General features: G+C 43.8%; 1 protein-coding gene across 1 annotated transcript; it reads right to left on the bottom strand.

Moving 5' to 3' along the window:
- Window positions 1-18,245: 18,245 nt before the first annotated feature.
- LOC141107735 (olfactomedin-4-like) lies at window positions 18,246-51,696 on the bottom strand. Its single transcript, XM_073598661.1, has 5 exons — window positions 51,545-51,696; window positions 35,115-35,273; window positions 30,280-30,492; window positions 29,072-29,231; window positions 18,246-19,431 (listed from the first exon to the last, which is right to left on the bottom strand). Exons 1-5 carry the CDS (start codon window positions 51,644-51,646, stop codon window positions 18,572-18,574), a joined length of 1,494 nt encoding a protein of 497 aa, XP_073454762.1. The 5' UTR covers window positions 51,647-51,696; the 3' UTR covers window positions 18,246-18,571.
- Between the last annotated feature and the right edge of the window lie 20,393 nt (window positions 51,697-72,089).

Below are 72,089 nucleotides of genomic sequence, written 5' to 3'. Positions count from 1 at the left end.
GTGAGACCTCTGCACAGTGTTCATCTAAAGCTACAAGTTAGTGCAGTGCGTCCTGCTCACAGTGTTCAGCTAAAACTACAAGTTAGTGCTGTGCGTCCTGCTCACAGTGTTCAGCTAAAACTACAAGTTAGTGTGGTGCGTCCACCTCACAGTGTTCAGCTAAACCTACAAGTTTTTTTTTGCGAGCTCTGCACAGTGTTCACCTAAAGCTACCTGTAGAAGGTTGGTGGTGTTTTCCTGATTTTATCATTACCGCAGGCAGCTAAAAAAGCTACAAGTTAGTTTTTTGAGAGCTCTGCACAGTGTTCAGCTAAAGCTACCTGTAGAAGGTGGTGTTCTCATACTACAGGCAGGCAGTTGATTTTGCTAGCTGCAGTATCAGTACATATATATATATATATATATATATATATATATATATATATATATATATATATATATATCCCAGCTTAGTGCAGCTACAGGCCATTAGTATGTCTGGAAGGCCAAGAAGGAGAGGCAGACAGTCACAAGCCAATAAGAGAGGGCAAGCAGGCTCTGTGTCTAGTGCTGGTCGTGGAGACGGTGCCTCCTCATCAGCACGTGGCCGTGGGACACGCTTGGCCTTTTTTTTGGCAGCTGGCCGTGTTGAGCCGCAACATGCGGAAGACTTGGTCGAGTGGATGACCAAGCTGTCCTCATCCTCCTCATCCTCTCTCACCCATGCCCAGGGTACTTTGTCTGGCAAAGCAGCGGCCTCTTCCCTCGGCTCAATGTCATCAGTGACTCCTTCCCTAGCTCCACCATGTCCTCCTGAGGAGTCCCTCGAACTGTTTGACCACAGTGTTGGGTACATGCTCTAGGAGAATGCCCAGCATTTGGAAGGCTCTGATGATGATACTGAGCTCGACGAAGGCAGTAACATGAGCACGGACAGAGGGGGTGCCCAAGAAGGACAGCAATCTGGCAGTCATGCTCCCCCTGCTGCAGCATACTGCCAGGTTTGCTCCAGTGATGAGGAGGGAGGGGATGATGAGGTCACTGACTCAACGTGGGTGCCTGATAGGAGAGAGGAAGAGGAGGAGGAGGAGGAGGAGGCGGCACATCACCAACGAGGCAGGGTGCCCTCCAGGGGCCAGCCTAAGGGCAGCACATTGACTGCATCACACCCCAAAGCTCCACATGTGCAGGGCGCTGAAGTGTCTGCGCGTTATTCAAAAAGTTCTTTGGTGTGGGCCTTTTTTGAGACGAGTGCATCAGATCACACCGCTGCTATTTGCAACATATGTCTCAAGCGTATCTCGCGTGGCCAAAACATCTCCCGCTTGGGTACCACATGCTTGACCAGACATATGTTGACCTGCCATGCAGTTCGTTGGCAGGCGTATCTAAAAGACCCACACCAAAGAACAAAGAGGACCTCTCCTTGCTCCTCATCAGCTGAGATCTCCAACCCCACTATACCTTCAGTCCTCTCTGAGACCTGCACTGAGAGGAATGAAGGTGTAGAATTAGGTGTGTCACAGCCAAGTACTTGTGGGCAATCTGCTTTTGGTACACCGACGTCAGATTGTACCAGGCAAATTTCCCTGCCCCAGCTGCTGCACCGCCGAAAGAAGTTTGCTCCCAGCCATCCACATGCGCAGCGGTTGAATGCTAGCTTGGCAAAATTGCTAGCACTTCAACTGCTGCCTTTTCAGTTGGTAGACTCTTCCCCCTTCCGTGAGTTTGTGGAATGTGCGGTTCCTCAGTGGCAGGTACCCAAACGCCACCTTTTCTCACGGAAGGCAATTCCGGCTCTCTACCAGCATGTGGAAGGCAATGTCCATGCCTCGCTGGACAGGGCGGTCAGCGGTAAGGTGCATATTACCGCTGACTCATGGTCCAGCAGACATGGACAGGGACGTTACCTAAGTTTCACGGCGCATTGGGTGACTCTGCTGGCAGCTGGGAAGGATGCAGGACAAGGTGCAGTAGTGTTGGAGGTTGTTTCACCACCACGCCTCCAAAATGTTAATGATTGTGACACACCTCTCTCCTCCACCCCCTCCTCTTCTTCTTCCTCCATGGCCTCTTCCTGCGCTTTGTCCTCGGAACCAGCGGTGCTCCGTAGCCGTTCAAGGGGCTACGCAAGTACGCAGGCCAAAAGATGCCATGCGGTGCTTGAGCTGGTGTGCTTGGGGGACAGCAGACAAACACTGGGGCAGAGGTTCTGTCAGCTCTGCAGGGGCAGGTTCAGAGGTGGTTGACGCCACGCCTATTTAAGGCAGGAATGGTGGTTTGCGACAATGGCACCAACCTCCTCTCTGCCCTCCGACAGGGACAAATGACCCATGTGCCCTGTTTGGCTCATGTCCTTAACTTGGTGCTGCAGCGGTTCTTGGGCAGGTACCCGGGCTTACAGGATGTCCTGAGGCAGGCCAGGAAAGTCTGTGTGCATTTCCGCCGGTCATATAATGCCAGTGCTCAGCTGACGGACCTCCAAAAGGAGTTTAACCTGCCCAAGAACCGCCTAATCTGTGACATGCCCACCAGGTGGAACTCAATGTTGGCCATGCTGCAGCGGCTGCACACGCAGCAGAGGGCCATCAATGAGTACCTGTGCAAATATGGCACCAGGACAGGGTCAGGGGAGCTTGTTTTTTTTTCCCCACGCCAGTGGGCCATGATCAGGGATGCATGCACTGTCCTGTCACCATTTGAGGAGGCCACGAGGATGGTGAGCAGTGACAGTGCATGCATCAGTGACACTGTCCCCCTTGTCCACCTGTTGGAGCTCTCAAGGCCCCCTTTATCCAGACAGTATTCCTGCGTGCCCGCCGATCACACAGGAAGAGGACGAGGAGGAGGAGGAAGATTGTGTCAGTATGGAGGTGGAGCCTGGCACTCAGCATCAGCAGCAGTCTTTAAGGGATCAGTCCCAAGAAACACATGGACTTGTACGTGGCTGGGAGGAGGTGGCTGCGGACCATGTCGTCCTTAATGACCCAGAGGACTCCGGACCGAATGCCTCAGCAAACCTACGCTGCATGGCCTCCCTGATCCTGCAAAGCCTGCGTAAGGATCCTCGTATTCGTGGTATCAAGGAGAAGGACCAATACTGGCTGGCAACCCTCCTTGATCCACGTTACAAGGGTAAGGTTGTGGACCTTATCTTGCCATCGCAGAGGGAGCAGAGGATGAAACATCTTCGGGAGGCCTTGCAGAAAGGTCTGTGCAACGCGTTCCCAGAGTCTGGGAGGTTACAAACTCCTGTTTCTGGACAACGTGTTGCTGAGGCTTCGGTCAGTCAAAGAAGGAGCGGTGGAGAAGGTGGCTGTCTGACCGATGCGTTCAGACAATTTTTTGGTCCGCAGCCCCAAGGTATGATCGGTTCCAGCAACCATCGCCAGCGTCTGTTTTACATGGTGCAGGAATACCTAGGGGCAAGATCTGACTTGGACACCTTTCCCACCGAAAATCCTCTGGGTTACTGGGTCTTGAGGATGGATCACTGGCCAGAGCTTGCACAGTATGCAATTGAGCTACTGGCCTGTCCTGCATCCAGCGTTCTTTCGGAACGCACATTCAGTGCTGCTGGAGGCTTTGTAACCGATCACAGGGTGCGTCTGTCCACCGACTCGGTCGATCGACTGACCTTCATAAAAATGAATCAGTCTTGGATCACCACCAGCTACCAAGCACCTGATGCTGATGTAACCGAATCATTTTTTTTGAAATCTTAGATCCCTTTAAAGACTGCCTATGCTGATGCTGAGTGACTATCCCTGAGAAATTATCCTCTTCCTTCTCAATCATCACGCTGATAGCTTGTAAGAACATTTTTGGTTCTGGGCGCCACCACCAGTGCCTAAGGCCCAATTTTTCAGCCCTTGTTTAACAGGGGCGTGTAATTACAATTTTTGATGCAATACTTTGCAGCAGGGCTCATTTCAGCATTCCAACTAGAGTATCTGTGAGAGGTTGCAGTGTTGTGGCACCAGCACCAGTGCCTAAGGCCCAATTTTTCTGCCCCTGTTTAACAGGGGCGTGTAATTACAATTTTTGATGCAATACTTTGCAGCAGGGCTTGTTCCTGCGTTCCAACTAGAGTGTCTGTGAGGGGTTGCAGTGTTGTGGCACCAGCACCAGTGCCTAAGGCCCAATTTTTCAGCCCTTGTTTAACAGGGGCGTGTAATTACAATTTTTGATGCAATACTTTGCAGCAGGGCTCTTTTCAGCATTCCAACTAGAGTATCTGTGAGGGGTTGCAGTGTTGTGGCACCAGCACCAGTGCCTAAGGCCCAATTTTTCTGCCCCTGTTTAACAGGGGCGTGTAATTACAATTTTTGATGCAATATTTTGCAGCAGGGCTCGTTCCTGCGTTCCAACTAGAACCAATTTTTGTTATGTTGTTTATGTAATTACAATTCTTGATCTAATATTTCACAGCAGGGCCCATTTCTGCACCCACCAAGAGCGAGTGAGGACTTACAGTGTTGTGGCACCAGCACCACCACCACCACCACCAAAGGCCCAATTTTTCTGCCCCTGTTCAACAGGGGCATGTAATTACAATTCTTGATCTAATATTTCACAGCAGGGCCCTGTGAGGGCTTACAGTGTTGTGGCCACAACAACACCTAAGGCCCAAATTTCTGCTGAGTATATAGGGCAGGCCCCTACTTTAAAACATCTAACTTACAAACGACTCCTACTTGCAAACGGAAGGAGACAACAGGAAGTGAGATGAAATCTACCCCTAGGAAGGGAAATTCTCTCCTGTAAGAGTTAATATGGGAAAAACATTTCTCCTTTCCACTGATGCTTTCCAATCCTTGTTCCACAAAAAAACCCAAATTTTCAAAAAACATTTGTCATTGGGACAAAAAGTGAGGTGAAATCTTCTGAAGAGGAGGAAAGACAGCAAAACAAATGTCACAGGGGTGATAACCCTTCCCTATGTTTTCCAAAAAGCTTAAAAAAGATTTTTTGGCTGGAGCTAAACACATTAAAAATGTCCCCGTTCAAAATTACAAACAGATTCTACTTAACAACAAACCTACAGTCCCTGTCTTGTTTGCACTGCCTGTATACTGCTGTTCAGAGTATATAGGGCCTGGTGGCCCCACACCTTTCCTTATTTTATTTTGGGTGCGGGGTTCCCCTTAATATCCATACAAGACCCAAAGGGTCTGGTAATGGACTGGGGGGTACCCATGCCGTTTGTCTCACTGATTTTCATCCATATTGCCAGGATCCGACATTACATTAAACCCGCAAGCAGTTTTAAATGAGATTTTTTCCTTTAAAAATGACATTTGGTGCAGGGACTGTTCTAAACACGAGAAACACGCGTCACTTTACAGGCATACTATAGACACCCCCCAGGTACAATATTTAAAGGAATATTTCACTTCTTTTTTTTTTTTTACTTTAAGCATCATTAAAATCACTGCTCCCGAAAAAACGGCCGTTTTTAAAAGTTTTTTTTGCATTGATACATGTCCCCTGGGGTAGGACCCGGGTCCCCAAACCCTTTTTAGGACAATACCATGCAAATTAGCCTTTAAAATAAGCACTTTTGATTTCGAACGTTCGAGTCCCATAGACGTCAATGGGGTTCTAACGTTCGTGCGAATTTTCGGTCCGTTCGCACGTTCTGGTGCGAACCGAACCGGGGGGTGTTCGGCTCATCCCTAGTGGCCAACACCATACAGCAGTTTAACAGGACAGGTTCCACTCAGAACAGGCCTCGCCATGGTCGACCAAAGAAGTTGAGTGCACGTGCTCAGCATCATATCAAGAGGTTGTCTTTGGGAAATAGACATATGAGTGCTGCCAGCATTGCTGCAGAGGTTGATGCACAAGAAAGCCTGCAAACAGTTTGCTGAAGACAAGCCGACTAAGGACATGGATTACTGGAACCATGTCCTGTGGTCTGATGAGACCAAGATAAACTTATTTGGTTCAGATGGTGTCAAGTGTGTGGCGGCAAGCAGGTGAGGAGTACAATGACAAGTGTGTCTTGCCTACAGTCAAGCATGGTGGTGGGAGTGTCATGGTCTGGGGCTGCATGAGTGCTGCCAGCACTGGGGAGCTACAGTTCATTGAGGGAACCATGAATGCCAACATGTACTGTGACATACTGAAGCAGAGCCTGATCCCCTCCCTTCGGAGACTGGGCCACTGGGCAGTATTCCTACATGATAATGACCCCAAACACACCTCCAAGGCGACCACTGCCTTGCTAAAGAAGCTGAGGGTAAAGGTGATGGACTGGCCAAGCATGTCTCCAGACCTAAACCCTATTGAGCATCTGTGGGGCATCCTCAAACAGAAGGTCTCTAACATCCACCAGCTGTCATGTGATGTCATCATGTAGGAGTGGAAGAGGACTTCAGTGGCAACCTGTAAAGCTCTGGTGAACTCCATGCCCAAGAGGGTTAAGGCAGTGCTGGAAAATAATGGAGGCCACACAAAATATTGACACTTTGGGCCCAATTTGGACATTTTCACTTAGGGGTGTGCTCACTTTTGTTGCCAGCGGTTTAGACATTAACGGCTGTGTGTTTAGTTATTTTAAGGGGACAACAAATTTACAATGTTATACAAGCTGTACGCTCACTACTTTACATTATAGCAAAGTGTCATTTCTTCAGTGTTGTCACATGAAAAGATAGAATAAAATATTTACAAAAATGTGAGGGGGGTACTCACTTTTGTGAGATACTGTATATCATAAATGTGCAGCATGAGTTAATTGTATCCAAATCATTAATAAACAAAAATAAGTGCATTAACACATTCTATTAAAAAAAATTTTCAAGTGAAAAAAATATATAAAAATTGATTATAAGTTCAGTCTTTTAGTAGTGCAAAAAACGGAAAGGGTTCAAGTGACTTGCTTCTCCCAAAGTGACTTGTGCCTATGTAGCAATTTAGGTGACTTCTGTGCTCCCCTTCAGTTCCCCACTCACCAGATACCTGCACCCCAGGAGGGGTAAATTGCATGCAGTGAGTGTAGTAGCAGTCCTCAGGCAATCACCTCCTCCTTAGCTCAGCGCGTAATGGGGTATCCAGATCCTTGAGCCTCTCTGGGGGTAAACCGTTCCCAATAGATTACATTGTAGTAGTTACCTCCTTCATGGTAAACCACAGGTTACCCACATGGACAAAAGAGATGGGTACTTGTAGTGTAAATCTTGATGATTTTATTAAAAAACTTCGTTCCACTTGACCGGAGCTCCGCAGCCAGAATTTACGTGAGTGCGTACCAAGTTCCTACTTACGCGTTTCGTCATATGACGTTGTCTAAGGTGGTGCTGCTTAAAGTTAATACGGCTCACAGGGTCACTTTGAATATTCTTAAAGTAATCCTTGCAGAAATACCTAAGATCAGCTTTGCTAATAGCCCCCAAATAAAAAATACTTAATTATAGCTGATGTAACACTTATCCCTGAAGGAGCAACTGATGTTTGGGTTTCCATGTTCCTGGTGTTAGCAGCCCACATTGTAGGCAGGTGCAGTCTCCTTTCTCTACTGCAGGTGTCACTCTTCTTCAGCGGCACTGAATTTGGAGAGAAAGTCAGGAGGAACAGGGCATCAGGAGGAGATGGGTTGGAGGAGAAAGAGCAGATCGGCTCTCTCCTCTACCATCCATGTGAGGGAAGAGGGAGGGGGAACTCTCAATGTAGGCTCTGGGCTATATGAGGGAGAAGCTCTCAGCTCAGAGTTCTGTTGAGGAGATACTGATAGGCAGCACTGATAGGCACTGATAGGCGTCATTGATGAGCACTAATAGGTGACACTGCGAGGCGGCACTGATTGGCTCTGATGGGGACTGATAGGCGGCATTGATGAGCACCAATAGGTGGCACTGATAGGCAGACTGAATCAAACTTCAGCGCTCACTCCAATAATAGGTATTGTTTCTAGTGATGCTGCTCTCCTTGAGCGGGGAAACTCCAAATCACTACAATGGAAGAAAGGAGGGCGCAAACGCCTAGTGCATTACCTTTAATTGGAAATGCCAAAAACATACTCACAAACATGAGAAGATTAAAAGCATATCAATCAACTCTCGCATTGGGGATGTCAAGTCACTACCGTTGGAAAATCTGATGCGTTTTGGGAGACACGCTCCCTTCCTCAGAGTACTGATAGGCTGCAGTTATGGGCACTGATAGACGGCACTGATAGACGGCACTGATGGGCACTGATGGGTGACATTGATGAGCACTGATAGGAGGCACTGATGGGCACTGATAGGCAGCACTGATGGGCACTGGTAGGCAGCATTGATGAGCACTGATAGGCAGCACTGATAGGCAGAATTGATTAGCACTGATAGGTGGCACCGATATGTGGCATTAATGAGCACTGATAGGCGGCACTGATAGGCAGCACTGATGGGCTCTAATAGGTGACTCTGATATGCAGCACTGATAGGATGCACTGATAGGCTGCAGTTATGGGCACTAATATGCGGCATTGATGAACACTAATGGGCAGCACTGATAGGCGGCAGTGATGAGCACTTATAAGTGGCACTGGTAGGCAGCACTGATAGGTGACACTGTTGGGCACTGATAGGCAGCATTGATGAGCACTGATAGGCAGCACTGATAGGCGGCATTGATGAGCACCAATGGGCACTTATAAGTGGCATTGATGAGCACTGATAGGCAGCATTGATGAGCACTGATGGGCACTGATGAGCACTGATAGGCGGCACTGATGGGCACTGATAGGCAGTATTGATGAGCACTGATAGACAGCAGTGATAGGCGGCAATGATGAGCACTGATGGGCACTTATAAGTGGCATTGATAAGCACTGATAGGTGGCACTGATAAGCAGCACTGATAAGCGTCACTGATGGGCACTGATAGGCAGCTCTGATATGTAGCCCTGATAGGATGCACTGATAGGCAGCACTGATAGGCTGCACTTATGGGCACTGATATGCGGCATTGATGAGCACTGATAGAAAGCACTGATGGGCACTGATAGGCAGCATTGATGAGCACTGATAGGTGGCATTGATGAGCACTGATAGGTGGCATTGATGAGCACTGATAGGCGGCACTGATGGGCACTGATAGGCGGCTCTGATATGTAGCACTGATAGACTGCACTGATAGGCAGCACTGATAGGCATCACTGACAGACACGCATTATTGTGCACAGCTCTCCAGCCTTTCAGCAAACAAACTGCCTCCTGCAACAGCCGATTATTTCAAACTTTGACAATCAGTCCACAGCATAGTTGCGTCACTTGTTTCCACGTCAGAGGTATGTTTCTTTTGGCTACTGGCCAAACACTTTTCCAGACAGTAAATAGGTGTCCCTGGGTCCCACTGGTTTCCACCAGTTCTGTGTGGATGGCACTGAAGGACATCTCCCAATGTTGAAGGGAAGTAAACATGAAATGTCTTTCATCTGTTACATTAAATTTCCTTGGCTGACCACTGCATCTATGGTCCTCAACATTGCCTGTTTCTTTGTGCTTCTTCAAAAGAGCTTGATGAATTGAATTGATGTTGGTTTGAAACCAAAGGGTAGTCACAACAAATATTGATTTGATTAAAATTTTTCTTCTGTTTGTTCACTTTGAATTTTGTAAATTGATAAAAAAAACTATTAAAATATAGATTTTTGAAAGCATTCTTACTTTACAGCATTTCATCACACTTGCCTATAACTTTTGCACAATACTGTATATATATATAGTGGCAGGGCGAGCCAGTGGCACTGTTTAAAATGGCAGTCTGGGCCAGGTTTTCTGGGAAGCAAGCACACTAATGATGCAGATGTGTGTTGCATTCAGGAAGGAGCAGCTGGGACGCTGCAAGAAAAGGCCCAGAGCTGAGGAACAGCGTGTGTGCACGAGCACTTGATGTGTTTGATGGTCAAGAAGACCAAAGCTACTAAGTTGAGCAGTAAATCTGCATAAAGAGCCACAAGGCTGAATGTTACTTTTCCGTAGATGTAAATAATGGTGAGAACCTCCTGTGTTGAAGGACTTCCATGTTAACTTTTTTGTTACTTTTAAATAAAATTTGGCAGAAAAAGCATTCAAACGTTTTTCTGGCATGGAGTAAACTCACTGTTTGGCACTACAAAATGCCCAACTTGTCACTATATATATAAATAAACACAAAGCTCAAATATGGTATAAATATTGGCCGTGGCCCTTTATTATTGAGTTAAAAAACAGTAGTTACTAAATTACGTCAAAATATAAACATTTTAGTCATCCAAAAAAACAGCCCAGTCGCTACAACCCAAGCCATATCCATAAATAACTACATTTTTTAAATAGAAATGTGGTAAGAAAGTGAGACTCTGTAAGTGTCAATACACGTCCTCTCAGAATTAATATTACTGCACATATAGAGATAAAAAGGTTTTTATTACAAATCTCATAAAAAAGACAAACTAGGGGAAAGAAACCCCTTAAAAACATGAAAAAAGGACAGAGAGTATTTTGGGACTTTAAATATAACCCAGTGTGCACACTTACCATGCAAAAAGAAAAATGATCCTATATCATACAGCTAGTATAAAAATCATTTTTTTTTACATACAATATAAAAACACATATTGTTGTCTGTGAAATACATTACAAAGATAAGCGATAATCTTCTGAGAAGGTTTCTTGTTCCTGGGGTTGTTGTGGCTTGGGGGTGGGGCCTCCCCCTCCTTGACCTTACTAATCTTCCGCATCTACACGCCTTCTAGCATTCTCGACTTGGTATGAAAAAAAAATACAGCATGCTCCTCGCCCGATATTATTGATCTCTACTGTCCTCAAATCAATTGGGAGTTAGTAGTCGCATAACACAAATTTAACTAAATTAAATATAAATATTGATGTGAAATGTTTTTATGGATTGTATATTTTCTAGGTTTTTTTTTTATCTTTCCAGTGCTCCAAGCCATATATCCCCTGAACCCCCGAGGAAGCCATTACTGGTGAAACGCGTCAGTGCAACTCCCCTCCTGCTCTGTCATATAATTAATATAATATGTACCACAACTTACTAGTTGTGATATGATCATCTATGTGCATGTTAGATATGTAGGAGGGAAACTCAATTTTCAGGTTTGCGCTCTTTGGTCTGAACTCAATGTGGGGGTAGATCTATGTTTTTAAGGGGTTTCTTTACCCTAGTTGGTCTTTTTTTATGAGATTTGTAAATAAAAAAACTTTTCATCTTTATATGTGTATTAATATTCATTCTGAGAGAAGGTGTGTTGGCACTTATAAAGTCCCACTTTCTTACCATATTGTTCTTTTGCTATTATAGGGATGTGCTGCAATCCTTTTAGCCAAAAATCATTTTGTGATCCACATTTTTCAAATAATTATCCCCATTGTTTACAAGGTGACCCACATAATAATGCTGTGACATTAAAGGTGGGGAGCTCACAGGTTGCATTTTCCTGACAGCCAGCACCTCTGAGAGCTCACTTCATTGTATATATACAGTCATGGCCAAAAAAATTGGCACCCCTGTATTTTTGTCAGATAATGCACCACTTCGCCCAGAAAATTGTTGCAATTACAAATGTTTAGGCATTCTCATGTTTATTTATTTTGTTTGTATTGGTATGACACAAAAAAGCAGAGAAACAAAAAGCCAAATCTTACACATTCCATGCAAAACCCCAAAAATGGACTGGACAAAATTATTGGCACCCTCAATGTAATATTTGGCAGCATGCTCCTTGGAAGAAATAACTGAAATAAATTGCTTCCCGTAACCATCAGTGAGTTTATTACACCTCTCTACTGGAATTTTGGATCTCTCTTCTTTCACCAACTGCTCCAGTTCTTCAGATTGGAAGGGTTCCTTTTCCCAACTGCTATTTTGAGATCTCTCCACCGGTGCTCTATGGGATTTAGATCTGAGCTCATTGCTGGCCAGTTCAGTACTCTCTAGCGTTTAGTCTTAAACCATTTCTGGATGCTTTTTGATGTGTGCTTTGGGTCATTGTCCTGCTGTAAGACCCATGACCTCTGACGGAGATCCAACTTTCTGACACTGGGCCCTACATTGCACCTCACATTTGCACACGGTCAAGACATCCAGTGCCTGAAGCAGCAAAGCAACCCCAAAACCCTGAATACAGTACAATGATTGGCTTTACCAAAAAGCTGTAATTTTGTTTCCTCTGTCCACAGCACATTCTCCCAAAAGGATTTTGGCTTCCTCATGTAAGTTTTGGCAAACTCCAATCTGACTTCTTTATGTTTCTGTGTCAGTAGTGGGGTCCTCCTGGGTCTACTACCATAGCGTCTCTTTTTATTCAGATGGCGACATATTGTGTCAGCTGACCAGTGGCGACCCGTCCATAGGGGGCGCCCAGGCGCCGCCCCCTGCCCAGGCAGTCACCAAAAAAAAAAATTAATTTTTTTTTTTTTTTTAAACATGGCTCTTTAAAAAGGAAAAAAGTCCTTAAGTGCACTGTGTTTGGAACACAGATGTAAGGAGGGACTCCACTGAGGGGGACACAGATGTAAGGAGGGACTCCGCTGATTTGGACACAGATGTAAGGAGGGGCTCCGCTGACAGGGACACAGATGTAAGGAGGGGCTCCACTGACGGGGACACAGATGTAAGGAAGGGCTCCGCTGACAGGGACACAGATGTAAGGAGGGGCTCCGCTGACGGGGACACAGATGTAAGGAGGGGCTCCGCTGACGGGAACACAGATGTTAGGAGGGGCTCCGCTGATGGGGACACAGATGTAAGGAGGAGCTCTGCTGATGGGGACACAGATGTAAGGAGGGACTCTGCTGATGGGGACACAGATGTAAGGAGAGACTCCGCTGCTGGGGGCACCTGATGTAAGGAGGGACTCTGCTGGGGGAACCTGATGTAAGGAGGAATTCTGCTGGGGGAACCTGATGTAAGGAGGGATTCTGCTGGGGGCACCTGATGTAAGGAGGGACTCTGATGGGGGCACCTGATGTAAGGAGGGACTCTGCTGGGGGCACCTGATGTAAGGGGGGACTCTGCTGGGGGCACCTGATGTAAGGGGGGACTCTGCGGGAGGCACCTGATGTAAGGAGGGACTCTGCTGGGGGCACCTGAAGTAAGGAGGGACTCTGCTGGGGCACCTGATGTAAGGACAGACTCCGCTGGGGACATCTGGTGGCAGGTGACGTGGCAGGTGACACGCTCAGGGCTCCCACTGATTCTGCATTATGGTGAGTTGAATGATTTAATTTTATATTACAATGTAATAATAATAATAATGCGCTTCAATCATCCTGACACCATAACAACCATGGTGCCGGGACTATTGAAGTGCTAACACCAGGTGTTTGGAGTACCTTTATCTGCTGATTGTTAAACTTTCTAGAATACACATATTTCTATTGTGTTGTAGTATCTGGGCCTGCTGTCCCTCCCTCTCTCCCTCCCTCTCCCGTCATCCCTCGTTCATCTCAGACTCTAACCCCACCCCTTAGAGCCACGCCCACTACTTTGCTAAAACCACGCCCATTTTCACCAAGTTGGAGGGGTCAAAAAGGAAAGACGGGGTCTGGTGCCCCCCCATCCTAATACTTTACCAGCTGCCACTGGAGCTGACACAGTTGTACCCTTTGCCTGAAGGTCAGCTTGAATTTGTCTGGAAGTTGATTGAGGTTCTTTATCCACCATTCGAAAAATCCTTTGTTGCAATCTTTGATCACTTTTTCTCTTTTGTCCACATCCAGAGAGATTAGCTACAGTGCCATGGGCTGCAAACTTCTTGACAATGTTGCGTACAGTGGACACAGGAACATTAAAATCTCTGGAGATGGAATTGTAGCCTTGAGATTGTCCATACTTTTCCACAATTTTTGTTCTCAAATCCTCAGACAATTCTTTGCTGCTCTTTCTCTTCTCCATGCTCCGTGTGGCACACAGAGGCACACAACAGAAAGGTTGAGTCAATTTTTCACCATTTTAACTGATTGCTGGTGTGTTTTCAATATTGTCAGCACTTGTTCATTTATACAGGTGAGTTTAATTACAAATTACAGGAGCATCACAAACTTGGAATGCAATTATTTCTTACAATTTTGAGAAGGTGCCAATAATTTTGTCCAGTCCAGTTTTGGAATTTTGCATGGAATGTGTCAGATTTGGCTTTTTGTGTCATACCGATACAAACAAAAGAAATAAACATGAGAATTCCTAAACACTTGTAATTGCAACAATTCTCTGGGCGAAGTGGTGCATTACCTGACAGAAATGCAGGGGTGCCAATATTTTTGGCCATGACTGTTTGGTCACCTCACCAGACCCTTTTAGAATTTTCTCAGAGGTAACCTAAACTTTCCCTCATGTTTTCCCCTCAGAGGAAGTGTGCACAGGGAAACCTGCTGCTGCCACAGTCCCATGAGGGAAGATGGTCTTAAAAAAGGTATCCCCCTTTTTCCCTACCATTCAGACCAGACATAGAGAAAGAACAAAATCAAATTACTGATCTGTTTACACACCATACTAGTAATGGTGGTTATAGTGCGACTGTGATAGTGTTGAAGGCAATCAAAGGGTTAAATGTGGATATCAATAGTGTGGCGGTCAATCTGACACTATCTGGGAGGGACGCTAACTGATGCTGATGCTATCTGGTGTCGCTAGTGACACTAATACAGTGATTAGTAAAAATACACTGTACACTGTACTAAATACACCGGTGAAGGGCTGTAAAAGGGTTAACTGCAGGGCAATCAAAGAGTTAAATGTGGCTAACTAGGTGTTTGAAAGTGTAAATATGCTGTTTCTACCTACATAGTTCTGGCTTTATTAACATTTATACAGGTTGTGCTGTGATTTGCTACAGCAGATCAGCTGGTTCAGACCAAAAATCATTGGCCGGGCCCTGCTGCCAAAGTTGTGCTGTAACCAGTCACAGCACAGATGGGACGGGGGGGCACACGTGCACATCCTATACCCGGAAGAACTGAATTGCATACATGGCGCCAAATTACAGTACTTTAATAATCTCCATAGGCAACACTTTAAAAGCCTTTACAGGTTGCCAGTTCAGAGTTACACAGGAGGTGCTAGAATTATTGCTCTCACTCTGACATTTGCAATGATACCTCACATGTGCAAGCATCCTACATATGCGTTCGCCTTTGCGTGTGAGCATTGTGGGGTGGGCGACACTTTAACATTTAAAAAAAAAAAGAATTATTAAAAAAATATATATTTTTACATTGTCCCTTTAATTTTTTTTTATCACTTTTATTGTTACCACAAAGAATGTAAACGTCCCTTGTGATAGCAATAGGCAGTGACAGGTCCTCTTTACTGACCCACTAATTCGGGGTACTTTGTCGCAGTAAGTGGGCTTAGCACTATATCATCATATAGTGTGACCAAACCCCCGTATTTTTTGAATATGTTCAGGTGTTCAGGTGTTTTTAACTAGCCCTGCAGGAAATGTCATTCTTGTATGTGTGCGCTGTAAAATATTTTGCACTGTTTATAGGTCTTACAGCAGCACCATCTTGAATTTAAATGCATTGTATGGTGTGCCCCCCAAATATGTACTTGTAGGTCCTCTTTACTGAGACATCTGGGGTTAATAGACCCCAGATCTCTCCTCTGCCCTTGAAAGCTTTGGATCAAACTCGGTTTGATTCAATCTGAAGTTCACCCTTTCCGGTAATAGTTGGTAATAGCCGGTAAACAAAATACCAAAACTGGAAGTGACAAAAAATTCTTGTTACTTCCGGTTTTGTATACCATAGAGATGATTGGGAGCGTTCTAGTCCCCGATCAGCTTTATGGTAAGCTGGCAGGATGCAGAGCCTGGAAAGGGAACTGCTGCAGGTATCAGCCCAGTATAAGCTTGCAAACTGGTGATGTAAATATACATAAGTTAGTCTGCAAGTCGCTCCCTGGTCCGAACATCGTACAGCGGTGGTTTCACACACAATCCGGTGGCTGCAGACAAAGGGATTGTGTGTGAAACTGAAATTCATCTATCTACAGGCCTGGGACTGACACAGCAGGTGCCGATGGCTGGAGGGAAAGGAGAAGAGCAGACACAAGTCCGCTCTCCTCTTCTTCTTGTTGTGATCCAGAAAGCGACGTCTGTGACGTCACTTCCAGGTCAACCTCTCCGTGTCCCTAGCTAGGAGAAGTAATGTTTTGCAATGTGATCTGCATTGCAAAACATTCAGTGGGGCCCAGAGGAGACATGAAGGATCTTGTAGACGCTGCATGTCTCATTAAAGAGAACCTGTCACCTAAAAAAATATGACATTGGGGACTTTTTGACCCCTATGTGATAAAAAAAAAAAGCTAAGTAAAAAAACTAATTTTTTATTTTTTTTTTGCAAAAAATAAAGTTACACCCAAGCACACACAATCCCCCCACCTCAAAAATGTTTTTTTTTTAGGCCCCCACCCCCACATATACACACATAGGAACGTAAACGCATGCATCGGGGGGGTGCCTACGCATGCAAACGTCGATTGCAATACACATATTGTTGCACATGCTAGAGTGAGAGCAATAATTCTTACACAAGACCTCCTCTGTAACACTAAATTAATACCTATAGGGGGATTTTGAAGCGTTGGTTATGGAAAATATAAGGTCCTGAAGTTTTTTCACGGGCGTACACACGTTTAAGGTTTGACATGTTAAGTATCTATTTACTTGGTGCAAATTCGTCTTTTATGCTTTACAAAAAATGTGGGTAGTTTATTGTGTTAGTTTGCCCTAAGATTCACTTTAGTGTGTTTTTTACTGAAATTTTGGGTTTCCTAGGCCTTTGCGTTAATAACCTATGACATAAAAAATTGGGACTACCACTGTTTTAGTCTCTAAGGTGTCTGTTTTCAGAAAATATATAATGTTTGGGGTTTTTGTGTAATCTTCAGGCCTAAAATGGTTTTTTAAACGTGTGCAAAAAACGCAAAAACAGCTCTGGCAGCCAAATTGTTAAATATTGCTCAAATAATAGGAGTAGGCTAGAGGTAATTGAAATACAACGTGGAAATGATTATATAATTTTACATTTTGACCATAGATATTCTTTGATACAAGATTTCAGCCTCAAACTCAAGTGGGCTCTTGCAAGATCTACCAATATGTTTTTTTTATAATGAAATTAGAGCTGCACGATTAATTGTCAAGAATCATTATCGCAATTTTTTCCCCTTTGCGATCTTGACAAAAGTGTTTCACAATTCTGTCTATGCAAAGAATTCTCTCTGCTCTTCTGAAGCCACAGCCGTCAAAAGAAAGGTAGAAAAAAAACTGGCAGTCTGCCAAGAATCACAATATTCTTTAGCAGTAGCAGCAAGTCTAAACATTGTAAAAATTTGTCAATGGAATAGACTTTGTGTGTAAATGAAGAAAGTTTAACCACTTAAACACTAAACCTTTTTCTGACATTTGTTGGATTCAAGTTAAAACCTTTTTTTTTTCTTTACTAGAAAATTTCTTTAGAACTCCCAAACATTATAAATATTTTTTTAGTAGAGACCCTAGAGAATAAAATGGTGGTTGTTGCAATATTTTATGTCACACTGTATTTGCGCAGCCGTCTTTCAAACGCAATTTTTGGGGAAAAAATGACTTGAATGAATTAAAAAAAAAAAACTAACCAGTAAAGTTAGCCCAATTTTTTTTATATAATGTGAAAGATTTTACTTTGCGAGAATCATGATCTTTTTATTCTAAGCAAAAAAATTGTGATTCTCATTTTGGCCAGAATCGTGCAGCTCTAAGAGAAATATATGTATACTTTTTTACATTTTTAAAGAAACATCAATTTGAAATGACTTAACCACAGGATTTGTGAAAGACGAGGTCATGCAGACACACAAAAGGAAGGTGAACTTAATTAACACAAACACATGTGGCAGTAATAGCAAGTTACATTATCTGGTGCACAAAAAAAATAAATAAAGTAAACATTCACTCCCAGTTTCTGTCTGCTAATTATTACCACTATGACAGGAAGTGATGGGGAATCTAACAACTGTCCCCAGAATGGGAGTAGAATGGAAATTAACTATTGGGGACACTTATTCATCTGTCTGCTAATAAAGGTGGAATTTCCCCTCACTTGCTGTTGTGCCTCCAGGATAGGAAATGAGACAAAATCTCCCTAATGGGGAACAGAGACAGCAATAAGAACTTGACAGAGGTTCTAACCCTATTCCACTCTTTGTAAAGTAGTTACAGAGCAGTTTAGTTTCAGGCAACAAATTTCATCAGAAAGAAGGGAAAACAAAAATTCACTGACACCATATGCCATGCTCAAGCGTTTATTTAATTACTATTATTCAGTAAGACATTACATAGAATTAATATTTATCATTTAATGCCTTTGATTCAGACTAGACGTTTACAAATGAAGATTATACAGTATATTCCCCTGTATAACTACTAGTGTTATTCAACAAACATTCCCATGTAATTTAGTTTTCTCAGGACTGTCAGAATCTGGAAATTTCACACATTGGTACATTTTTGTTATCGTTTGTCTGGGGTGATCATGGTTGATGAAAGAAGGTTTCTTACCACGTCTGTCACCACTAACATGTAATATCTTGTATTCATTTTATATTGGTTCATCTATTTGATTTGGACAGGGTTTATTTTGGAATGCATAGTTTTAGATTTGAGTTTGGGTTGTAAAGTGAAAGAAATGTCATAATAGACCATGAAGCCATCATTATACATGTAGAGCCTGTGATCATTAGGATTGTAGGACAGACTTTGCACTTTCTCCGTTGGCTTATCAAAAATCACATTCAACTTCCCTTCCTCATTAGTTTTGGTATCATACATGTAGAAGATCTCCTCTTGCTTTGTGCTGATGCCTCGAGTAGCATACAAGACCCCGCACACCATGAAAGCATTGCTGACGCCAGGTTTGTACTGGTTGGTGTTCCAGGTCTGCAGTACTGCAAGACTAGTAGCATTAAGTTTGCTGATAATAATATTTCCATGATTCTGCTCACTTGAATAAATGACCCAAAGACCCTCTTCATCAGCTGAGAAGTCAATGTCCTGCCAAATAGCATATGAGTAGGAGAATTTGTTTGTGTATGTGGTACCAGGGAGAGCCGCTCGGGTGATCAAATTGTGTGCCCGGTCATATTTACAGATGTTCAAGGTGTTGTAGCAATTATAGTACAACATTTTGTTGTACAGGATCATTCCACCACCTTGACCCCAATCAGATGAACTTGAAAAGTACTTCTGTGTGTGACTTCTATAGACTCTCAGATCATTAAATGAAGGGTAGGTGTACAGATAATTCATAATCCTTCCATCAGTACTAAGAGGAGCCACCCACTGAAGATTCTGATCAGCGCCTAGTAGTGAATCTCTCCCCCATCCCCCATACAAATAGTTGGCTCCCAACAAGTTTAGTTGGATTAGAAACGGTTCACTGATGTTGTTGATGATTTGCCCATCTTCACAAGTACCTGCAAAAGGAACAGATTCATATAAATGTTCTAACAGGAAAATTAAATGTAAATGCAGCAAAATTTAACATCTGCGTCAGTCTCAATAATATCTGCAGATAAATCGGTCTGATAAATTACAGATATTTTATGGATTTATCTTGGTTGGTTAATGGCTATGAACAGTGATGCAGAGGAGTAAAAAAGGGTTGTGGAGTGTACTTGTAAGTCTTCTGTCATTTTTGTATGAATGTTATAAATGTTAATTTGGGAAAAAAGGAAAGCTTCAAATTGTTTTGAAAAAGCACCTTAATACAAGATTTCAGACTCAAACCCAAGTGGCCTCATGCAAATCCTTTCATTTAAAAAAAAAAAAAATTAAGAGAATTTTTTTTATTTAATTTACATTTTTAAAGAAATATCAGATTGAAAATGACTCAACCACAGGATTTGTGAAAGACGAGATCATGCAGACATACAAAAGGAAAGTGAATATCATTAAAGCAGGAGTAAACTCCCTTGGTTGATTTTTACCTATAGGTAAGCCTATAATAGATCTTGTCTATAGGTATAGTAAATATCTCCTAATCGTGCACCGTTTAGGAGATATTTACTTGTGAAGCCTCCAGTGCATGTGCTCTGAAGGAATGGCATTCAAAACCCTGTGCTGCGAACAGCGACTCCCATGTGCATGTGCAGGAGTGACGTCATCGCAACTCGTCCAATCAAAGGACCAGAGCCCGCTAGATGGAAGTGCTGTTAGTGGTGACAGCTGGAGGGCTTCATTTTAAGATAATATTCACATAATGTGCTAGTATGCAATGCATACTAGCACATTATAACATTGCCCTGCAGGAGAAATTGTGTTTTATTTTTTTCCTTTACCAAGTTTTCTACCACTTTAACATAAACATGTGGGAAAAATGGCAAACCACATTTTCTGGTACCCAAAAAATGAAGTAATAAACCAGATGATAAAAAAGGCTGCAAGTAAGGCTACAAGAGGCCATCTTTAAATCTTGGTACTCCAGCAGAATATGCAAACTTTTCTTTTGCTCCCTCATCACTTCATTCAGCTGGGAGTGGGGAGCAGAAAGTGAATACTAGGGATGAGCGGAACACCCCCCGGTTTAGTTTGTGGCAGAACATGCGAACAGACCAAAAATTTGTGCGAAAGCGCAAACCCTGTTAAAGTCTATGGGACTCAAACGTGAAAAATCAAAAGTGCTAATTTTAAAGGCTAATATGCAAGTTATTGTTATAAAAGTGTTTGGGGACCTGGGTCCTGCCCCAGGGGATATGAATTAATGCAAAAAAAGTTTTAAAAATGTCCGTTTTTCGGGAGCAGTGATTTTAATAATGCTTAAAGTGAAAAAATAAAAGTGAAATATTCCTTTAAATATCGTGCCTGGGGGGTGTTTATAGTATGCCTGTAAAGTGGCGCATTTTTCCCATGTTTAGAACAGTCCCTGCACAAAATGCCATTTCTAAAGGAATAAAAGTAATTTAAAACTGCTTATTACGGCTGTAATGTAATGTTGCCCCCCCCCGCCCATTACCAAGCCCTTTGGGTCTGGTATTGATATTAAGGTGAACCCCGCACCCAAATTTAAAAAAAAAGGCGTGGGGCCTCCAGGCCCTATATACTCTGAACAGCAGCAGTATACAGGCAGTTCCTGGGTTACAAACAAGATAGGGACTGTAGGTTTGTTCTTAAGTTGAATCTGTTTGCAATTTGGAACAGGTACATTTTGTAAGTGTAGCTCCAGCCAAAAAAAATCTATTTTTAAGCTTTTTGGATAACACAGGGAAGGGTTATCATTACCCCTGTAACATTTGTTTTGCTGTCTGTGCCCCTGTTCAGAAAATTTTGCCTCACTTTCTGTCCCAATGACAATTGGATTTTGAAAATTTTGGGTTATTAGGGAAACAAGGTTTGGTGATAAAGCATCAGTGGGGAGACACTTTTTCCCATATTAACTCTTACAGGAGAGAATTTCCCTTCCTAGGGGTAGATTTCCTCTCACTTCTTGTTGTCTCCCTCCGCTTGTAAGTAGGAGTCGTCTGTAAGTCGGATGTTTGAAAATAGGGGACCGCCTGTATATACTATACGGCCTGCCCTATACACTCTGCGGAAAATTAGGTGTTGGTGGTACCAGAACACTGTGAGCCCTCACAGTTACTCTTGGTGGGCGCTGGAACGGGCTCTGCTGTGAAATATTATATCAAGAATTGTAATTACATGCTTCTGTTAAACAGGGGCAGAAAAGTTGGGCCTTAGGTGGTGGTGGTGGTGGCACAACACTGTAAAGCCTCACAGATACTTTTGTTGATTGCAGGAACAGGCCCTACTGTGAAATATTAGATCAAAAATTGTAATTACGCGCCCCTGTTAAACAGGGGCAGAAAAATTGTGCTGTAAGTAGTGGTGGTGGAGCCACAACACTGCAACCCCTCACAGATACTCTTGTTGAGTGCAGGAACGAGCCCTGCTGTTAAATATTTGATCAAAAATTGTAATTACACGCCCCTGTTAAACAGGGGCAGAAAAATTGTGCCTTAGGCAGTGGTGGTGGTGCCACAACACTGCAACCCCTCACAGACACTCTTGTTAAAAGCAGGAACGAGCCCTGCTGTTAAATATTTGATCGATAGTCACTCAGCATAATAGGATAGTCACTCAGCATATGCAGTCTTCAAGGGATCCCACATCCATAGAAAAATTAATCGGTTACATCAGCATCAGGTGCTTGGTAGCTGGTGATCCAAGACTGATTAATTTTTATGAATCTGAGCCGATCAACAGAGTCTGTGGACAGGCGCACTCTGTGATCGGTTACAAACCATCCAGCAGCACTGAATGTGTGTTCAGAAAGAACGCTGGATGCAGGACAGGCCAGTAGCTCAATTGCATATTGAGTAAGCTCTGGCCAGTGGTCCATCCTCAAGACCCAGTAACCCAGTGGATGCTGTGGTGGAAAGGTCTCCAAGTCTGATCTTGCCCCTAGATATTCCTGCACCATGGAATTCAGACACTGGCGATGGTTGCTGGTACCGATCAGACCAGTGATCCATCCTCAAGACCCAGTAACCCAGTGGATTTTCGGTTGGAAAGGTCTCCAAGTCTGATCTTGCCCCTAGGTATTCCTGCACCATGTACAACAGACGCTGGTGATGGTTGATGGAACCGATCATACCTTGGGGCTGCGGACTAAAAAATTGTCTGAACGCATCGGTCAGATGGCCACCTTCCCCACCTCTCTTTCTGTGACTGAACGAAGCCTCAGCAACATGTTGTCTAGCACCAGGAAATTGTAACCTCCCAGGCTCTGGAAACACATTGTACAACCCTTTCTGCAAGGCCTCCCGAAGATGTTTCATCCTCTGCTCCCTCTGCGAAGGCTGGATAAGTTCTGCAACCTTACCCTTGTAACGTGGATCAAGAAGGGTTGCGAGCCAGTAATGATCCACCTCCTTGATACCACGAATCCTAGGGTCCTTTCGCAGGCTTTGCAGGATCAGGGAGGCCATGCAGCGTAGGTTTGCAGAGGCATTCGATCCTGAGTCCTCTGGGTCACTAAGGATCACATGATCCTCAACCACCTCCTCCCAGCCACGTACTACTCCATGCGTTTTTGGGGACTGCAAAGGATACCTTGAAGACTGCTGCTGATGCTGAGTGTTATCCTCCACCTCCAGGCTGACACAATCCTCCTCCTCCTCCTCCTCCTTTTCTTCTTCCTGTGTGATCAGCGGGCCTGCAGGAATACTAGTATCTGGATAAAGGGGGCCTTGAGTGGTAAGGAAGTCCTCCTCTTCCTCCCGCTGTTCTGCCTCAAGTGCCCTGTCCATTATTCCACAAAGCGTGTGCTCCAACAGGAAGACAAGAGGGACGATATCACTGATGCATGCAATGACACTGCTCACCATCCTCGTGGCCTCCTCAAATGGTGACAGGACAGTGCATGCATCCTTGATCAGTAGCCACTGGCGTGATGAGAAAAAGCCAAGCACCCCTGACCCTGTCCTGGTGCCATACTCACACAGGTAGTCATTGATGGCCCTCTGCAGCATGTGCAGCTGCTGCAGCATTACCAACGTTGAGTTCCACCTGGTGGGCATGTCACAAATGAGGCGGTTCTTGGGCAGGTTGCATTCTCTTTGAATGCCAGCCAGCCGAGCACTGGCATTATATGACCGGCAGAAATGACCACAGACTTTCCTGTCCTGCCTCAGGAGATCCTGTAAGCTAGGGTACCTGCTCAAGAACTGCTGCACCACCAAATTCAGGACGTGAGCCAAACAGGGAACATGGGTCAAGTGTCCCTGTCGGAGGGCAGAGAGGTGGTTGGTGCCATTGTCGCATACAACCATTCCTAGCTGCCAGCAGAGTTACCCAGTGCGCCATGAAAGAAAGGTAACGTCCCTGTCCATGCCTGCTGGACCATGAGTCAGCGGTAATATGCACCTTACCGCTGACCACCCTGTCCAGCAAGGCCAAGACATTGCCTTCCACATACTGGTAGAGAGCCGGAATCGCCTTCTGTGAGAAAAAGTGGCATTTGGGAACCTGCCACTGAGGAACCGCACATTCCACAAGCTCACGGAAGGGGCAGAGTCTACCAACTGAAATGGCAGCAGTTGAAGTGCTAGCAATTTAGCCAAGCTAGCATTCAACCGCTGGGCATGTGGATGGCTGGGAGCAAACTTCTTTCGGCGGTGCAGCAGCTGGGGCAGGGAAATTTGCCTGGTACAATCTGACGTTGGTGTACCGATAGCAGATTGCCCGCAAGTACTTGGCTGTGACACACCTAATTCTACACCTTCATTCCTCTCAGTGCAGGTCTCAGAGAGGACTGAAGGTATAGTGGGGTTGGAGATCCCAGCCGATGAGGAGCAAGAAGAGGTCCTCTTTGTTCTTTGGTGTGGGTCTTTTAGGTACGCTTGCCAACGAACTGCATGGCAGGTCAACATATGTCTGGTCAAGCATGTGGTGCCCAAGCGGGTGATGTTTTGGCCATGCGAGATACGCTTGAGACACATGTTGCAAACAGCAGCAGTGGGATCTGATGCACGCGTCTCAAAAAAGGCCCACACCAAAGAACTTTTGGAATAACACGCAGAGACAGCAGCGCCCTGCTCATGCGGAGCTCTGCGGTGTGATGTAGTCGGTGTGCTGCCCTTAAGCTAGCTCCTGGAGGGCATCCTGCCTCATTGGTGATGTGCCTCCTCCTCCTCCTCCTCTCTCCTATGAGGCACCCACATGGAGTCAGTGACCTCATCATCCCCTCCCTCCTCATCACTGGAGCAAACCTGGCAATATGCTGCAGCTGGGGGAACATGACTGCCAGATTGCTGTCCTTCTTGGGCACCCCCTCTGTCCGGGCTCACGTTACTGCCTTCCTCTAGCTGAGAACCATCATCGGAGCCTTCAAAACGCTGGGCATCCTCCTGGAGCATGTACCCAACACTGTGGTCAAACAGTTCAGGGGACTCCTCAGGAGGACATGGTGGGGCTAGGGAAGGAGTGACTGATGCCATTGAGCCGAGGGAAGAGGCCGCGTTGGCAGCTGCTTAGACAGACAAAGTACCCTGAGGCTGGGTGAGAGAGGATGAGGAGGATGAGGACGGCTTGGCCATCCACTCTACCAAGTCTTCCGCATGTTGCGGCTCAACATGGCCAACTGCCGAAAAAAATGTGCTGATGAGGATACACCATGTCCACGACCAGCACTGTTGCCTCTAGACACAGAGCTTGCTTGCCCTCTTTTATTGGCTTGTGACTGTCTGCCTCTCCTTGTTGGACTTCCATACATACTAATGGCCTGCAGTGAGATGTAGCTACACAAAACTGGGATGTATATATATATATATATATATATATATATATATATATACTGATTATACTGCAGCTAGCAGAATGCCTGCCTGTGGTATTAATAGGGTCAGAAGAAGAACACCAGCACTTGTCTTCATGTAGCTATAGGTGCAACTGTGCAGGGTACACAGTAAACTAACTGTAAATACTTCAAGCTGCCTGCCTGTGGTTTTAATAGGATCAGAAGAAGAACACCACCACTTGTCTTCAGGTAGCTATAGGTGCAACTGTGCAGGGGTACACAGTACACTAACTGTAAATACTTCAAGCTGTCTACCTGTGGTATTAATAGGATCAGAAGAAGAACACCAGCACTTGTCTTCAGGTAGCTATAGGTGCACACTCTGCAGGGTACACAGTACACTAACTGTAAATACTTCAAGCTGCCTGCCTGTGGTATTAATAGGATCCGAGAAGAACACCAGCACTTGTCTTTGGGTAGCTATAGGTGCAACTGTGCAGGGTACACAGTACACTAACTGTAAATACTTCAGCCTGCCTGCCTGTCGTATTAACCTCCCTGGCGGTTTTCCCGAGTGTGGCTCGGGGTTAAAATTCAGGACCATTAGCGGTAACCCCGAGCCACACTCGGGATTACATCGCAGGATCCTGGTGCCTCCTTACTTACCTTGTCCCCGGGATCCTGCGATGTCCCCCGCAGTGTCCGAGGGCTCCGTCCTCCTCCGAAGCCTCTCCGTGCCATGCTCCGTTCCCTGCGAGCGTCGAGACGCACGGGGGCGGAGCCTGGCGGCAAATTCAAAAAAAGTGTAAAATCATAACACATACAGTACTGTAATCTTACAGATTACAGTACTGTATGAAATTATTTCACATCCCCTTTGTCCCCAGTGCTTTGTCCAATGCCCTGCATGCAGTTTTATATTGCATATACTGTTCTTTCTGCCTGGAAACTGGAGATTGTCCATAGCAACCAAAAAGTGTCCCTTTACGTCAAAAATGGCTTTAGACCAGCTAGAAAACAGCGATAGTAAATTAGAACACTTGCAGAATTGAGCGATAGTGAATCGTGTGGAAATTAATTTTATTACTATTTATTTTTATTTTTTTTAATTATTTATTTATTTTTTTATTATATTATAATTTATGTTTTTGTATTTCAAACTTTATCATACCCGGGATATCTACTAGACTCTTGTTTGGACAGATTTAAGTGTGTTATTGTTCATTTACAGACCTACAATATAAAACGCCAAATTTCCATGCAAAATAATTGTACCGCTTTCAGCACCTAAAATCCGAAATAATCATACCGCCAGGGAGGTTAATAGGATCAGAAGAAGAACACCAGCACTTGTCTTCAGGTAGCTATAGGTGCACACTCTGCAGGGTACACAGTACACTAACTGTAAATACTTCAAGCTGCCTGCCTGTGGTATTAATAGGATCAAAAGAAGAACAACAGCACTTGTCTTTAGGAAAGCTATAGGTGCAACTGTGCAGGGTACACAGTACACTAACTGTAAATACTGTAAAAACACCTGCCTGCCTGTCAGTATATTAGAAAGAGAATAACAGGAATGGATCTAGCTAAACTGAATACAGTGTATATATATATATATATATATATATATATATATATATATATATACACACACACAAAACACCTGGGATGCATATATATACACAATACACTGTAAGTGCAGCTAACTGACTCGCCTGCCTACTCTATCTAACTTAAATCAAATGACACTGTCTCTCTATCTCTCTAATTCTCTCCGCCGCTGCAACACACTACACAAGGTCGCCACGCAGGCAGCCTTAAATAGTGTGGGGCGTGTACTAAACCCCCTAAGCCATAATGGGCCAAAGCCACCCTGGCTTTGGCCAATTACGGCTTTCTGTGCAGATGGCACTGTGATTGGCCAACCATGCGGGTCATAGTGCATGCTTGGCCAATCACCAACTAGCAAAGCACTGTGATGCCGCAGTAAATTATGGGCTGTGACACGCCACCCGAATTTGGCGCAAATGGCCCATAACGTTCGCAATTTGGCGAACGGTCGAACACACGATGTTCGAGTCGAATATGGGTTCAACTCGAACTTGAAGCTCATCCCTAGTACACAGGGCAAAAATAAGCAATCTTGCAGTTCGGTGGGGAGCCCCACTGTGGGGATATTGTTTTTCCCTGGGGTTCAGCCTGAAGGCAACAATTGTTTATTTTGTGCACTTATTCATTAACTGGTCCATCTAGGATGGGAGTGGAGAAAAATAATCAGTATAAGTGCATGGATGAAACTGAAGGAGAGTAATAAAAAATGAAAGAAATCTGAGGAAAAGAAAATGGACATAGATAAAATGGAGGATTATCATAGAGGAGAGTAGAGGAAAATGATCAAAGAGAAAAGAAAGGGGACATGGATGAAAGTGGAGGACTATTCACAGTAGAAGAGTGGAACAGTGAGTATAAGAACATACAGCCTGCAGTATAGAGCCAGGGGAAGGATGCCACCACAGAGCAGAGAGGGTGGGGGTTATGGTGGTTTATTCTTTTTGGAGAACATAATGCTCAATGTGTTCAAAAAACTTCCAGTACTGCAGACAGGAAACAGAAAGTTAGAGCAGCACAAGTGGATTGTGATACCGCATTGATCTCAAGGGAGAACCGCATGTAGGTAAACGCAGCCTCTTTTCTCCACTGCAGGTGGTGCTCAAACTGCAGTGGCATTGCAGAGGGAGAGGAAGTCAGGGGGAACTTATCCCTCTATGGTTTTCTGGGTAACTGGGAAGTGATCCGATCAGATGAAGCTGCCCCACATTTCTCTTGCACCTATTTTGGGTCAGGCAGAGTCTATTTAAGACCCTGGTTCCCAAATTTGGCACGCATATTTGCGTGTGGACAGTGTAGGGACAGGTTATGCGTCTGCCAGGGGAAGTGAATAGCGGTAGGGAAAGGATTCAGATGAGTACAGACAGGATAGGCACATACTATCCTTCCTAAGAATCCTACCCATTGGGCTCAGTCTGGCCAGGCCGCAATCCGCCCTTGGAGACAGATGCTGTTGGTGCATTAGAACCTCCTTGACTCTACATTATTGTACAGAACTGTGACTGTTCCTAGTTGGGTCCCACCCTGCAGGGCTGTTCGTATCTTTGAGCCATTGCTTTATTACAAGTTTTGTTAATTGCAACTCAGTGTGTTCACTGCCACCGTGCCACACTGCACCCACCCACATGCATTTAGGGAACTTTTCTAACCTACATAGTTGTGCTCTCCCTGAGAACTACCATAGACATTATACTCTGGTCTTGTATTGTCCCCTGACTTGATCTGGCTAAAAAGTAATCTTGTGTTTATAACAATTATAACTAAAATGCTAGCTGACTGGATATTATGCTCATCCAATTTAATCATTTTTTTAAGAAATCAACCCAGTACAAGTATTCAGATTAGAAAAATCTGAACTTGTAATATTTATACTTGCTGCAGGACAGTGACTAAAAAAAAAATGAAGACGGAGGTTCAGCATGACAGCCAAGCACTTAGATTTTGTTTAGCTGGAGAGAACAGCAAAGGCAGTTTCAAGGTCTCCCTCATTAAAGGTTCTTTTAAAGTGCACCAAAAATGCAAATTCAAAATGTGAGAAGGGGCCCATGACTGTTGTGTATTGTTTCAAATTGTTGAATATTATAGATTTGTAAAGCGCCAAAAGTTTGATCAGCATTTTACAAAATGGAAGGCAGTGCAAACGGCCCTGCTTGTTAGAGCTTACAATCTAAATAACTTTTATTCACTGAAATTCAATCTTTCCTCTAACCTACCAATATCTGGTGAAGGAAGAGAAGGATATTCTGGTTTTGTATGGTTCTTCTCACACTCTTCCAGGCGTTTCTTCAGAGCCTCAATCTCCCGTCTGATCACCACCACATTGTTCCTATCATAGATTTCTAACTGGTTCACCATGATGGAAATGTTGCGAATCTAACAAAGAAAATACAGACAAACCAGTAGAACAATTTTAAAACTGAAAAGTATACTTGTGACTTCTTGCAAATTGGTCACCACCCTGCCCTTCTCAATTAAGTGATTTGTGGAAATGTCTCTTCTTAAAAGCTGCCCATACACTAATCGAAATTCTGATCAGTACATGGCTGTCCCTGCTCGACAGAAGCTGATTGTTTGATCAAATTCTGACAAAGGGACATGCTGGAAAACTTTTGTAAATATTTTTTCCATTCAGCCTCCTGGTCATGCTTAGGAACATTATCTGATGAGTGACAGTTACAAAAGGAAATTCCTCTTTTAAAATTGCAGATAAAAACATCAAGTATATTAAATGCTGCCTTATGCCGCGTACACCTCAGCGGACTTTACGGCATACTTTGCCCAGCGGACTTTCTGAATGAACGGACTTGCCTACACATGATCAACCAAAGTCAGACGGATTTGTACATGATGACGTACGACCGGACTAAAACAAGGAAGTTCATAGCCAGTAGCCAATAGCTGCCCCAGCGCGGGTTTTTGACTAACATACAGACGAGCAGACTTTTCGACCGGACTCAAATCCATTGTAAAGATTTGAAACATGTTACATTACATTACAGTATCTTTCTTGCAATGTGCCTCTAAACTTTGCTAGAATTTTTTTTTTTTTTTGCCAATTTCCTTGTAAGTCTTCCTTGCACATTCTCTTCTTACATATTATAGTACTCCCCTGCTCTAGGGGTGTCTAATTACTTTCTGTGCTGGCCCAGAGTTACAGTTCTGAGTCAATTGGGGCTGCTAAGATCACAAGATGGTGTTGCCCAGCAGCAGTCTCAGGGCTTTTGGATATCAACACAAGGGAGACTTTAAAATAACATAAACTATGTTAAATGCACATAGTTAGGAAGATTTTTGTTGAAATAAAAGGTATGAGGACATGTTCTCTTTAAGCATTAAGGTAGCATTGCTCTTAGTGAATTTCACAATTTAAAAAAGTAAGAAGATCAATACACTGCTGTGAGAATATAAAGTTTTTTCTTACCTCCTCGTAGAGAGTTTCTATTATGACACTAGAGCCATTAAATGACTCTTTCAGCTGCACTATGAGGATCTCCATCTCTTTGACCTCCAACTTGATGAGCTCAAAGTCTAGTTCAGTGTAGGAGTGACCTCCGTTCTCCATTAACTCCACACGTTTGGTCAGGTTCTTCATCTGCTCTATGTACACGGTCAGTGTGCTCTGATAGATGTGGATCTGTAAAGTGAATTCATACCTGTAGTTATTACTGCCAATATACAATAGATTCTGCTGAAAATATATTTGTAAACAAAACCTTTTTTTTTTTTTTAATAAGGTAGGGAATAATTAGTAGTCCTATAAGGATTTTTTGCCATCTGCATCCCATTATGGAGATATGGGCAACAGTATATTGAAAGCCTAAAAATATATTTAAAGTCCAATACTAGTTATTTTTTAAAATTTGGATAGAGTGGGGAAGGGTTACATTTCTGTCAGGTTGTATGCTATAACCCCTTTCAATAGGAAATTATGGGAAATCTCCCAAAAAAGAACACACAGCAATACAAATCTGACAGATTTAAACCTTTCTCACTCTAACTAGAACAATATTAAACATATTGCCTGATGCACTTTACACATCATTTCTTGAGTTAGTATGTGGTCTTCTAGTTGAAGAATGAAGCTCTCGTTTATCCTACTGCGGGCTTGTCAATAATTTTATGATTTGGTTGTTGAATGTGAATATTTGTAGGTAATAAAGTCCAAGTTCAGCCATGACGATGATCACTATCCTATGTTATTTTCAGAGTAGGAGAACATTTGGCATGGGAGGCTACTTTGACCAACTGGCCCTTTCATGCTAGAAATAATGTGGACTAAAGAAAGTCTATCACAAAGACTGTCAAAATGTATGAATCAATGAATGGTGGGCATGATGAAAGGTTGATGTTCCTAAAGTTTTATTGACCCACCTTTCTACATCTTTTAGGATCAGCTTCCTCTTCGATTTTGGGCATTTGCTTACATGACATCTCAAAGCCTCAATGTTGGTAGAATTCCCTCTGACACATGCAGTGATTACAGTTCTGAACAGGCAACAAGTAACTACTGTAAATAATGTCCAACATCTGTCACTGACTGTAGGTCCCACTCTGACTGAATAGTAAAGTATAGTAAAGTATCTCTACTTCAAGACAATATATTTTGTTAGTAGTGACTCAGGAGCAAATTCTCACTGTTCCCTAGCCCAGAACCCCCCCCCCCGCTTATTTTAAATCATACCCAACAGAGAAATGTGCAAAATTGTAATAAAAATTTTTCTACCAGATGGCGAGACCTTCTTATTCTTGTACTTTGTTGTTGCCTAATATTTACAAAAGTCTCTATAATCAGTAAAACCTTATTTATCAAATTCTTCTCACTTATTCAGTATAGTAAATAAAAAATCAATAAATATAAATTACATTTTGCTATGTATGACTTTAAAAAGTTGTAAAGTGAACCCTCATCTGTATGCCTCTGAAACTTGTTTCCCTTGGTTAGAAAAAAATAAGTGAACTATGGTCATTTTTGGTTTGGTCAAATTTTTTAAAAACTTGCAAGCTCATAAAATTTGAAATTTTGAAGGCAGAAATTGCATTGAAATCATTAGGTATTTGAACCAGATTTCAAAAGTGTGCAATACAGAGTAGCGAATGATTCTAAATTGTTCAGAAATTGAAAAATGAAAAAAAAAAAACAGCTCATAGCATTCCTGAAAATAACGTATGCCAATTTTATTTTGGCTACATAGAAGCCTTGGCAAGCTCCAACAACAGCAGTGGGAATATGGCCCAAAGCAACATAAGCATAAGAAATAGTATGAGCCACTTCTAATTTCAAACCGCGTGCCAAAGATACTAAGATATTACTCACAATCTAGGCCTAGCAGGGGTCAGGAGCTTTGGGGCAGCAGAGTAACTAGTGAATAAGGCACGAGTGCAGAAACAACATGAGCCACTTATTCCAAAAACTATACCAGAAGTAGTAAATGTTTGGTCAGAGTTTGGCCCTGGCAGCTGGCAATAGCTGTCAGCCTGTGCTACTTCTCACTGTAGGCCACTTCTGTAAATCACTGACACTCTAGCCTTCCACATTTTTTCTACAAGCAGTGACAACCTCATTCTACACTGCCCTTTATGTTAGCCATGGTAGAGTGGGGGATGCTCAGAAGAGGCTTTTTTTTCTTTCTTTTTTTACAAGAGAGCATTTTTTTTACAAGATAGCCTTTAGAGGTCTTGTTGCTCCCAAAATCTATTTGTCAACACCCTCCTCCAAAAAAAACATAGAATTTGAATTCTGCTCAGGACATCCGAATGCATCAAATTCAGTCGAAATTTAGAGATCAACTCTTCTAGGAAGCTAAGTTTACTTGATTTCAGTTTCCCCCTGTACAATAAAGAGTGCTTAAGAGGAGGGAATACTGACAAGCCAATGTCATATAAGGCATCTTGTAGTGTTTGCTCTGGAATGGGACTTTTGCATTTAAATGACTGAATCTTTCAGGACTAAAGATCTTTGAGATAAAAGTAGTATTGTGAGAAGCCATGATCTCAGTGACTCTGGCGCTAATGAGAGTCGTGCTGGAAAGTGATATGAGGAGGAGAGGAATTGGAGGTTTGTGCATCCGAAGCGAAGTGGGGGATCCTAAAGTGACAAAAGCGCTGGATGCCGATTATCGTTATGATCGGCATCCAAGCAGTTAACCACCATAGGGTTCAGATGAGTCCCCAGCGGGTAATATAGGAGAAATAAGACTCCAGATAGTGTAATATTGTCAAATTAAATGAAGCATTTATTAAAAAACATAGCCCGATGGTAATATACTCACAAACAGGCAAGATAAAATCACGTTCATATGCAGGAGATGCCAAAGATACCCTGTCACGGCGGACATGAGGTATAGGTCATTCCTTCCCTGATCTGATCGTTCCAAACATTTGGATCGTCACAATATCACACTATTTGGAGTCTTATTTCTCCTATATTACCCGCTGGGGAACGTGCACTGACGGAACTCATCTGAACCCTATGGTGGTTAACTGCTTGACTGCCAAAACACGAGAGTGTGAGGCAAATTTTTCTGGTGAGTTTACATCCAAACTGGGGAGTGGAGACATGTTTTGGTCACATGGTGTGGTGTTGGATGAAGTTATCAACTGTCGACACATAGTCTGAAACTATCAAGTGTGATTTATGGACTTTTAATATTCTATGCACATTATCACTTTTTGGTTTGTTATTCCAACTTTTTTTTCAACTGGTAATTATTTACCTTTAAGCGTTACTGTTTACCTGTTCTCATATATATTTGGTAACCTGTTTGTATATTTTATCATTTGTAAGTGGCTGCTTATTCCAATTATACATCTTTGAATTATCGCTTTATCCGTGGCGCAGTGTCTAGGTCCCATTTTGGGGTGCGTTTTATGAGATCTTGTGGTTTTATTACATCATTATGAGAGGCATATTGAGTTGGTGAGTGCCTTACCAGAAGGGGGTGGATGTGCACAGTATACACCTGAAGAGTTGAAATGCCACTTGGTGTAAGTGGAGATTAAATAAGTGAATAACATGGACATTATTTAGGGACTTTTTTTTTTTATTGGATCAATTTATCAAATTTGATGACATTGGGTGATTTATATTATTAATATTAATAAATGTTGGTCAATTTTACTTGTTTTTGATTGATCACAGTGCTTCCTCAAATTGGGATTTAAATAATAGTTTTATATAAGGGCACTTTTTGCATTTTTTTAAGGTGGCGGCAGTTGATCTGAATTTATAATAATTTTCCATGGAGCAAGATTATCTTTGAGGTGCAAAGTTTACTTGTTTGTTTAAAGAAAAAGTAGTGGTAAATAAAATCAGTTGGGTGTTTAACCAATCATTTTTGCATAATATAAATAAAACTTCACTGCGCTTGGGCTTTTGTAAAAAGGACAGCAGCTAGCCTGTATTGAGGGTAACAATCAAAAATATTCAAAAGAGAATCCAGCACTAAAAATGTCCATTCAAACATAAAGTCCTCAAATCCCAGGGAGCACCCAAGGTGTGCAACAGAGATAAACCTGCAGATGAAATGATAGTCCTCCTCCACCAACACCACAGCAAACCGGGCCTCTTACCCTTGGGAGTGGACCACTAAATTATAGATGGTCTAGTAGCACTCAAACACTTATCAGCCTTGTTCCTGTTCACCATAGACTGCATAAAAATGATTCAACTCCTTTTGTCCCCTACACAATGGGCAGACACCTCTAGACCCCGGATCGGATGCTCTCACTGTCAAGGACTTCACATCTCTTCTAAAAAAGGGACTTCACATTACTTCCTGACAGTGAGAGTGTCCGATCCCAAGGGTAAGAGGCCCGGTTTGCTGTGGTGTTGGTGAAGAACTATTATTTCACCTGCAGGTTTGTCTCCGTTGCACACCTTAGGTGCTCCCTGGGAATTGTGGACTTTATCTTTGAATGGACTTTTTTAGTGCTACGTTCTCTTTTGAATCATTATACATATCAATTCTTTATGACCCACATAACATCTTGCATAGCAAGGGTTTGTCCTTTGTCTACATATCCTATGCTAAAAGTTGAGAGGTATATTATAACCCCTACTTATATATAGGAAATTCACTTGTGCTTTAACCAATCATATTTGGCATATCAGTTCTTCATGGCATGGTGCATTGCAACGGTACGTCCTTTGCCTACATACCATATAATAAAAATGTGTCCCTCTTTTGCATCTCAGAAAGTTGGGAGATATGTTAACCTATATTCCCTCCTTATATATAATTAATATAATATTTATACCTTAGTGATTTCCTTCTCCACAGTAATTGTCAGGTTGCGGTTTGATATCTCTAGCTTCTCAAAGCGGTCAGCTGGGAAGGTGGTATCTGGGAGGTTGATGGTGCAGTAACAGACTCCATTTTCATCCAGGAATCCAGATCCAGATTCAGAGATCAAACTCTGTGTTTTATTAAAGACAAAACATTATGCATTGATAACCTATACATTGTTCTAACAGATAAACATTAAAAGTAATAAAATATAAAAATATCATTACAAGTGTCTCTAAATATTCTATTTCGTTATGCTAAAAACTGCAACAATAAGTTGCATACCCTGGTACTACCTTTTAGTTCATACTTGATGTTTTGTCATGTATTTACTGAAATTTCCAGTGAACGCAAAAAAATAAACATGAGACAATCCATGTGTTTTAGTAGAGCCTGTTCTAACTAAAGCTAAAGGTGAACTCCGGTGAAGTAAGAAAAATATACTTATCCCCTCTCACTTTAAGGATTAAATGCTCATTTTTGCCTAGGGTACCTGTAAAAATCACAGCTGCCAAGGGACCAATAGATAAAATTAGGGATGAGCTTCGAGAGTCTAACCCATGTTCGACTCGAACATCACATGTTCGACAGTTCGTCGAATTACGAATGATATGGGCCGTTCGCGCCAAATTCGAGTGGCGCATCACGGCCCATAATTCACTGTGGCATCGCAGTGCATTGCTGGCTGATGATTGGCCAAGCATGCACTATGACCCGCATGCTTGGCCAATCACAGCGCAGTCTGTACAGAGAGCCATAATTGGCCAGGGTGGCTTTGGCCATTTATGGCTCAGGGGGTTTAGTACACGCCCCACACTATATAAGGCTGCCTGCACGTCGGCCCTGTGTAGTGTGTTCCGGCGTTGAGAGAGGGATAGAGAGAGAGAGAGACAGTGTCATTTGATTTAAGTTAGATAGAGTAGGCAGACGAGTCAGTTAGCTGCACTTACAGTGTACTGTGTATATATATATGCATCCTAGGTGTTGTATATATATATAAATATATATACACTGTATTCAGTTTAGCTAGATCCGTTCCTGTTATTCTCTTCCTACTGACAGGCAGGCAGGTGTTTTTACAGTATTTTTCAGCTACCTGAAGAAAATTGCCGGTGTTCTTCTGATCCTATTAGTTCTATTAGCTACAGTATTTACAGTTAGTGTAGTGTGTCCTCTGCACAGTGTGCACCTAAAGCTACCTGAAGAAAATTGGTGTTGTTCTTTGGATCCTATTAATACCACAGGCAGCTACAGTATTTACAAGTTAGTGTAGTGCGTCCTCTACACAGTGTGCACCTTAAGCTACCTAAAGAAAATTGGTGATGTTCTTCGGGTTCCTATTAGTACCGCAGGCAGCTGCAGTATTTACAAGTTAGTGTACTGCGTCCTCTGCACAGTGTACACCTAAAGCTACCTGAAGAAAATTGGTGGTGTTCTTCTGATCCTATTAGTACCACAGGCAGCTACAGTATTTACAAGTTAGTGTACTGCGTCCTCTGCACAGTGTGCACCTTAAGCTACCTGAAGAAAATTGGTGGTGTTCTTCGGATCCTATTAGTACCACAGGCAGCTGCAGTATTTACAGTTAGTGTAGTGCGTCCTCTGCACAGTGTGCACCTAAAGCTACCTGAAGACATTTGCTGTTGTTCTTCTGATCCTTTTAGTACCGCAGGCAGTTGCAGTATTTACAAGTTAGTGTAGTGCGTCCTCTGCACAGTGTGCACCTAAAGCTACCTAAAGAAAATTATTGGTGTTCTTCTGATCCTATTAGTACCGCAGGCAGCTGAAGTATTTACAAGATAGTGTAGTGCGTCCTCTGCACAGTGTGCACCTAATGCTACCTGAAGAAAATTGGTGGTGTTCTTCTGATCCTATTAGTACCGCAGGCAGCTGCAGTATTTGCAAGTTAGTGTAGTGCGTCCTCTGCGCAGTGTGCACCTAAAGCTACCTGAAGAAAATTGGTGGTGTTCTTCCGATTCTATTAGTACCGCAGGCAACTACAGTATTTACAGTTAGTGTAGTGCGTCCTCTGCACAGTATGCACCTAAAGCTAACTGAAGACAATTGCTGTTGTTCTTCTGATCCTATTAGTACCACAGGCAGCTGATGTATTTACAAGTTAGTGTAGTGCATCCTCTGCACAGTGTGCATCTAAAGCTACCTGAAGAAAATTGGTGGTGTTCTTCTGATCCTATTAATACCACAGGCAGGCACCTATAGTATTTACAGTTAGTGTACTGTGTCTTCTGCACAGTGTGCACCTAAAGCTACCTGAAGATAATTCAATTGCTGTTGTTCTGCTCCTATTAATAACACAGGCAGGAAGCTACAGTATTTACAGTTAGTGTACTGTGTCCTCTGCACAGTGTGCACTTAAAGCTACCTGAAGAAAATTGGTGGTGTTCTTCTGATCCTATTAGTACCACAGGCAGCTGCAGTATTTACAGTTAGTGTAGTGCGTCCTCTGCACAGTGTGCACCTAAAGCTACCTGAAGACATTTGCTGTTGTTCTTCTGATCCTTTTAGTACCGCAGGCAGTTGCAGTATTTACAAGTTAGTGTAGTGCGTCCTCTGCACAGCGTGCACCTAAAGCTACCTAAAGAAAATTGTTGGTGTTCTTCTGATCCTATTAGTACCGCAGGCAGCTGCAGTATTTACAAGTTAGTGTACTGTGTCCTCTGCACAGTGTGCACCTAAAGCTACCTGAAGAAAATTGGTGATGTTCTTCTGATCCTAGTTAGTACCGCAGGCAGCTGCAGTATTTACAAGTTAGTGTAGTGCGTCCTCTGCACAGTGTGCACCTAAAGCTACCTGAAGAAAATTGGTGGTGTTCTTCAGATTCTATTAGTACCGCAGGCAACTGCAGTATTTACAGTTAGTGTAGTGCATCCTCTGCACAGTATGCACCTAAAGCTAACTGAAGACAATTGCTGTTGTTCTTCTGATCCTATTAGTACCACAGGCAGCTGAAGTATTTACAAGTTAGTGTAGTGCATCCTCTGCACAGTGTGCATCTAAAGCTACCTGAAGAAAATTGGTGGTGTTCTTCTGATCCTATTAATACCACAGGCAGGCACCTATAGTATTTACAGTTAGTGTACTGTGTCTTCTGCACAGTGTGCACCTAAAGCTACCTGAAGACAATTCAATTGCTGTTGTTCTGCTCCTATTAATACCACAGGCAGGAAGCTACAGTATTTACAGTTAGTGTACTGTGTCCTCTGCACAGTGTGCACTTAAAGCTACCTGAAGAAAATTGGTGGTGTTCTTCTGATCCTATTAATACCACCGGCAGGCAGCTACAGTATTTACAGTTAGTGTACGGTGTCCTCTGCACAGTGTGCACCTAAAGCTACCTGAAGAAAATTGGTGGTGTTCTTCTGATCCTATTAATACCACAGGCAGGCAGCTACAGTATTTAAAGTTAGTGTACTGCGTCCTCTGCACAGTGTGCACCTAAAGCTACCTGAAGACAATTGCTGTTGTTCTGCTCCTATTAATACAACAGGCAGGCAGCTACAGTATTTACAGTTAGTGTACTGTGTCCTCTGCACAGTGTGCACCTAAAGCTACCTGAAGAAAATTGGTGGTGTTCTTCTGATCCTTTTAATACCACAGGCAGGCAGCTACAGTATTTACAGTTATGCCCTGTACACACGGTCGGACATTGATCAGACATTCCGACAACAAAATCCATGGATTTTTTCTGACGGATGTTGGCTCAAACTTGTTTTGCGCACACACGGTCGCACAAAGTTGTTGGAATTTCCGATCGCCAAGAACGTGGTCACATACACCACGTATGACGAGATTATAAAAGGGCAGTTCAGAACCAAGCGCGGCACCCTTTGGGCTCCTTTTGCTAATCTCGTGTTAGTAAAAGTTTGGTGAGAGACGATTCGCGCTTTTTCAGACTCGTGGTTTTCAGATCGTTTTCTGCTGTTCAGTTTGTGCTTGTGGGTTTGTATCTGCACTTCAGAGTGTGCAGTCAGTTCGTATTGTACTATTCATTGCGATCTTGTCCGCTCGTTACTGTTTTTCAGGTCGCCCTTCACAGGCCTTGCTGTTCTTCAGTGCATTCTGTTACTTTGTTCTGAGCAGCCGACCGTTTTCTAGCCATGTTGCGTATACGTACTCCTCGTAGAGTTCGTGCTGTGCGGTGGCTTGGTGTTGGGGTCCTGACCTTGACACAAGTCCAGTCCATGAACAGGGTGGGGAGGAGTCCATGGACCAAGAATTGGTTGCTTCAGCGTGACCAGTTCTGTCATATGCCTTTGCTCCGTGAGATCCGTGAGAATAATCCTGATGATTTCAGGAACTTTCTCAGGATGACGGACCCCGTATTTCACCGTTTGTTGGCTTTGCTGACCCCCTATATTAACAGGCAGGATACCTGCATGAGGCAAACCATCACTCCGGAGCAGAGGCTAGTCGCCACCCTGCGGTACTTGGCGACGGGGAGAAGCCTGCAGGACCTCAAGTTCTCAACAGGCATCTCCCCCCAGGCTCTGGGGATCATTATCCCAGAGACCTGTTCTGCCATCATCCAGGTCCTGCAGAAGGAGTATATTAAGTTAAGATTGTTATCCTTTAACATCACATTTTATTGTATTTAATGTTTGCTAATTGAATGTATTTCTTTCCTCATTCCCTAATTATCATGATTGTCATATGCTGTGAATGTCCCCTTTGTTCTGGATTTTTATGTAATTCTTTTTGTTGCCGTTCATACATATTTGCCTTCACTTACCTCCCCAGCATGCTCTCCTGGCCCTATATTCACCTCATGTAGTCACTTAAAAATGTATTTTGTCAGCTCCATAGTAGTGCTTTACCCCAAACACCCCCTAAAATGTTTTGTAATGTGATTTGCGCTTTAAATTCAGGCAGAGTGCCAGAGGCTTTTTTTGGGTGTCCCCAAATCATTTTGAACCCTCCCTCCCCCCAACAGCTAAGTCAGCTGATACTTTCAAATGGTACTGTTTAAAGTTTTTGTATACTATTATTATCTTGGTAGGTAATAGCAGAATGTCCAAATGTGCTCAAATATGTACAATGTGTATTTAGATCTTTGTATTATGACACTTCTTACCTGTCCAGTGGGCTGCCAATAGTGTAACTAAGGAGGGGCTGTTCAAAGTAATACCCATTATTTAGGCATTCATCTCTCAATGAAGTGGAGAGGGTTACCTGTCCAAGAGTTACCCCCCCTATAATGTTAGAAATGGCCCATGAGGGGGGGGGTGGTCTGATAGGTGTACCTTATACTTTGGTCTTTAAAAATTCCCATAAATCAATGTTATCTTGATGTTGGCCAAGAATGTTTGTGTCTAATCTGCTTTCCATGTTTATGTGCAAAAAGACACATTTTTTGTTTTGTTTGACTCCACAGTTTCCTTCCACGCCACAGGAACGGCAGACTGTGGCCTCCCACTTTGCCCAGCGGTGGGACTTTCCTAACTGCGGAGGGGCAATTGATGGGAAACATGTCCACATCATCCCACCACCCAACTCGGGGTCGTACTATTACAACTACAAGGGGTTCAATAGTATTGTGATGTTGGCGGTGGTGTCGGCTACTTATGAGTTCCTGTATGTGGACGTGGGGAAGAATAGCCGGATGTTCGATGGTGGAGTCATCGCCCAGACAGAGTTCTACAGGCGTCTCCAGAATGGCAGCTTGGACTTGCCACCTCCAGAAGACAATGTGGAAGGACTCCCATTCGTCTTCGTTGCGGATGAAGCATTTGCGCTGGGGGACCATCTTATGTGGGCATTCACGATGAGGACCCTCACCCCGGACCAGAGGGTTTTTAATTACCGGCTGGCCAGAGCCAGAAGTGTGGTGGAGAACACGTTTGGAATCATGGCCAGCCAGTTCCACCTATTTCTTACACCCATACACATGGCGGAGTACAAACTGAATCATACTATCATGGCATGCTGTGTTCTACACAACTTTTTACGGAAACATTCTGCCAACTATGCTGGCTCAGTTGGGCCTGAGGCTGGAATTCAAAATGAACCAACCCTGACGGCGCTTGAAAGTGGCCGTCCTGGCTTGCCCCCCCTGAGTGCCCGTGATGTCTGGCTAAGATACCTTGAATTATTTGCGGGTAGGGGGGCATCAATATGCCAGACAACATCTAAAACCTTTTTCAAATAAAAAATAAAAATATTTGGTGACATTTACTGCTTGTGTTTGTTTTAGCTGATCCTGAGAGAAAAGTGGTGAGTCCTGAAAATGCGTGATTGTGTAACATTACAAAGCAATGTTGGGTGTTATTTACTAAAGGCAAATACACTTTGCACTACAAGTGCACTTGAAAATGCACTTGTAGTGCAAAATGGATTTGCCCTTAGGAAATAACACCCATTGTCACTGAAAACAGCAATTAGAGCCCCACAAAAGTGTTGTAGCATTTAGGCAATAATCCACACAATCTTGATTAACAATCTTTTTAATACCAGCACAATCACATGTGCATTTGTAAAAGGTTTTTAAAACAAACCAACATGTTTGTTGTATAACAATTTTTGGGCTCACATTAGAAAAAGTAGAAATGTCCATTTGAGATAAAACAGGCATGTTTAAATCCAACTAGAAAGACACAAATCTTGAACTTACAAAGTTCACATTTGGTAGAACTTGAAGGCAATATCAGACATGAGTATTTACAAACTGTGTTTGATATTGCGTTCAGATGGGGTGAAGTCACCCAAGGAAAAGCCAAATTTTCAAGATGCAAACAAATAGCCGAATATCAACATGTGCTAGCTGCCATCACGGGGGATCAAGGGACGTGTTTTGGGTGTGCAACCCCTTCCTCACAGCTACTTTATTATTGAGGAAGGGGTTGCACCCCCAAAACGCGTCCATTGATCTCCCGTGATGGCAGATAGCACATGTTGACACACTGTGTGCCTCTTCAAAATTTGGCTTTTTGACAATTTGACAAAAAAAGGTCAAAAAATTGTAGCACACAAAAAAAAGGGATTTTGAGGGCTTTTAAACTCTCCCTAAAACATCAATGATGTTCTTATTTTTTTGAAGCACATCATTGATGTTTTTCTTGATGTTTTCCAAGTCCCTATTACACCCCATGATCTCCCCGATCAGGATCTGGGCACTTTCAGAGGTGAATGGATCTGGTTCCACAACATCACGATCACCTAAAAAGATATAAACAAAAAAACACCATGTATTATAAATATGCTGGCATCCATCTCTTACCTGAGCCTGTGGTCGCAGACACTCACCTGTTGTGGTGACAATTTCCACCACGTCTTCCTCCTCCTGCTCTGCTTGGCTTTGGGGGATTTCTCCTTCTTCCAGAGGTGGGGGGTCTGTGGTCTCCTCGGATGAGGGGTGTCCTCCGAGTCTTTTATCCCCTATGTAGAAAAAAAATGGTATACTTAGCACACAGATATTTGATGTCAGAACTAAAAATATGAAACATTGCTTGGAAATGGGGTACAATTTTTTTTGGTGGGCAGAGTTCCAAGATGTAGCATTTTTCTTGTCCTTTGTCAAGCTTCAATTCTTTACCTGTTTTGTACAAGCTTCTCAGATGGAGACCCCCCTATAGTATACACTGAAGCACCTGTGTGGGCCCCCTAATAAAAAGTGTGTTCTTGTCTCCCACACTAGTGCTACAGCGTCCAGATGTGTAAACTGCTGCTGAGTGTCCTCTCCTTACACAGAATCTAGTTTGCATTTCATTCTAGTTACAAACCCATCTACACAACCAAATATTTGTCAGACAAGTAGGCTCTAAAAAATGTGGGGAAATGCATATGGCCAAAACAATAGTGTTTTCTAGGCCGAACAAACAATGTTTGATACGAATGAACAATGTGCCCATAAACATGAAAGTTGCCATTTTAAACTGGATAACAGTTAAGAAAAGCACATGGAGCAGCACAAAAGTAATAAACATAAAGAATAGGAACACAGCACAACTACTTACTTTTTTGCAGCACTCTCTGGATCTTTCTGTACTGCTTATGCTCTCTTAATTTGAGGTCCAACCACCGCTTCCTGAGCTGATCTTTCGATCGTCGTACCCCGAAATTCTGGCGCAGACTCTTGACCACTATCGCCATGGTCTTGGCCTTTCGGACATTGGGGTAAGGTCCATACTTCCCATCATAGTCGGCCTTCTTCAGGATGTCCACCATCTCCAACATCTCCCCAAAGGACATATTTGATGCCTTAAATCGTCTTTTCAGGGATCGGGATGTTTCAGGCTCCGGGCTTTCCTCCCCCTCCTATACTGCTTCTAGATTGAGGCCTATATTGTAACAAGATTAGGAGAGTTTTGCCTGACATTAGGATTTGTCTCGTGTTGTGTCTTACAGATAAAATGGATGGCTTCAATGACCACAATTTCCTCCCCCTGTTCATAGACAAATACAGGGAGCTGCCCTGTCTTTGGCAGGTGAGACACCCCCATTACAACAATAAACAAAAGAGGCAGGCAGCGCTGGAGAAACTGCTGGAGTTGGTGACGCCGGTGGTCCCCACAGCAACCATCCCCTATTTAAAAAACAAAATTGGTGGCCTGAGGAGCACTTATCTTAGGGAGCGCAAGAAGGTCACGGATTCTCAGAGATCCGGAGCTGCAGCAGATGACGTTTATTTCCCCAGGCTGTGGTACTTTGAGAGACTTCGTTTTCTGTCAGACCAGACTGAAGTCAGGGAATCCCTCTCCACTCTTCCTTCCACTCTTCCTTCCACCCTATCTTCCGCCCCAGCTGAGGCTTCCGATGTCCAACCTGGGACTTCCAGCAAGGAAGAAGTGGAGGAGTCCAGATGGAGTCAGGTATAGCATTCTTCTACAGATTTCTGGTCAATAAATAAATGATGTTTACTAGATGTTATTATTGATCACTAATTGCTGATTTCATAAAGTGTTTTACATATCAATAGACAGTAGTGGGCACCAAAAAGTCGGACAAGAAAGAAAAATGCTGGGCTCAGAATGATAATCTGTTATATTTGTTAACATTCAATTTGCAACAGTCATGAGATGAAAATTGTGTGTGATTGATGAATAAAAAACTAAAACTATGTCCCTTTTTCATACACAGGAAGACCTCAGCCAGGAGGAGGCTGTGGAATGTGGCACACAGGAGGAGGCGGAGGTAAGTGGCAGCCAGGAAGAGTCGGGGATTAGTGGCAGCAAGGAGGAGGCGGGGCTAAGTGGCAGCCAGGAGAAGCCAGAGACCAGTCACAGCCTGACAGAATCGCAGATTCCTCCCCTCCGTCTTCCATACAAAAGACCGAGGAAGGCAACTCACATGCAGGATTCAGCACTCAGGCTTATTCAGGAGGCTTCTGCATCCCTCAGAGCCTTACCTACTCCTGAAGAGGCCTTTGCCTGCATGGCTGCCACAAAACTGCAGGGCATGCAGGAGGGTCAACGCAAGCTATGTGAGGACCTTCTTTATAAAGTCCTAAGTAAGGGGGTGAGTGGTGAACTAACACCCAATACCCACCTGAGTGAGTTGGCTCCTCCTCCTCCTCCTGCTGCCACAATTCCACCACCACAGCCACAGCATGGAAGAAAGTGTGGAAGGAAGACCAGAGAGTGATGACCTGGGTTCAGTCTGGTCTGACAAAAGATGCAGTCTCTTGTATGACCACAGCCTGGGGACACAGATGTCATCTGCTGCTTTCCGGATCTCTGGGGCTTCTGGACCAGACTGCACTCACTTAGATAAGGACTCCTCAGGCCACCAATTTTGCTTTAAATTAATGGATGTCTGCCCTGGGGGCCAAAGGCTTCACCAATTTCTGCTGTTTCTAAAGTATCGCCTCCCTCTTTTTTTAGTTGTGAGCCCTTAATAAAGGAATTTTTGGTTAAATTATACTCGCCTATGTGTGTTTACCTTCAAAAAGGACAGTTTGTTTGTGAGGAGGCAGGTACATTTCAAAAATACAATGTGAAATTAACAAGGGACACCAACACCAAACAATCTCCTTGAGATTAAATAATACAAGATATCAATGGTGTTGTGGTAACTTGACACACAAAACACACACAAAAATATTATGGAGTAAAACACCAAAAAAACAAAAAAAAAATGCCTTGACCTAAAAAAAAAAAAAAAATTAAAAACCAACAAAAAAAAATTTGGTAAGATGTGACAAATCTAAATATATTGAAGCAATCCCAATAAATAATAAGGAAAGAAGTTTGTGAGAAGCCTGTGTGAATATGAGCAGCAAAACTACTTCATTCTTCTAACATTATAAAGAAGAAGAGAGTGCGCTGTATTAAACTATTTGAAACATTGCAGCGTGACGAAAGTGCTGTATCCATTCTGAACGCTAATTTTACCAGACCGAGCTGTTCCATCTCGGAATTTCTTCTGAGCATGCGTGGCACTTTGTGCGTCGGAACTGGCCACACACGGTCGGAATTGACGCGATCGGATTTTGTTGTCAGAAAATTTTATAGCCTGCTTTCAAACTTTGTGTGTCGGAAAATCCGATGGAAAATGTCCGATGGAGCCCACACATGGTCGGAACATCCGACAACACGCTCCGATCGGACATTTTCCATCCGAAAATCCGACCGTGTGTACGGGGCATTAGTGTACTGTGTCCTCTGCACAGTGTGCACCTAAAGCTACCTGAAGACAATTGGTGGTGTTCTTCTGCTCCTATTAATACCACAGGCAGGCAGCTACAGTATTTACAGTTAGTGTACTTTGTTCTCTGCACAGTGTGGACCTAAAGCTACCTGAAGACAATTGCTGGTGTTCTCATACTAATAATACTACAGGCAGGCAGTTGATTCTGCTAGCTGCAGTATCAGTATATATATACATCCCAGCTTTGTGCAGCTACATCTCACTGCAGGCCATTAGTATGTCTGGAAGGCCAACAAGGAGAGGCAGACAGTCACAAGCCAATAAAAGAGGGCAAGCAGGCTCTGTGTCTAGAGGTAACAGTGCTGGTCGTGGAGACGGTGCATCCTCATCAGCATGTGGCTGTGGGACACGCATGACCTTTTTTTCGGCAGCTGGCCGTGTTGAGCCACAACATGCGGAAGACTTGGTAGGGTGGATGACCAAGCCAAACTCATCCTCTTCATCCTCTCTCACCCAGGCTCAGGGTACTTTGTCTGGCAAAGCAGCTGCCAACGCGGCCTCTTCCCTCAGCTCAATGGCATCAGTCACTCCTTCCCTAGCCTCACCATGTCCTCCTGAGAAGTCCCCTGAACTGTTTGACCACAGTGTTGGGTACATGCTCCAGGAGGATGCCCAGCGTTTTGAAGGCTCAGATGAACGGTACCCAGCTAGAGGAAGGAAGTAACGTGAGCCCAGAGAGAGGGGGTGCACAAGAAGGACAGCAATCTGGCAGTCATGTTCCCCCAGCTGCAGCATACTGCCAGGTTTGCTCCAGTGATGAGGAGGAAGGGGATGATGAGGTCACTGACTCCACATAGGTGCCTGATAGGAGAGAGGAGGAGGAGGCACATCACCAACGAGGCAGGATACCCTCCACGGCCCAGCTTAAGGGCAGCACACCGACTGCATCACACCGCAGAGCTCCGCATGTGCAGGACGCTGCTGTCTCTGCACGTTATTCCAAAAGTTCTCTGGTGTGGGCCTTTTTTGAGACGAGTGCATCAGATCCCACCGCTGCTATTTGCAACATATGTCTCAAGCATATCTCGCGTGGCCAAAACATCACCCACTTGGGCACCACATGCTTGACCAGACATATGTCGACCTGCCATGCAGTTTGTTGGCAAGCGTACCAAAAGACCCACACCAAAGAACAAAGAGGACCTCTCCTTGTTCCTTATCAGCTGGGATCTCCAACCCCACTATACCTTCAGCCCTCTCTGAGACCTGCACTGAGAGGAATGAAGGTGTAGAATTAGGTGTGTCACAGCCAAGTACTTGGGGGGCAATCTGCTATCTGTACACCGAAGTCAGATTGTACCAAGCAAATTTCCCTGCCCCAGCTGCTGCACCGCTGAAAAAAGTTCGCTCCCAGCCATCCACATGCCCAGCGGTTGAATGCTAGCTTGGCTAAATTGCTAGCACTTCAACTGCTGCCTTTTCAGTTGGTAGACTCTGCCCCCTTCCGTGAGTTTGTGGAATGTGCAGTTCCTCAGTGGCAGGTTCCCAAACGCCACTTTTTCTCACGGAAGGCGATTCCGGCTCTCTACCGGCATGTGGAAGGCAATGTCTGGGCCTCGCTGGACAGGGCGGTCAGTGGTAAGGTGCATATTACCGCTGACTCATGGTCCAGCAGGCATGGGCAGGGACGTTAGCTATCCTTTACCGCGCACTGGGTGACTCTTCTGGCAGCTGGGAAGGATGCAGGACAGGGTGCAGTAGTGTTGGAGGTTGTTCCACCACCACTCCTCCAAAATTCTACTAGTTGTGATTCTGCCATACCTCTCTCCTCCACCCCCTCCTCTTCTTCTTCCTCCATGGCCTCTTCCTGTGCTGATTTGTCCTCGGAACCAGCGGTGCTCCGTAGGCGTTCTAGGGGCTACGCAATCACGCAGGCAAAAAGATGCTATGTGGTGCTTGAGCTGGTGTGCTTGGGGGACAGGAGTCACACTGGGGTAGAGATTCTGTTAGCTCTGCAGGGGCAGGTTCAGAGGTGGTTGACGCCACGCCAGCTTAAGGCAGGTATGGTGGTTTGCGACAATGGCACCAACTTCCTCTCTGCCCTCCGACAGGGACATCTGACCCATGTGCCCTGTCTGGCTCACGTCCTTAACTTGGTGGTGCAGCGGTTCTTGGGCAGGTACCCGGGCTTACAGGATGTCTTGAGGAAGGCCAGGAAAGTCTGTGTGCATTTCCGCAGGTCATATAATGCCAGTGCTTGGCTGGCTGACCTCCAAAAGGAATTTAACCTGCCCAAGAACCGCCTAATCTGTGACATGCCCACCGCTGGAACTCAACGTTGGCCATGCTGCACACACAGCAGAGGGCCATCAATGAGTACCTATGTGACTATGGCACCAGGACAGGGTCAGGGGACCTTATTTTTTTTCCCCACGCCAGTGGGCTATGATCAGGGATGCATGCACTGTCCTGTAACCATTTGAGGAGGCCACGAGGATGGTGAGCAGTGACAGTGCATGCATCAGTGACACTGTACCTCTTGTCCACCTGTTGGAGCACATGCTGCGTGAAATAATGGACAGGGCACTTGAGGCAGAACAGAGGGAGGAAGAGGAGGACTTCCTTACCTCTCAAGGCCCCCTTTATCCAGACAGTGTTCATGCATGCCTGCCGATCACACAGGAAGAGGAGGAGGATTGTGTCAGCATGGAGGTGGAGCCTGGCACTCAGCATCAGCAGCAGTCTTCAAGGGATCATTTACAGTCCCAAGAAACCCATGGACTTGTACGTGGCTGGGAGGAGGTGGCTGTGGATCATGTTGTCCTTAGTGACCCAGAGGACTCCGGACCAAATGCCTCAGCAAACCTGCATGGCTTCCCTGATCCTGCAAAGCCTGCGGAAGGATCCTCGTATTTGAGGTATCAAGGAGAGGGATCAATGCTGGCTGGCAACCCTCCTTGATCCACGTTACAAGGGTAAGGTTGCAGACCTGATGTTGCTGTTGCAGAGGGAGCAGAGGATGAAACATCTTTGGGAGGCCTTGCAGAAAGGTCTGTGCAACGTTCCCAGAGACTGGGAGGTTAAAAACTCCTGTCCTGGACAACGTGTTGCTGAGGCTTCGGTCAGTCAAAGAAGGAGCAGTGGAGAAGGTGGCTGCCTGACCGATGCATTCAGACATTCCTCCTCAACGATCATGCTGATAGCTTGTAAGAACATTTTTGGTTCTGGCCGCTGCCACCAGTGGCTAAGGCCCAATTTTTCACCCCCTGTTTAACAGGGACATGTAATTACAATTTTTTATGCAATACTTTGCAACAGGGTTCGTTCCTGCGCTCCAACTTGAGTATCTGTGAGGGGTTGCAGTGTTGTGGCACCAGCACCAGTGGCTAAGGCCCAATGTTTCAGCCCTTGTTTAACAGGGGAGTGTAATTACAATTTTTGATGCAATATTTAGCAGGAAGGCTCATTCCTGCGCTCCAACTAGAGTATCTGTGAGGGGTTGCAGTCTTGTGGCACCAGCACCAGTGCCCAAGGCCCAATTTTTCTGCCCCGTTCAACAGGGACATGTAATTACAATTCTTGATCTACTATTTCACAGCAGGGCCCATTCCTGCGCCCACCAAGAGTAACTGTGAGGGCTTACAGTGTTGTGGCAACACCACCACCACCAAAGGCCCAATTTTTCTGCCCCTGCTCAACAGGTGCGTGTAATTACAATTCTTGATATAATATTTCACAGAAGGGCCCGTTCCAGTGCCCACCAAGAGTAACTGTGAGGATTTACAGTGTTGTGGCACCAGCACCACCACCAGCACCACCACCAAAGGCCCAATTTTTCTGCCCCTGTTCAACAATGGCATGTAATTACAATTCTTGAACTAATATTTCACAGCAGGGCCTGTTCCTGTGCCCACCAAGAGTAACTGTGAGGGCTTACAGTGTTGTGGCAACACCAACACCTCAGACCCCTATTTCTGCTGAGTATATAGGGCAGGCCCCTACTTTCAAACATCCAACTTAAAAATGACTACTACTTGCAAACGGAAGGAGAAAACAGGAAGTGGGATGAAATCTACCCCTAGTAAGGGAAATTCTCTCCTGTAAAAGTTAATATGGGAAAAACGTGTCTCCTCTCCACTGATGCTTTATCACCAATCCTTGTTTCACTAAAAACCCCAAATTTTTAAAAAACATTTGTTATTGGGACAGAAAGTGAGGTGAAATCTTCTGAAGAGGTGCACAGACAGAAAAACAAATGTTACAGGGGTGATAACCCTTCCCTATGTTTTTCCAAAAAGCTTAAAAATAGATTTTTTGGCTGGAGCTACACTTTAAAAATGTACCAGCTCAAAATTACAAACCGATTCTACTTAACAACAAACCTACAGTACCTGTCTTGTTTGCACTGCCTGTATACTGCTGTTCAGAGTAAATAGGGCCTAGGGGCCCCACACCTTTCCTTTTTTTAATTTGGGTGCGGGGTTCCACTTAATATCCATACAAGACCCAAAGGGCCTGGTAATAGACTGGGGGGGTTACCCATGCTGTTAGTCGAACTGATTTTCATCCATATTGCCGTAACCCGACATTACATTAAAGCCGCAAGCAGTTTTAAATGACTTTTATTTCTTGTGCAGGGACTGTTCTAAGCACAGAAAACATGCACCACTTTACAGGCATACCATAGACACCCCCCAGGTACGATATTTAAAGGGATACTTCACTTTTTTTTCACTTTAAGCATCATTAAAATCACTGCTCCCAAAAAAACGTCCATTTTTAAAACTTTTTTTGCATTGATACATGTTCCCTGTGGCAGGACCCGGGTCCCCAAACCCTTTTTAGGACAATACCATGCATATTAGCCTTTAAAATTAGCACTTTTGATTTTGAACATTCGAGTCCCATAAACTAATGGGGTTCCAAAGTTTGCGGAAACTTTCGTTCCGTTCGCAGGTTCTGGTGCGAAACGAACCAGGGGGTGTTCGGCTCATCCCTAGATAAGATAAGTAAAAGTAGTTTTTACTGATATCCCAGGAATATATTGTAAGAAAACGTAACCCCTCTAGCGTATGGAAGGAGCCCCGTTGCAAGGATGTTTTCTTTATTTTCCCTGAGTTTTAACTTAAAAAGTTAATGTGCTGCATTGCAGGTATTTTAAACTCACCTACATTCTCAGAAATAGATATACAGACAGGTAGTCTTTGTACTAAGGCTTACCAAGTGAAAATCAGGTAAAATCTTAACGTATTATGACACAAGACATTAAAGAGAAAAATACCTGAAAACGTTGCATACGTTCTGATACAGAATGTATGTTACCAGCTGATAGTATAGCCAAAACCAAAGGCCTATTTAATTTATCTTGAAAGACATTCTAATGCTGTCAATATACAATATTTTTTATTGCAATAATTAGTGACTGTATCTGGCAGCAAGGGAGTTTAGACTTAAGCCAGCCATAGTTGGTCGAATCTCGGCCAGTTCAGCAGGGACCGGCTAAGATTCAGTCCATGTATAGGCAAACTAATTGTACCCAAGTCGATCCATTTTTGCATTTAGCTGTTTGCCTGGAGTTCAGCTTTAAGTATTGCAGCATATAGTTTTTAGTGCAAGGCTATAATTCTGCTTTGAATATATTTACTGACAAAGAAACAACAGATGAAACTAAATGACATTGTCTGCAAATTATTTTATCTGCATATGAACTGTGGTTTGTATTTCCAAAAGATAAAAGAACAAACCTTTCAATAAAAAAATAGCAGTGGTTAATAATCTTTAATCTCTGATAAGACTTACCATAGTGACTGCTTGAGTCTGCCAGGTGGTGAGCAGAAGAATGAAAAAGGTGTACATGGTGCCTCTCTGGTCTTCTGTACTGATGAGTTTCTGCTGTCCCATTATATATACCTAGAGGAACACATCCGCCCCTTATTTCCCAATGTTATTCATTTAAAAAGTAGGATGTGAAAACCTGTAAATGACAACAAGGTTTTAAAAATTTATAGAATGTGATGAGTAAATAGACAAACTGAATTGCTCTGTACACCGCATGTGATGTGTCTTTAGTTCAAACTAGGTGTTCATTTGCTTCATTTCACATGCACCTCTTATTTGGAATTTGCATATGAACACAGCATAGAATTTTAGCAACGCATGATCTAATATCTATCATTCACTCTTTGTAATTAGGCACTACGCCACTCCAGTATTACTATCTTACCAGTCTGTTATGTTCACACCCGGATTAGCGCAGCACCCCCCCCCCCCTTTTCTAAATTGCATGATTATTATCTAGATATGATATTCTGATAACTTTGTAAAATACTGTTAAACCTTCAGAGATAAACATAAATGTCTCTTTGTTAGATTTGCAAATGTACCTCCAACAGACTCTTCTTGCACTATCCGTATTTGGTTGGAATAGCAATTACTGAGTCCAGCTCCAACAGTCTATTTTTCCCCCAAGCATATTAAGTTGCAGGTCTGAAGGCATCCCAATGACCACCTAATGCCTCACAGGCACTTTTAGAGACTCTGCGGCCATCTTTAAGACATAAAATAAAGGTCTTTATGCAAAGCAAACATTTGATACTTACATGCCCTGTTGCCATACCACCACACTTGGCTGGGATGAATCTTGCTCAGAGATTAGCTGCATATGACACTGTTGGCAGCGTTGAATGCTGGTATCTCCTGCTGTGCTCCACCAGCCCCTAAATAATTAAATGGGCAAATAATTAATGGCAAATAATGGAAAAATGCACATGTAGCGCTGGTAGATTTACAATCTACCGCATGTTAGGTAAATTTAGTAATTTGGGCGTTAGGAAGGTAAAAGTTTGCCTCTGTTCCAGCTTGGCTGACGTTGTGTGTGTTTCCGTGCTGACCGGTGGGTGTCGCTGTTGCCACTGGTCAGGGTTGGAAAGGCAACGTGTTGAAGCGTATGGATGCTCCTCTGTCCCGGAGGCACGCTTGGTGGAGGTGGTCCTCTGAGTTGCATTCTGGGTGAGGGTATTTATGGGAGAGACGCCATGTTCTAGGGTCGGGGTTTTTACAGCCACCTGCTGGCCCTCCTGGCCGACAGGTATGCGTTAAGGAGCTACCTCGTGGTCCTCCGATCGGGAGGCCCACGATACAGCGGCGCAGGGGTGGGTCCAGAGGCTTGTCTGGGGCCTACCACTGCAGCCGAGGAATGGTCCTAAGCTGTCGGCCCTGTGTGACGAAGCTGGACAACTGAGGAGATCCCAGGGGAGGACCCGTCTTAGAGAGATCATTCGGCGTGCTGGTCTGTAGAGGGGCCTGGTGACTCGGTTGGGGGACGTATCCAAAAGAAGTGACTATACAGCATAGTGTTGCCGGCTCGGCTTAAAGATTCAGGCACTGTGACTGACTTTCACCCCAGAAAATCTGATACATCCTGTGGCAGAGGATCGTGTGGATTTACCCCTCAAGCAAGTCTGTGGCAGAGACTTTTGATTCGTGCTGCGTACTGGCTGCTAGAGAGAGAGGTCTATCCAGACGGGCAAGGAGTGTGTCCCACAAGGGGAGTACATTCCACATAATTATCTGAATTCTACCAGGACATTTGTCGCTAAGATTCTACAAGAAGACATTTGCGTTTCTCCTGAAAGTTTCCTTTTCCGCCTCTTTCCTGCTACTTCCTAAAGTTTGTCTGTTCAATAAAGCATTGAAAACTCACTCCAGTTTTGGTGCGTGTGTCGTCCAGAAGTAAACTCAATGGAACCCTAGACCCGGTGCCGGTGAAACAGAGGGAAGCAAAGTGAAGGTAACAGGCCTGCTTAAACGAGCAGCTCCACCGTGAGTTAGTGCAACATGTGGGGGCGTCATCAGGGATTTGCTGACCGTCAATTATTACAACCCAGTGGAGTGTTTTACCGGGAGTTTACAGAGAGAGCTGGACTTTGAGAAAAAATTTTCAGGAAGAGGAAAGGTTAAACTGCAGGACTTTGCTTTTGAGTGCGTAGACGCTGGGTGCCAGAAAAGGCCCAAGAGTCTACGTGACTGGAAGAACAAGTGGGAGGAGTTACCCTACTTGCTACCACGTGGGACGCGTGTATGTGTTTGGCGCCAGAAGAGAGGAGAGGCCTCGTGATCGTGCTGAAAAGATCAGAGTGTGGCCATGTCTTTTCCGGCATTGCAATCAGTTGTGGGACCCAGAGTGTTCCCTGCAAGCACCGTGATGAATAGACACACATAACACACCTTAAGTGTGCTGAATGCTAAATGATATTTCATCAAGACAACCTTTTAAACGAGGGGACTGATCACCAAAAGGTCCCTGTGCAAGATCAGTTTTTTTGGTCCCTTATTGAACTGTTGCCCAAATAAAAAAAGCGTATTCAATGTGTATAAATAGCAGATAGCTAAATAGTAGAATAGACAAACACTCTATGGATTCAAGAAGAAATCTGTATTTCTCAAGAGCGATCAGATGAGAAATGCTGTGTGAGTGACCCCATCTAACTATTTCAAACTAGTCCAAGTCTGTCCAAGTCTAAGTGGCTGCAAAAGGAGTTCCAGTACCTTCCAGACCCAAATTAATATAAATACTGTAGATTGCTAAGGTCTCTTTCACACTGGCAGACTCCGCCAGTGGATCCACCTGCTCATCGGGGAATCTGTCAGGAATCTGTCCGCTGGTCCCACTGAGCAGGCGGATAACAGATCCATGCAGAGTGGACATGGATACAGCCCTCTTTTCTCTATGGGCAGTTCTGACTGTCATCCGATCTGATCCCCCAAAGCGATGTGGAATGGATCCCCATATGTCTGTTAATAGCGGAGAGGATCGGATGTCCTTGGGTGTGAACGGATACATGTCCATTTACTTCTGCCCCTCCATAGAGAGTAATAGATGGTCTGAACAGGTCCGCCAAAAAACTGACAGTGACTGACCGTGTGAAAGGGGCCTAACTCCCAAAGTGCTTTGTTTAACTGTAAAGTATTCACAGATGGTATGTCCACCCTTGCTGGCCTTTCCTTCTGAAAATATATTCTGTCTGAGACATCAAAGTGAAAAACTGACTTAGGTAAATTAAAAAAATAATAATTAATATGTGGTTTGGTGTGAAGATCTTTATGATTTTATGATGGACATGCCTTTTTGTACCAAAATAAAATAAACTGTCACAGGCGCATGCACGCAGCTGGGGATGGCGTCGGTGTAAAGCTTCAGCTCTGCTCCCCGCTGGCCTAACAAACCCCACCGGAGATGCCAGTGAGCCCCCCCACATTCACAAATAACCTGCCGGACTCCCACAGCATCACTGACCCAGTGGAAGACCAGGAGAAGGCTCACAAAACCCCCACAGCCGCCCGTGAATGGAGGCAGTGACAAGGCCCCAGCTCCACTGCCCGCCGGATGGACAGATCCCGTCAGAGCACCCAGCAGCCCTCCTCACAACTGTCACACATCCAGCCGGACTCCCGCTGCCTCCCCCCATCCGGGAAAAAGACAAGAGGTAAGCCTAAAAACCCCCATTCCTGCACGCAGACACAACCACATAAGCAGGCTGCATGTCCAAAATGGCGGGGGGGGGGGGCCCCAAAGCACACACATGTGCTGCAGTCAGAGACACAGCCCCAAGATCTGCCAGGACAGAGCTCGATGAAGGAATTCAGTGCCAGAGCTTCTTGGGCTGTGTCCATGTCCCTGGATAGAGATATATTCTCCTCCCAGTCAGACCTGGACAGAGCACTATGTGACAAGCCAAGGGAGCATGGAGGACGGATCACCCTCTCAGCCCGTGGCACCACCGCCAACTGAATACTCACGGGACCCATCTTGTTGGCAAGGTTTTTCTCCCTTTTGGAACAGGGGTTTGAAAAAGCAAGCAAGCGCTTAACCTCGGACCTGAAACTTACATTTCAGGAGCTGGGCTTCCGCATAGGAACAATAGAGAACACATTGGAAGACACCATTACCAGAACCAACCAGAACACTGAATGTATTGAGGGCATACACAAGAGATTGGACGATGTGCTAAATAAAATAGACGACTTGGAAAATCGGTCCCACAATTACAATTTTCGGGTGCGCGGCATCCCTGAAACCTTTCTTGACACCAAAGCTATCATTAACCACTTAAGGACCAGCCTCGTTTTGGATTTTAGGTCTTTACATGTTTAAAACGGGTTTTTTTGCTAGAAAATTACTTAGAACCCCCAAACATATATATGTTTTTTTTTCTAACACCCTAGAGAATAAAATGGCGGTCGTTGCAATACTTTTTTTTGCACCGTATTTGCGCAGCGGTCTTTTAAGCGCACTTTTTTTGGAAATATTTTAATAGTAATTTAATAATTTTTGAATAAAAAAATAAGACAACAGTAAAGTTAGCCCAATTTTTTTTTTATTTTGTGAAATATAATGTTACGCCAAGTAAATTGATACCCAACATGTCATGCTTCAAAATTGCGCCCGCTCGTGGAATGGCGTCAAACTTTTACCCTAAAAAATCTCCATAGGCGACGTTTAAAAAATTCTACAGGTTGCATGTTTTGCGTTACAGAGGAGGTCTAAGGCTAGAATTATTGCTCTTGCTCTACCGGTCATGGCGATACCTACAGTAACATGTGTGGTTTGACCACCGTTTTCATATGCGGCACACTACTCGCGTATGCGTTCTCGTATGCGTTCGCTTCTGAGCGCAAGCTTGTCAGGACGGGGGGTTTTTAAATATTTCTTTTTATTTTTATTATTTATTTTACATTATTTTATTTATTTTTACACTGTTTTAAAAAAAAATCACTTTTATTCCTATTACAAGGAATGTAAACATCCCTTGTAATAGATAAAAGTATGACAGGACCTCTTAAATATGAGATCCGGGGTCAAAAAGACCTCAGATCTCATATTTACACTAAAATGCAATAAAAAAAAAAAAATCATTTAAAAAAATGACATTGAAAAAAATATGCCTTTAAGAGGCGTGGACGGAAGTGACGTTTTGACGTTGCTTCCGCCCAGCAGTGTCATGGAGACAAGTGGGCACCATCTTAGCCTCACTCATCTCCAGGCACAGCACTGACAGGACGCGATCATCTCCGCCGCTACCGACGGCTCCGGTAAGCGGCGGAGGGCACCGGATCGCAGCGGGAGGGGGGGGCCTCTCCTGCCACCAATAAAAGCGATCTTGCGGCGAATCCGCTGCAGGGACCACTTTTATCGTGAATCCGACCGCCGCACGAAAATGGGGATACTGGGGTTATGGCAGCTAGCTGCTGCCATAACAACGGTATCTGCCGCCAAAGTTTGGACGTACATCGTCGTGCGCTGGTTGGCAGGTGGTTAAAGAACTTATCCACCATCTCATCCCTGACATACCTTCCCACAAGATGGACTTGGACAGAGTTCACAGGGCCCTGACGGTGCCCCGGGAGGATGGACTGCCAAGGGACATCATAGTAAAGCCTCATTACTATGCGGTCAAGGAGCAAGTTATGTGAAAATATATTACTAAATATAAACTCACACTGATGGAAATAACTGAATGATAATGAAGTGCAGCTGCTGTAAACAAGGTGCTAATCACTTGAATGAATGTGGATAAAAAAATACGGCGCTCGCAACACACAATATAAGTGAAATCAACAAAAAAAGTCCAAATGAAAATCCAAATAAATGCAACTAAAGTGTAAGTCCGCAACGAAGTAGGAGCAAAAAATGCTTCACAAACTTGCAGGAGTACAGCAACACCCCTTTTTGCATCCCCACTCACCAGATCAAAACATCAGCTGATTGATCGGTGTAGATTTCCAATGGGAGGCTCTCAACAGGATATGCAGGCACCCAGAAATGAAAAGAGGATGGACTAATAGTGAAGTACTGTTAAAAAAGTTGATTTATTGCGCATAGGGATTGGTATTTACAAGAAGAAGATTAAAAACAGGCATGGACACAGAGCTGTAAAACCAGGAAGCAGCCACTCATAGCATGCGTTCCACGGGCCGGAAATGACGTCAATCGAAACAGGAAATACTGTCAATGCATTTTGACCTCCCTCAGGGCATCATCAAGGACCTCATTTCCTGCTGGTAATGCTGTCCTTAAATACTGGAAGAGAGACTCCCCTAATGAGAACCAATCAGAATGGCATTGCGGCCATCTTGTTGGTTAGATAAAAACTGTCGCTACCATGGATAGAGCAAAGTCCATAGGAGAGAAAAGGTCGCCATGGACCTGGTTAGAAAAAAAAACCTAACTTAGAAAAAAGTTTTGTCGTCAATTCCGGTGACATGGTGAATTAGTGGCAAATATGAAAATACAAAAAATGCTTAAACTAAACACATGAAATAAATATAAAAAATAAATGAAATAAAAAAATATAAATAAAAAAAAAAAAAAACTAAAAATGAAAAATGAAGATGAAAAAAAATATAAAAATAAAAATAAAAATATGGCAATGCCATTCTGATTGGTTCTAATTAGGGGAGTCTCTCTCTCTCCCAGTATTTAAGGACAGCATTACCAGCAGGAAATGAGGTCCTTGATGAAGCCCTGAGGGAGGGCGAAATGCGTTGACGGTATTTCCTGTTTCGATTGACGTCATTTCCGGCCCGTGGAACGCATGCTATGAGCGGCTGCTTCCTGGCTTTACAGCTCTGTGTCCATGCCTGTTTTTAATCTTCTTCTTGTAAGTACTGATCACTATGTGCAATAAATCAACTTTTTTAACAGTACTTCACTATTAGTCCATCCTCTTTTCATTTCTGGGTGCCTGCATATCCTGTTGAGAGCCTCCCATTGAAAATCTACACCGATCTATCAGCTGATGTTTTGCATCTAATCCACGTGTGTGGGACACCGTTTACAGGCCTGAAGTGACCCCTGGACTGCAAAGCTGGGGGTCGTCCTGATTTGGTGAGTGGGGATGCAAAAAGGGGTGTTGCTGTACTCCTGCAAGTTTGTGAAGCATTTTTTGCACCTACTTTGTTGCAGACTTACACTTCAGTTGCATTCATTTGGATTTTCATTTGGACTTTTTTTGTTGATTTCACTTATATTGTGTGTTGCAAGCTTTGTATTTTCTTTATCCACAAGGAGCAAGTTATGGCCAGAGCCAGAGAAATAGCTCATCTGCAACTCCGGGATCACAAAATCCAGATCTTTGCTGACATTTCACCGGCAACTATACAAAAGCACAGAGCCATGAAACCTTTGCTACAGCCCTTGATAGCCAAAAATAATAAATACTACTGGGCCTTCCCTTTTCGATTGAATTTCACTTTCCACAACAAGAAAAACTCTTTTTCCACATTTCCGGAAGGTGAAGTTCTGCTGAAGAAACTGGGACTTATATCCATGGGTCAGGAGAGACCCTCACACACCCCCCAACCCGGGTCACCTACCACCAAGCCCATGCAGAGTCCTCCATTTTCAGTGTGGCGCTCCACCAGAAGCCAAGCCAGGCTCAAAAGTAGACCCCCCATGATAAAGAAGAAAAAAAAGGAGGCTTCTGGGTCAGATGGGACCTTGTGGAGTGAATTTTTCTTCTGGTTGTTTTTCAAAATTTTTCATTGATCCTATGGCGGGATCATAGATGGAACATTTAGAAGGCTTCCTGAAATTTCATTGCTAAAAGAGGGAATGAGAGACCCTGGGATTTATGTTTTAGGCATACTGCTGTGTTTCTCTTGTTTCTCGAGGGTCTTCTGATTCTTACAATTATAGCTCCTTATGTTGATGTTGACAATTTTTAAAGACAGGTTGAGGCCAGTGGTGGTAGTTATGCACCCAGTTTGTCTTTGTTTCTCTCCACTAGTGAGGGGACCGGAGCCAAACCAGGTCCTGGGCTTTGCCCAGGGTGACATTTGTGGACAACCAGGGGGACTCTTTTCCCTGGTCTAGAATTCATTTGATTGAATTTACTGTCTAACTAACGCATAATATATGTTGATCTCTTATTTGCAGGACAGATCTCCAATAGAAACTCTTCTAACCTTTTGTTTCTTTCTGAGTATAACCTTTTTTTTTTCTTTTCTTTCTCTTAACCTTTACCCCTTCTCCCTTCACTCCGGGTCTCCTTGGACCTAGGCCTTCAGCTGCTGAACGATACGGTAAACCGGGAAAGGCGACATTCTAGTGAAGACTGGTAAGTGAGTCCTCCACTTTCTTTGTGCACCATGGCAGACAAGACTACCAGGGTCTCCTTCAAATTTATCACACACAATGTTAAAGGGCTGAATTCTCCGATAAAGCAGAGGATGGCCTTCCAACATTACAAATCCCTAAGGACAGATGTTCTCCTCCTTCAGGAGACACATTTTCCACCAACCTACAACCCAAAATTTTTGCACCACTACTACCCCCATTTTACTTGGCAAAAGGTCCAGGCAAGACAGGAGGTGTTGCGATCTGCTTTTCCAAGCGGGTCTCTTTCTCACTGGAAAAGAAGATTTGCGATCTGGAGGGACGCTATCTAATGCTGGTTGGGCATCTGGAGGGCTCCCCAGTTTCACTGCTCTCCTATTACGCTCCTAACACAGGTCAACTTCCTTTCTTTAGAATTCTGCTTCATGCTGTGTCCCCTGACCTAAAAGGGATTGTACTCTTAGCGGGGGATTCTATCACTTTTTTACCAATCCTAAAACGGTGCCCCTCTTCCCGGCAAGTAAGATAGTAGACATGACATGGTCAGACCACTCTATGAATTGGACATCGTGTGACTCTTTACAAATACACAGGGGTCCTACCCCTTGGAGACTGAATTAATCACTCTTGAGTAATCCATCAGTCTGTTCTGACATAGAACAACACATTAAGGAATATTTTACCTCAAATAAACCAGAAGCCAACTCTCCAATGATCAACTGGGAGGCCCACAAAGCCACGATCAGGGGTTACCCGTCTCAAGAAAAACCCAAACGCTCTTAACCACGATAAAGAAAAAGAGTTGTCTGACCTACTGACCCGACATAAGCAAAATCCAAACTTAGACCTTAAAGACAAAATAGACTCTATCCGGCTGGAATTAAATCTATGTTTGACAACGAGAGCAGAAAAAATTCTTAGGTGGTCCCAAGTCTCCTTTTACACACTAAAGATAAAGCAGGGACCATGTTAGCTCATAACCTAACACCCCTAATCCGCAAAATGGAAATCCCTTAGCTTAGATGCACGAATGGCACCATGACACAAAACTCACAAACGGTAATGAAATTGTTCCATGATTACTACTCATCATTATATGGTGTAGAGGAGCTTGCATCCACGGGAGCCATAGATGGTTTATCAAGGATCTCCCCCTCTCTTCTCTCTCGACCTCTCACCGGGAGATTTTGGAGGGGGAATCACAATAGAAGAGGTGCTGGCGGTAATTAAACAAGCCAAGACCCCGGGGGTGGAGTCGGCAGCCAGAGCTGATGGATGTGTGAGAGCTGAGCTCTGACATAACGGGTGTCTTACAGCAGCTCACAGCTCATTACACCAGCTAAAAAGCGTACCGACAGACAGAGAAGGACAAGGGGCACACAGCAGTAGTGATGTTCAAACGGAAAGAGGGAGAGGGACCGAGAAAACTTACCAATTTCTTCCCTCCAGACACGGGACGAGAAATCCAAGATGGCGCCGGCACCAGGAGCCGTTCATCAGTCTCCACAGCACACACAGCCAGCCATCCATCGCCATCCACGGGTGAGTCACGCTGTACAGACCATCGATTGCCATCCTCCCCCTTTAGCAGCCCTGTGAAACAAAAAAGGAGGATTGAGGAGGAAGGAGAGGCCCGGGATGGCGCAGGGACAGTGGGGGAAGAAATGGAGGAATCCTCCTCATATGCCCAGTGGCTGGATGCATTTCCCACATCAGGGCAGCCCATCATAGATACCACCATGAAAGAGATGCTGCAAACCCTGAGGGGGGCCCCCCAATGTGATATGGCAGCGTTTATGCATTCTACAAAACTAGAAGTAGCAGCAGTAACCAGCAGAGTGGAATATGTGGAGCAGAAAATGGAGGAATTCACATTAGCACATAATGAGTTAGTAGATGCACACTTTAACGTTGAGGAAGAGATCAAAACCATGCATCTTAAAATAGCGGACATCGAAGACAGGGCCCGCAGGAACAATATCAAGTTTAGAGGGGTCCCTGAGTCAGTCAAACCAGCAGAGCTGACTGCATACCTTCAAAAGCTCATGGTAATGGCTCTACCATCACTAGGCTCTGCGGATTTAATAATAGACAGGGCCCACAGACTACCAAAATTATCCTTCCTCCCTGATCAGATTCCCAGAGATGTCAAAGTGAGAATTCACCTTTACCACGTTAAGGACCAACTAATGCGCTATGCAAGACAAAACCCCGCCATCCCTGATCCCTTTGCTGGGATTGCATTGTATGCAGACCTGTCGCAAGCCACAGGTCTGGCAAGACACAATTTAGTGCCGATTACCAAGGTCCTGAGTAACCACAAAGTCATCTACAAATGGGGCTTCCCTGCCAAACTTATTGTGGAAATGCACAACGAATCACATGCAATCTCATCAGTAGACAGAGGAATGGAGCTTCTCCGAAAATGGCATTTGCTGCCTGCGAATGGAGAACCAGCGGACCCCGACCCCCTCCATGAGAGAGGAGCAAGTAGTTAACCTACCCAGGATTGTACTACATGCTAGTAATCTCCCAACAGCATAATCCATGTACCAGATATGAAACACACCTGGTGCCCTCAATCTGCACAGCGAGTGTAAAGTTTTAGATCATACCATCCGTTGTTCGGCTGTTCTTTGCCTTATTTTTCTTTTCCCCCTGTGATAGTCACCCTACCGAAAGCTGGCAAGGACACATCAATCTCCCAAAATTTCAGGTCCATATCACTTTTAAATTCAGATCTTAAAATCTACGCCAAAATCTTAGCAAACAGACTAAAAGATACTACCCCCTCTCTCATAGGACTGGATCAGGTTGGATTTGTAAAGAGTAGACAATCACCTGATGGAATGAGAAGGATGTTAAACCTTTTACAACTAGCAGAGGTCAACAAGACACCTAGTACATTTCTGGCATTAGACGCTGAAAAAAGGCCTTCGATGAAGGTTACCTATCCAAGACCTTACACAAATTTGGAATCTCTGGCCTGATCAATTCAGCAATTATGTCCCTGTATACAAACCCCACAGCGAAAGTCTATTCATCTAGCCTTCTTTCAGACCCCTTTACACTATCTAACGGCACTCGACAAGGATGCCCCCTATCCCCAATAATATTCTCATTGATTATAGAGCCATTAGCGGAATATATCAGAGCTAACGACACCATAGAGGGCATCAAAGTAGGCTCTGAATGCCATAAGATAGGACTCTTCCCTGACGACATCATACTAACTGTAACTAATCCAAACTCATCGCTACCCGCTATTAAGTCCCTCTTACACAGGTTTGGACAGGTTTCTTTTTACAAGGTCAACACAATCAAATGCTATGCACTGACCATCAATATACCTAATGAAGAAAAACCCGGGTTAAAGGAAATTTTTCCCTGCAACTGGGACCCACCCTCCATTACATACCTTGGTGTGCAGCTGACCTCTTCTTCTACAAAAATCTATTCATGCAACTACCCTCCACTATTAGCAAAAATGGAGGAAGAATTAAATCAAATTAGTAAATTACAACTCACATGGTTGGGGAGGATAGCTGCATACCAAATGCAGGTATTGCCCAAACTACTGTATATCTTCAGGACATTACCCATTCCTGTCCCCCAGAAATTCTTTACACAAATAGAAAGGAATTTGAGAAAATTCATATGGGGGGGTAAACATCTTAGAATTGCTGTAACACAGCTATATAAACCCAAACACCTTGGGGGCGTAGACCTTCCCAACGCACAACTATACTACAAAGCAGCGGTACTGGACCAAATGCACTACAGGTTTTCCTGTCAAATGGACAATCATTGGTCAGATATTGAACGGACGGTTACACCAGGTCACTATCTCCCAGCACTGGCACTAGCTGCTTGCATTCACCATAAACACAAAACTCCACCTTATCCAACTATACAAGCCACTATTGCTGCGTGGTCTTCTATGGTAAACTCTCGGTTTGCTGATATCCCAACTCGCAAATTGACCACTAGCAACGTATGAATATTTAATCCCTAACTTCTCGGCCCAAGCATGGAGGAAACAGGGTGTACACTTCTCAACAACTGACTTGGCTAAGCAGAGTGCAGTGGATAAATATAGATTGTACCAATTAAATCACTACTCAAGCTCCAACCCAACCCGACCCGACCAATAGAAATTCCACAAATCCTATGGAACTTCCTGATCACTAAACTCTTGATCAATCACAAAGGAATATCCCTGTTTTACAAATTTTCCACCCCCATTTATTTACAATCTAAACTACCCAACATGGTAAAATGGGAATGGGAATTACAAAGAGAATACCCCTTGCATCAATGGCACATAGCTATAAAATACAATAGTAAGACCTCAGCATGTGTAGACCACTGGGACAATGCACAAAAACTTTTACATAGATGGTATCTTACGCCTTCGCGCCTGAACAAGATGAACCCTACTATATCATCACTATGCTGGAGAGAATATAAGGCCACGGGAAGTCTACTCCATGTATTCTGGAGCTGTACAGTCATACAGTCTTTCTGGACAAATGGTCAATCCCTCATCCTAAATATTACTAACATAAACTATGCCCTTAATCCTGCATTCACATTACTATGCTTGGGTATCAAAAATTTTCCCCCCTCTAGTAAGGAAAGTAGTCATCCATATACTGTTTGCAGCATGCATATCAATAACAAAGGAATGGCGATCACAATCACCCCCTAAAATAGAAGAGGTAATCTCTAGAGTAAATGCTCAATATACAATGGAAAAAATGCTTGCCTACACCGAAAGAAGATCCCAGTCTTTCCATAAACATTGGGAGATTTTGAGAACCTCTCAGTATGCCTCCTCACATTCATGAGATTTGACTAGTAATTACTGATACTTTGAAGCAAATGTAATGCCGAATGGTGGTGTAGACCAATGGCAGATGCGATCACCCCCGAAACAGTGGATGTATTAGAATGAGCTTCTCACTGTGGTGTGTTTGATATGCGGGGAACACTCTGTACTAATAAACTAGTTAAATCTTTGTTCGTAATTTCTGACAATGCGATGACAGAACTTACTACTCTTTGTCCCTCCAGTGACCCTCACTAAGGTCCAAGGTGGGCTACTTTGTGACAACCCAGCAAAAAGCCTGTTCACAGTGTGAACCCAAAGGGGGTGACAGGCCGTACCTCATGTTGAGGTCAGAATCTTTAGCCATATTTGTAGCTCGAGCATCCAAGTTACTGTTAATATTGTAGTAAGATCTGCATTTATTACTCACCTTGTACAACCTTTGCAATGTAGTTACTGCATGTCATGTTATGTACAATGTGAAAATCAATAAAAATCTATTGGTTAAAAAAAAAAACAAGCCAAGACCTTTAAAACTACAGGCCTAGACAGCTTCTCCGCAGCATATTATAAGAAATTTGCTACTCAGTTTTCCCCCCATCTTCTACAGTTCTTTACGACAATAAGAGATGGCGCAACCCTTGATGCAGACTCTAACAAAGCTAACATATGTTTGATACCTAAACCGGACAAGGATCATTCTGACATAGCCAATTACTGTCCAATATCCTTGATCAACAACGACCTAAAACTCCTGACCAAAATATACGCAAATAGATTCAATACATTTTTAATACAATACATTCACATTGACATTCACATTGACCAGGTTGAATTTGTTTGGTAGACGGACCATAGACCTGGCATGCTATTGTCACTGGACCTACATAAGGCCTTTGACTCCATATCCTGGCCCTTTCTGTTCCACATATTGCGGAAATGGAATTGTGGACCGAATTTTCTTAACCTAATGACTGCTTTATATTCCAACCCATTGCCTAATATTATTGGGTTTGGTTGTACATCGGACCCTTTGCAAATCAAGAGAGGAACTAGACAGGGATGTCCTCTGTCACCAATCCTCTTTGTGATAGCTATTGAGACGTTGGCAATAGCTATCCGATCCAATCCCAATATCCACGGTATTGAAAGTGGCGGCAAAATGCACAAATGTGGCCTCTTTGTCAATGATATGTTACTATTCATATCGGATCCTATCACGATCATACCCAATTTATTTGCCGTATTCGATTTTGGAACTATTTCTGGACTGAAGGTAAAGTAATTGAAATCGGAGGCTCTAAATATAAATATCCCGGAAAAAGTTTTAGACTATACGACCATTCTTCTCATTCAAATGGTGTACGCAGGTGCTCCCGTATCTTGGAGTCAAACTGACTTCTGACATTGCTACATTGTATCGGACAAATTACACTCCTCTTTATGACTCCACAGAGCTTGACCCTAAACTTGGTAAGCGCACAATATTTCCTGGATGGGTAGAATAGCGGCCGTTAAAATGACAGTTCTCCCTCGAATACTTTACTATTTTCCTTCCAATTTCAGTTCCTTCTGTTTTCTTCAGGAAGTTACAATCCCTGATCTATAAATTTATTTGAAACAAAGGGGGCTATCGGTTGGCCCGCTCTACACTGTATAGGTCTAAATGGCGAGGCGGACTGGGAGTTCCGCATTTCCTACGATGCTATAGAGCGGCACAATTGGTCCACTTATATCAAATTTTAATGAAAGATATAGACTTGACTGGGTCCACTTGGAGTCACAGGCCAGCCCCACCACCCCCCTAGATCTCCTCCTGCGAAAGAGCGCCAGTGCGGTGCTGAGCCCTACTTTATCCCACTCCCTACGTTTGTGGGACACAGCATGTAAACGGTACCCCTTAAAATCACCCCACTCTCCAGTGGCTCCACTATTCAACAATCCCCATTTCATCCTGGGCCAACAGATTGCACAATTCACCTGGTGGGTCAACAAGGGGCTTTACAGAATTGCTCACTTTATAGATCATAAGGGGGTAAGACAGCCCAATTACTTTAAGGAAACCTTAGAAATGCCCCTACAGAGACATTTTGTCTCTGCCAAATTATACACTTCCTACGAACCTTACAGAGGGATGAGGTAGATATCACCACAAGGACTTTCTTCGAGAACAGGTGTGTGAAAGGCCCGGAATCACGGGGAGGGATCACGGAATTATACATGTTCATCAATCAGGGTACCAAACCCTCCTACTAAACGGCATGGGAGGCGGAACTAGGGGAGATAATTGAGGAGGAGGTGTGGACGAAATGGTCGACCAAGGTGCACAAAGACATACTCAACACCTCATTGGTGGAGGTGAATTATAGTGTTATCACGCTGGTACCTTGTTCCTACAAAGCTAGCAAAAATATACCCTGGTACCTCCTCCCTATGCTTTCGGGGATGCGGACAGGAAGAAGATATGTACCATGTCTGGTGGTCCTGCCCGAAGGTCCGACGGTACTGGATTAGTATGTTCAACCTAACCTACTCCGTGACCGGACAAAATATACCTAGAAGGGCCAAAACGGGGTTGTTCAGTGATCTTCCAGAAGAGAACCCCAGACATCTGCGCACTCTCATATCTTTCATCCTTTTAGCGGCCAAAATAACTATTGCACGTGCATGGAAATTGCATGTAATCAATATTGCCCTGGTGAAAGACAAGATATCATGGATCATGATCAATGAAAAACTGACTAGTATCCATTGGGATAAGCAAACTAGGTTTGAAAAAGTTTGGTACCCCTGGATCGCTTATGTCCAGGCTCCTTGAGGCCGTGACAGGCTTGTGAGGGGAGACCCAGGGTAAAGGGACCCACCCAACTCTACTCTTTCCTGATTCTTCCCCCACCCTCCCCCCCTTTTAAAATCTTAACCCCCCCTTTTTTTCTTTCTTCCTTTCTTCTTTAAATTTTCTTGTTATCAGCTCTGTAATGCTGTGTGGCAAAATTTTGGTAGGATGCCACTAGGAGACAGTAAAATCTCCCAGCTACACTATATCCTTGATTACTATGTTTCAGTGATGTTAACTGAGTAAGGAACACTGATTTTATTGGATTTTGCATCCTTGTCGTGACAATTTTATGACGATTATTTGAACATTAGTATGTTGATTTAAACTCGTAACAAAAACAAACAAAATAAACTGTCACATTGTCATATAGGTTCAACCAGAACTTTAAAGCCTAAAATTACCTTCAGACTTTAGAGAGTGTTTTACATTCCAGCCTTTTACAGTTGGATCAAGGAATGGCTGATGGTCCATGTTCAGTGGAAATGTGACTGTGTGAGCATTACAGTATCCCCTTTCTCATAAGTCTCTCCCTCCCTCTTTTCTTGGCACAAGTTATCCTGATGTGGACTTGTACATTTGTAAGAAGAGCTTCAAGTCAGTAAAATAAATCCTATTTTATAAATCCTATTTATATGCAAGTTATTGTCATAAAAAGTGTTTGGGGACCCGGGTCCTGCCCCAGGGGACATGGATCAATGCAAAAAAAAGTTTTAAAAACGGCCGTTTTTTCAGGAGCAGTGATTTTAATAATGCTTAGAGTCAAACAATAAAAGTGTAATATCCCTTTAAATTTTGTACCTGGGGGGTGTCTATAGTATGCCTGTAAAGGGGCGCATGTTTCCTGTGTTTAGAACAGTCTGACAGCAAAATGACATTTTGAAGGAAAAAAATAATTTAAAACTACTCGCGGCTATTGCATTGCCGACAATACACATAGAAGTTCATTGATAAAAACGGCATGGGAATTCCCCAAAGGGGAACCCCGAACCAAAATTTAAAAAAAAATGACGTAGGAGTCCCTCTAAATTCCATACCAGGGCCTTCAGGTCTGGTATGGATATTAAGGGGAACCCCGCGCCAAAAAAAAAAAAAAAAAACGGCGTGGGGTCCCCCCCCCAGGAGTTTTTGACAATTCCTTTATTTAAATGCTTCTTCTTTCTTCTATCTTCCTTCATCTTCTGGTTCTTCTGGTTCTTCTGGCTCTTCTGGTTCTTCCTCCGGCGTTCTCGTCCAGCATCTCCTCCGCGGCGTCTTCTATCTTCTTCTCCTCGGGCCGCTCCGCACCCATGGCATGGGGGGGAGGCTAAGGGGGTAAAAATGTCAATGGATTTTGTTCAGACGAATTATTGGCCCTTCTATTTGTACCTTTTTGCTAACTTAACTATTTATATGCATTTGATCAGAAAGATTAAAAATCACCTCCTTATCCATCAGGATGGCTTACCTATAATCAGTTTGTGGCACTGCTTAATAAATGCTTAACTTCCCTTGGTGTTCAACATTTTAAGATCAAGCCCAGTTTATTTCGTACTTCAACTTCATACTTCGTATCTAGGTTAGGACTTTTTGAAACCTCTATTAATCGATTGGGTGGTTGGAAAAACAAAGTGCTATTAACCACTTAGCGACCGCCCTTTGTACATTTACTGCGTTAGGGTGGCCACTGTGTGCTGGATCACGTATCCAGCCAATGATTAAGCTGGGACCCGCTGATCGGCTCAGTGATTTAAGGAACACAGCTCTGTGTCGGACAAGCGATATTGCTGTTTTTTAGTTCCTGCAAAGCAGGTAAAAAAACGACAAGATCACTTAGTAAAAGCAGTATACTGTACATTACACGCATTACACATAGTTAGGTACACAGTTCACGCCTTGATTGCGCCTAAATGTCAACCCCCTCCCAACCAGTGTCATAAGTACAGTAACAGTATATAGTATTAGCACTGATCACTGTATTAGTGTCACTGGAGATGTCAGTAGCAGTTAATCAGTTCCCCCGCCCCCCCCAGCATCAGTTAGTGATCGGTCGCTGCACTATCGCAGTCCCAATATAAGTGATCGCTGCCATTACTAGTATAAAAATAACGATATATATACCATAGTTTGTAGATGCTATAACGTTCATGAAAACCAATCAATACTTATTGGGATTTTTTTTTTTTAACCAAATGTAGCAGAATACATTTTGGTCAACACTTATGAAGAAATGTTATTTTTGTATCACTTGCCGACCAGCCACCGTCATTATACTGCGGCAGGTCAGCACGATCCCACAAACCGTCATAGCTGTACGTCGGCTCCTTTAAGAGGGACAGCAGGTGCACGCCCGCTGCATTGCAGGAGTGCCGATGATCGTAGCCGGCAGTCGCGATGATTGACGGCCACGCGCGATCGCGAGCACGAGAGGCAGAACAGGGACGTGTGTGTGTGTAAACACACAAATCCCTGTTCTGTGAGGCGAGGAGAGCTAGGAACCCACGATCTGTCATCTCCTATAGTCAGTCCCCTCCCCCCACATTTAGAAAACACAGTCAGGGAACACAGTTAACCACTTGATCGCCCCCTAATATTAACCCCTTACCTGCCAGTGACATTTACACAGTAATCAGTGCATTTTTATAGCACTGATCGCTGTATAATTGTCAGTGGTTTCAAAAATGTGTCAAAAGTTTCCGATGAGTCTGCCATAATGTTGCAGTCCTGATAAAAATCGCAGATCGCTGCCATTACTAGTAAAAAAAAAAGATAATAATAAAAATGACATAAATCTATCCCCTATTTTGTAGACGCTATTACTTTTGCGCAAACCAATCAATATACGCTTATTGCGATTTTTATTACCAAAAATATGTAGAAGAATACATATCGGCCTAAACTGAGGAAAAAATTGCTTTTTTTAAAAAAAATTGAGGATATTTTTAGACGGCTTTCACACTGAGCTGCCCATAGCGTTGGTGGTAAAACGCCACTATTTTTAGCAGCGTTTTACTGTTAGATTAGTAGCGCATTTTGGCCGCTAGCGGGGCACTTTTACACTCCGCTAGCGGCCGAGAAAGGGTTAAAACCGCCCGTAATGCGCCGCAATAGCGGTGTTTTGCCGGCGGTATCCTAATGCTGCCACATTGATTTCAATGGGGAGCAGCGGTGGAGGAGCGGTAAACACACCACTCCTTCACCGCTCCAAAGAAGCTGCTAGCAGGACTTTGCCTGACGTCCTGCCAGCGCACCGCTCCGGTCTGAAAGCCCTCGGGCTTTCACACTGGAGACAATGGAGCAGCAGTTTGAGGGCGGATTGCAGGTGCTATTTTTAACGTTATAGCAAAAAGTACAAAATATTGTGCTTTTTCAAAATTGTCGCTCTTTTTTTTGTTTATAAAAAATAAAAACCGCAGAGATGATCAAATACCACCAAAAGAAAGCTCTATTTGTGGGAAAAAAGGACGTCAATTTTGTTCGACGCAGTGCCGAATCGCAAAAAATGGCCAGTTCATTGAGCAGCCAAATCTTCCGGGGCTGAAGTAGTTAAATGTTTTATTTGATATGTTTTATAGCAGAATGTAGAAAATATTTTTTATTTAAAATGTTGGGTCTTTTTGCATTTATATCTCAAAATATAAAAAACACAGTGGTGATCGAACAGCACCAACAGATTTTTTTTTGTTTGTTCATTTTATTTGTATGAAAAAAAAAATATATAAATTTAATTTGTGTACAGTGTTGTATGATTGCACAATCGCCAGTTAACCACTTAAGGACCAGCCACCGTCATTATACTGTGGCATGTTGGCTCTCCTTGACAAATCGCTGTAGGTGTACGTCAGCCGCTTTAAGAGCGATAGGGCCGCCGGAGCCGATGCACATGGCCAGCGGCCGCAATGTCTGCTGGCCACCCGCAATCGTTCCACTGAGAGCCAGAATGGAGATCTGTCAATGTAAACAGACAGTTCCCTGTTCTGACAGGGGAGGAGAGACAGATCTGCTGTTCCTAGTGATTAGGAACAGCAATCTCTCTCCCCCTTCAGTCAGTTCCATCCGCCCACAGTTAGAAACACCTCCCTAGGGAACACATCAAACCCCTTGATCGCTCCCTAGTGTTAACCCCTTCCCTGCCAGTGACATTAACACAGTAATCAGTGCATTTTTATAGTACTGATTGCTGTATAAATGTCAATGGTCCCAAAAATGTGTCAAAAGTGTCTGATTTGTCCACCGCAATGTCGCAGTCCCGCTAAAAATCGCAGTCCCGCTAAAAATCGCAGATCACTGCCATTACTACAAAAAAAAATGCCATAAGTCTATCCCCTATATTGTAGACGCTATAACTTTTGTGCAAACCAATTAATATACGCTTATTGCAATTGTATTCGACATGATGAAGAATTTTTTTTTTTCTAGGATATTTATTATAGCAAAAAGTAAACAACATTGTTTTTTTTTTCAAAATTGTCGTTGTTTTCTTGTTTATAGCGTAAAAAATAAAAGTGATCAAATACCACCAAAAGAAAGCACTATTTGTGGGAAAAGAAGGACATCAATTTCGTTTGGGTACAATGTCGCA

The sequence above is a fragment of the Aquarana catesbeiana genome, linkage group LG09, assembly GCF_042186555.1.
Source record: "Aquarana catesbeiana isolate 2022-GZ linkage group LG09, ASM4218655v1, whole genome shotgun sequence".
Lineage (NCBI taxonomy): Eukaryota > Metazoa > Chordata > Amphibia > Anura > Ranidae > Aquarana > Aquarana catesbeiana.
This window is presented reverse-complemented; position numbering and strand designations above follow the sequence as displayed.

What these genes read in the sequence shown, in the direction of transcription:
- LOC141107735 (XM_073598661.1), bottom strand. Translation starts at nt 51,646, where the DNA reads ATGGGACAGCAGAAACTCATCAGTACAGAAGACCAGAGAGGCACCATG. An exon ending in TAGAAACTCTCTACGAGGAG is followed by an intron (nt 29,232 to 30,279) that starts GTAAGAAAAAAC and finishes TTTCTTTGTTAG; the next exon opens with ATTCGCAACATTTCCATCAT. An exon ending in TCTTCCTTCACCAGATATTG is followed by an intron (nt 19,432 to 29,071) that starts GTAGGTTAGAGG and finishes TTCCTTTTGCAG; the next exon opens with GTACTTGTGAAGATGGGCAA.